Source organism: Quercus robur, chromosome 5 (genome assembly GCF_932294415.1).
Source record: "Quercus robur chromosome 5, dhQueRobu3.1, whole genome shotgun sequence".
NCBI lineage: Eukaryota > Viridiplantae > Streptophyta > Magnoliopsida > Fagales > Fagaceae > Quercus > Quercus robur.
Genome location: NC_065538.1, coordinates 30,698,773 through 30,770,861, shown reverse-complemented (window position 1 = coordinate 30,770,861; position 72,089 = coordinate 30,698,773). Strand labels below are relative to the sequence as shown.

The 72,089-nt window shown below is 33.1% G+C and overlaps 2 protein-coding genes and 1 long non-coding RNA gene across 4 annotated transcripts in view; 1 reads left to right on the top strand and 2 right to left on the bottom strand.

Moving 5' to 3' along the window:
• Positions 1–6,269: 6,269 nt before the first annotated feature.
• Positions 6,270–7,127, bottom strand: LOC126725779 (VQ motif-containing protein 11). Its single transcript, XM_050430696.1, has one exon. The coding sequence runs from the start codon at positions 6,945–6,947 to the stop codon at positions 6,336–6,338; it is 612 nt and encodes a 203-aa protein (XP_050286653.1). The 5' UTR covers positions 6,948–7,127; the 3' UTR covers positions 6,270–6,335.
• A 23,271-nt stretch (positions 7,128–30,398) lies between these two features.
• On the bottom strand, positions 30,399–47,680 carry LOC126725778 (protein REDUCED CHLOROPLAST COVERAGE 3). Of its 2 annotated transcripts, none has more exons than XM_050430694.1 (24): positions 47,557–47,680; positions 47,273–47,358; positions 47,073–47,131; positions 46,878–46,970; positions 46,698–46,770; positions 43,099–43,434; positions 42,066–42,130; positions 41,173–41,304; positions 40,450–40,491; positions 39,805–40,338; positions 39,160–39,314; positions 37,935–38,439; positions 37,287–37,349; positions 37,093–37,194; positions 36,605–36,922; positions 36,430–36,522; positions 36,138–36,239; positions 35,940–36,044; positions 35,143–35,276; positions 34,706–34,889; positions 34,020–34,151; positions 33,522–33,634; positions 33,354–33,435; positions 30,399–32,434 (listed from the first exon to the last, which is right to left on the bottom strand). In XM_050430694.1, exons 2-24 carry the CDS (start codon positions 47,340–47,342, stop codon positions 30,803–30,805), a joined length of 5,124 nt encoding a protein of 1,707 aa, XP_050286651.1. In that variant the 5' UTR covers positions 47,343–47,358; positions 47,557–47,680; the 3' UTR covers positions 30,399–30,802. The 2 variants fall into 2 exon arrangements, with proteins under 2 accessions (XP_050286651.1, XP_050286652.1); XM_050430695.1 differs by having other exon boundaries at positions 47,592–47,610.
• Positions 47,681–70,124: 22,444 nt separating this feature from the next.
• Positions 70,125–72,089, top strand: part of LOC126725777 (uncharacterized) — a 3,410-nt gene continuing 1,445 nt past the window's right edge. Inside the window, exon 1 of the long non-coding RNA XR_007655584.1 lies at positions 70,125–70,416. This is a non-coding gene — a long non-coding RNA (uncharacterized LOC126725777). The remainder of the gene's footprint in view (positions 70,417–72,089) is intronic.

The following is a 72,089-nucleotide window of genomic DNA, read 5'->3' as shown; positions in this document are numbered from 1 at the left end:
TACATGTTAAAGATTAATAAATGCTTAATTATGAGTTGCAGTGCACACTTTTTTTAAAAAAAAAAATGCACATGCTAATAAGTCATTGGCTTACACGAACAAATTCATTAAATTATGTATGTTTTTAGATATATGTGTACGATATGACTTTAATTATTTAAAAAAAATTATAAAAACATTTTTAATGATGCATTAATTAAATGCATATTAATTAATTCATTAACAATCCTATTTGATATGCAAGCTGATATAAAAGTTTCAAGGCTTACTAAACTTGGCCAAGACCAATAACTTCTAGCTAAACAAACATGATAGCCCAAGTTCACCTCATCGTATCCATGACAGTATTTTGCATAGCTAAGGGAGTGTTTGGTACATACACTTAAAAACATGTGTTTTGTTATTTGAAAACATGTGTGAAAATATGTGTGGGTGAAAAAGTATGTAGAAATATGTATAATGTTGTTTAAAAACATGTTTTTTTTTTTTTATTATTGAAATGGTGTACCAAACCCCCCCTAACTTATCACTTTCGCCCGTGCTTCACTGTCCTGTTCTACCATGTATTTGCCTAGAAGTGTGCTCTCGCATATGTACAGATAGAAATGTTTGGCTAAAATTATAATCTCACCTTTCTGAAAGTTACAATCAACATTGTCTATAATTAGTGTTAGAAATACTAAATGAATAGTATTGTATTTCTCAAGTAATAAAATATATATGAGTGTCTTTATATAGGAGGCAGAGTGTATAGTACAAGTATGTATACTATACACATTAACAGCCTCCCTCAAACTCAAGATGGGTATGAGACCAACTTGAGGTTGTCAACCAAAGCACGAAGGCATCCCTTAGGATGTGACTTATTGAAGATATCTGCAAGTTGATCTTTAGAGGAGACCGAGAACAGCTTGAGAGCACAATGGACAAGATGATAACAGATAAAATGACAATCGATCTCGATGTGTTTAGTCCGTTTATGGAAGACATCATTGTAAGTAGTATAAATGGCACTTTGGTTGTCATAATAAAGAGGAGTAGTTGATGATGTAGACACACCTTAATCCTTACGAAGTCAAAGGAGCTCAAATGTGGTATCAGCAAGGGCATGATATTCTGCTTCATTACTGGAGCGGGCCACAACGGTTTGTTTCTTGCTTCGCCAAGAAATCAGAGAAGAACCAAAAAGAAAGTAATAACCAGTGGTTGACCTTCAATCAGTGGGATCTCCTGTGCATTAAGTTCAATAAGAATGTCAACAGTCTTGCTATCAATGAGTCCAACTCGAGACAAAAGTTCAGAAGCATACTTGACTTGAGTAATATAAAGTCTATCTATGGAATGAGTGATTTCAAAATCCAAGAAGTAGCTAAGATGTCCAAGATCTTTCATTTCAAACTGCTAACTGAGAAAATTCTTGAGTTCTTGAATGCCATTGAGGTCATCACTAATTATGATCATATCATCCACGTAGTTTAAAATAGAATTTTGTTCATGATATTTTTGCCTAAAATGAAAGATGGAACTATAGTCCTACCACCATGTCATTTTTTTTTTTTTTTTTGTTTAATAACTGAAAACCTTTATTGAAAGCTAAACAAGCAAAACAAAATAGTATTACTGGCATGCCTCCTCCAAAATTACATTTATAAAAGCAACAGACCTATTCTCTAAATCAAAAGTTCCAAAAATAGAATTATGCATAGACCATCTAGCTAAAGAGTGTGCTGCTCTGTTTGCTTCATGGTTAACCTAACTAAAGCTGACATTTAAAGAGCTCTCCAATAGCAATCTTACACCAGCAACAAAGTTTTTAATTCTTCAAGCAACTACAAGTCCCTTAATTCCTTAATGAAACTTTTAGAGTTTCCATCAAAAATTACATTACCAAAATTTTCTTGGGAAGCTAACTTCACTGCCCACAGTATTGCCTTGGCTTCAGCTTGTACTAGGGTGTTGGTGTCTACTTTTCTTAAGGTTGTAAACACCACCAACCCTCTCCAATCTCTGGCAACTAGAGTGTTCGCAGTGCGGTTTGATTCTAAGCCATTTTTAGCACCGCACTTTGCAGTGTGGTTTAGCCAAAATCATAACTACACTACACCTCATTTTTGCAATCACATGTGTGGTGTGGTATGATGCGGTTTAGAGTTTAGTCAAAACCATAACAACACCGCACCTCATTTTTGCAATCATATGTGTTGCGCGGCGTATAATATGCAATTTGAATTTACAGCCAGTGTATTTTTCAAATTTTAGGTTTTTCCTACCCAACCCAAAACTAATTTTTTTGTTTGTTTTGGACCAAGTTTTAAACTATTGAGCTAGTTTTTCTTTATTTTGGGCTAGCTTTCCTAATTAACACTTGTTAGGGTTATTAAACTTTTTTTTTTGGAAAACTAGGTTATTAAAATATTCATAATATACTTAATATTAAAAAAATAATAAATATATTAATATATAGTAAGAGTGCGGTGTGATTTTATTATTATAAAACCGCAAACTACACTGCATCATGTGGTGCTGTCTGGTGTGGTGCACTATTACTTGTGGTGCGGTGTGATTATGCCAATTTATGGGCAATTTTAGTACGCTTGTTGTGATTTAATAAACACCCCTACTGGCAACAATTGCTACCAGTAGCAAAGCTTGAATCCCCAAAAATTGCATCACAGTTCAACTTATAGGCATTTTGCGGTGGCTTTAACAGGGGCGGCTTGAGGCATTTGGGGGCCTGAGGCGAAAATTGATTATCTTGTTTTAAATGCAAAATTATTACTAATTAACATGAACTACATAAAATTTTTTTCTTTTTTTGGAAAATTTATAGATATAAAAAATTTGACAAAATTTTTCATATTTATTGATATTGCAAATTATAGTGGTAAGTAAAAGAGTGGTGTTAATGATAGACTTAAATGAAAACTAGTAAAAGTTTGCTAACTAAAATCTTATTATTATTATTATTTTTTGTTTAGAAGTGTAATATTCACAATATTTTTTACAAAAAATTTTAGGTTTTAAGTTGCTTTTTGTTTTCTATTTGAAAATATCACTATAATTATTATTTTTTCCATCAATAACAAACTGTAACAACCTGCTACTTAACATTAGTTGTAAAAGGGTTGTGAAAAATATTATGAACGATGCATTTTCCTATATCTTTTATTTGTATTTCATCTGGTAAAAAAATATTATTTTATTTATTGATTATAAATAACCCTATTAGTTAAAATTTAGAGATATTTTTTTTTTACTTGGACCTTAGACGACCGCATCTCTTGCTCTACTATTAAGCCGGCTCTTGACCTGCTCAAAACTCTTCTATATACCGTGTCATTTCTTTTGTTCTTTTAAAATTTTCTGTGTTGTCCAAAATGTCTTTGTCAATGAAATGTCTAAGCAACTTATTCCCTTAAACCCGAAGTCAACAATGCCACTATTTCGACTTTGGCAATCCATCGGTAGACCTTAACTTTTTTCTTGCCAAACAGAACTACCACTCAATAGAGTCCAAATCCGACAATAAAGTTATGAACAATTCTACATAAACAAAAATTTGACAACAATGATTTAGTAATATTTTATTTGTTTTTATTTCATCCTATTACTAATATCATATTTTTACTTATCATTAATAATTTGATATATAGAATTTTAAATTTTGATTAAAGATGTTTTTGGTTAGATGGAAAATATTCTCCAACTGTAAAAACTTTTATGTGAAAATATTTTACAGAAAAAAAAAATTATTTTTAAGTTTTGGTTACATTCTTAAAATTATTTTTGAAAATATTTTTCAGTATTTGATTGTGTTCTTGAAAATGCTATGAAAAATATATTTTCTATTAATTTCTCACATTTTCTCATCTCTAAAGCATGTATACAATAAAAAAAATGAAAATTTTAAATAAAATATCATAATTCAGGGACCAACGGTGGTAACAACCGGCGACAGTGATTGGTAATCAAAAATTAAGGATGTTAATGGGGGTGGTGGTTGGGTGACAAATATAGGAGAGTGGAGGTTCTGATAAATTTTTTGTGAAACATAAAATGATTTATAGAAAATAAAAAAAAAAATTCTAATTTCTATTATAAGTGTCATTATTTTACCGCAAGCCAAAAAACAATTTTGGCAGCTCAAATTACAATATTTTACAAAAATTAATTTTCGTTTAACCAAAAAGTTCGTAATCTTTTATTCATTTTTATACGAGCGTATCATTTTTTTTATTTTATTTTTTAACCTACAAGACAATACATTTATGAGTTAAGCCAGATCATGTAAACACTCATTTTAATAGGGACAATCTTAATCCAATGTCAGAGGAATCAGACCGCAAGATTTACAGCAGTCACTTCACTTCACAATAAAGTAAGCATAGTCCTGGCAACATCGTATTAAATACCTAAAAACGAATCCTAGCCGTTTGTTTTGTCAGACTCAGACAACAGCACCGCTTGCTTACTTCCTCAGTCTGTCACTGAATCAAACGGCTCCTAGCTTTTAACTCTACAATTTACTGCTCACAAAAATTGGAGAATCTCAATTTAATGAAATATAAATCACGCGCCGTTTAACAAGTGCAAACGCGATGGCTCGAAGCAGCAATCCAAGCCGTTCGATAATTAAGATCACAAACCCCTGCAGATCAGTACTCTGTAAACAAATTAGTCTAAATTGTGCCTATCACAAATTATTTTACAAAAATATTGACGTAGCTAACCCTCTTATTGGAGAAATTATAAGGTTTTCATGGTGGACAAGTGATGTGATTCACCATTTCAATAAAAGACTCTCACTTGTTTAAAATTGTGAAGTTTTAAATAAAAATTAAATACTGACTCAACAATTTTAAATGGATGGTAGTCTTTTACTGGAATGGTGGACAAATGATATGGTCCACCATGAGGACTGTATAATTTCTCCTCTTATTGGTTTTCATTAGATCTACAATTAATATCACTTTTTTATTTACCAATAATCACTCACCACATCCGTAATTTGTAAAAAATTTTATAAAATAGTTTATACCTCTAACATTATTTGAAAAGTATTTGGAAACGAAACAATGCAGACTCATCACTTTTCACAAATCTACGGTTAAAAATAATAGCAATACGCACTATGCCACATGTATAAGAACAAAATAAAGTTGAGTTCCACAATATTTAATAAAAAAAAATTTTGAGAAGGATATTTAATAAAAATAGATGATTAATATGCCGGCATATATTAACTAGATCTCTATAATATTATTAAAAAAACAAGATGATCTGGTAGGGGCCACATAAATCAGCTTATTATCTATATTTTGTTGTAAATTTATTGTGAACTTGTGTACAATAGCATTATTGTGAGAAATAATTTTAAAGTAATGCTTAATATAAATTATTTTACAAACAAATTTACAACCTGTTGTTATAGTAAGTAGTTATTACTAAATGAAAAAATGATGTTAGTTTATAAAAATATTATAAAATAATTTATAGCTATAACATTACTCTTAAAAAAAATATCTCATATTCTTAATTGATTATAACATCTTTTTTTTTTCTTTTTTCTTTTTTCTCTTTAAGGAAATGATAATCGGTGTCTCAATTGATTATCACGTGTTGTTTAGATACCGTTTATTTTGCTGAAACTAAAAATTTATTACTGAAAATACTGTAGATAAAGTAAAAGTTAGTTGAAATAGTACAATAAGACCCATGTATAGTACTAAAAAATACAATAAAACCCATAAATAGTAACAAAAATAAGCTGAATAGTAAAATAATTTTAATTTTTCATTGGTATCTAAACACACACCACATCTGTTTTTTAGGAAATGATAATCACATCTTTTTCTTTTTCATTTTTAGAAAATGATAATCACATCTTAATTGTTCCAAGTGAGGCATTTAAAATTAAAATCGTCAGAATAACTATCAAATTATATAAAAATAATAATAATAAAATTGAGAAACCACGCGCAACAAAAGAGCGTGTGGAACAGTGCAAGCACCAACAAATTCTTGAAAAACTAAGGAACCCAACCCACCCATTCACCAAATATTGTACTGCTTCTACCAATCAACACTTATAATTAAAGGGAATAAACACTTATAATTAAAGTAAAAGTCAGTTGAATGAGAGAACCATGATTCAATTTATACTCGCACAAATAAATCGATTTTGTGTCTTAGTTTAATTATAAAGAACTATTATCATTTAGAGGTTGAATTCATTTTTAAAAAAAAACTAATTAAAGGGAACATTTAAATTAAGATTAGAAAATTAAATCCACAATAAAATAAAATAAAATTTATATGATGATTATGTTACAAAATTAAGAAGGAGAAGAAGAAAGATTTTGAATGTTGTCGCTGCTAATGGAATGTGTATTAGTAGGAGAATGGAGAGGAAACAAAGGCAGAAGCTCGGGAGGGTCGGAGCCACGTGGAGTAGTGAGTGGACTCGGATGCATATAGAACCCTTTCTCAGCAATTGCTCTCTCTTCTTCTTCCTCCACTACTTCACGCGGCGTGCGTGGACTTCCACGCGCGTAGAGCTCCAGCTCCAATGGCGAGACTGGGGAGAAGATCATGGGCCTCAAGGAAGGCCCAGACGGAGAAGATGAAGATGATGGTGATGGGCCAAATGGGTTCAGGCCTGGGTTGAACTTGAGCTCGAGCTTTTTGGTGGCGAGTCTGCGCTCGTGGAGTTTGAAGGTGGGTTTTCTGGGACCCATTTCGGTGGCGGAGAGGTGGTGGGGTTTGTGGTTGAGAGGGAGCTTTTGGGCTGATGGGTCTTCCGGGGCTCCGGTTAGTTTCTGGACCACGGCTCGGAAAGTTGATGGGTCGGCTTGGACAAAGGTGGTGTTGGGTGAGGTTGGGTCTGATGACATATAGCTTGGTGAGTTCATGTTGTTGTTGTTGTTGTTGTTGTTGGTGGAAGCCATGAGAGAGAGAGAGAGAGAGAAAGGGAGAGATAATGTGTCTTTGTGAGTGAGGGAATGTGAAAGAAAGCGGGAATGGAGTCCTGAAAGGTGAGGATTTATATTCTACAAAGAGAGAGAGAGAAGGGTTTTTGCTTTTTACATTTTCAATTTGTTTTATGGGGATAAATTTGTGTCTTTTTGCTTTCGTGTACTTTTCTTTTTTGTTTTTGTTTATGGGGGGTGTTCGATGCTTTATAGGTTACTGTGTGCGTGGTGGGAAATGTCAGGGAGTCGGGTGTGTGAAGTATATGCATGCGGTAAATAATCAGTACTTTTATGGAGTTATTAATTTTAATAACTATTTGGATTTTTTTTTTTTTTTTTTGGATTGGTATTTGGATTTGTTGTTGTTGTTTGGCAAATGGAGTAACCCAATGCACTTTTTTAGTTTATGGTTGGTTTAGATACTGTTTATTTTATTGAAACTAAAAATTTATTGTTGAAAGTACTGTAGATAAAAGTAAAAATTAATTGAAATAATACAGTAAGGCCCATGAATAGTATCAAAAAGTACAATGAAGTCCATAAATAGTAGCAAAAATAAGTTGAATAGTAAAATAATTTTCATTTTTCATTAGTATCTAAACGAAGGCTTAGTGTTTATTTGGGTGTTTCTGTTTCATGGTTTTTCGGCAACTTATTTGCACAATCATACAAAAGTTATAATTTTTGGTAAATGTTATTATTGACCTCACTCTTTAGATAAACTTTTTTTTTTTTAATATTCTTAAATTAAAAGTTATTGCAAAATCATAATCTTAAACCCATGACATCAACTCTATAATATATAGTAAATTCGTATGTTTTTTTCATCAAAGTAGTAGTAAGATATATACCTGGATGAACCAATTAGAAAGTTCAAGAGTGTCATTAATTAATGTCATAATAATAGCAATTCCACTAGAATGAATAAGCAATTAAACTACAAAAGAGAAAAAAACCGAGAAAGATTTGCCCACATGCAAATGAAAGAAATATGAGAGGAACAAGTGGAAACTAGAAAATGCCACAGTTATTTGAATTTGAAAACAAAAAAGAAAGAGAGAGAGTGAGGGCAATGAATGATGAAGAATGAGCTGGCATTGAATGATGAAAGATGGGAGAGTCAGCGGGGCAATGAAACAAGAAACGAGGTGAAAGACTACACAGCCGGCAACAGCAGCAAATTAAGGTCTGTTAAGTCACAGTCTCAGAAGACCTTCCTTCCTAACTTTCTTACTTTCTTTTTCTCATGTTTTTTGTTTGTGTGTCAATTTGGTGCGTGGGTGGTAAATTTCATTCCCTTTTTCCTCTCTCTTTCCATGCTTTTTCCCTTTGAGTTTGCGTGAGGGTTTGCACTTTGACGTTTTGGACAAAAAGATTTTTCTGCCTTATTTCAGGTCCACTTTGGCTTCGTTCGTTGTAGTTTCTTTGCTTTACTCTTCCTTTCCTTTATATTGCTTTGCTACCAAGGGTTGGTGTTTTTGTGAACGTTTTTTGACATTTGCTACTTTCTTGCTTTCTTTACGAGTTTTCGTTCTACTTTCTGCCAGTTTTCCTTGCCACTTCTCTGGGTTTTTTTCTTCTTTTTTTTCCCCCTTTATCTCAATTCTAGATGAAAGGAATGCTATTGCGTTACAATTTGGTCAGTTATACAATTCAATTACGGTTTTAAACATCCCATTGGTACAAATTTTTTGTTGAAATCTGATCTCAGAAACTTTCAAATGGGTATGATGTCAGTGGATGTCTTTCACACGCTGTGTGGGTTTGAATTAGAATGAAAAATGAAAATTATTTCACTATATAGGTTATTTTTGTTACTATTTATGAGTCTTAGTGTACTTTTTGACACTATTTATGGGTCTTACTGTATTATTTTAACTAATTTTTACCTTTATTTACAATACTTTCAGCAATAATTTTTCAATTTCAACAAAATAAGCGGTATCCAAACACACCTACAATGTTTTGCGTTTGGTTAGGTTTTTTTTTTTCTGAGTTTATTTATTTATTTAAAATTTATACTCTTTTCTATAGAGAACTATATTTAATTACTTATATTTGGGTGTTTTCATTTTAGTCCCTTATATTTGAAAATTTTCATTTTCATCCCTTTTAAACTATTTTCAAAGTGGTTCTTCTATCCATCTTTATTAGTGATTTTTTTTTTTTTTTGGGAGAAATCAAGAAAAACATACACAAGGGAGAAAAGATAGAGTTTTAACACAAAACTATACCACAAACTCTACTCAAAAGTCATTGCAACCTTTAAAAATAGTTTCTCAAGTATCTTTATTAGTGACTTGGATGTTAAGTACCAAATAATTTCAAAACAAAGTGATTTTTTAACAAAACATTTTCATTTTGAATATTGTTTAAATCTAGGGTTGTCCACATACTCGCAAAACCGAACCCATGCAAGTTGACTCAATGACCTACGGTCGACTTGGAATGCACAAGCGTTAAGTAATGAGTGTTTGAGAGTTAAAAACCGATTTTGGTTCCAGTCTCAAGTCCCATGATTCCTAACCCATTGAAACAGACTTAACTGAACATCAAATTTAAAAATAAAAATAAATAAATAAAAAAAGAAAGATTTGGATTAGGTTTAGGTGTCACATTCTCATGGATTTGAAATCCAACCTTATGACTTTGGATCACGATCCCAAGTTTTCTTTTCTCTCTCTCTCTCTAGCCTTTGAAGTTAAAATCCTATTCCATCCTAATGCCGTCGTAATTGACTTACCGCGCATGGGTTGAATATCTCTCAATCCCCAATTTCTCTCATATATGCTTTGAAGCTAAACCCAAAATCGCAAATGTGTTGGAACATCCTCTAACCTTGTAACAATGAGTAAGTAAAAAAAAGTATTTTACTGAAAGTATTTTCCACCATAATATCTTGTGATGAACGTGAAAAAGGTGGTGGTGCTAGTTTAGGTGAGGAAGGTGGTGGGGCCACTTAGGGAAACGGCCCTAGAAAGATTTGCAATTTCGAAGATCAGAAGTGTAAACAGGAAGGAATTGGAAAATTTTCTATGACCTATGTAATTCACCCAACGATTCCAACCCACCCTGCCATTTGAAGACTAGAAAGACCATGTTTCAACTTACCATTCACTAAATCCGATTAGGTCAAGTGGTGAGTTGGACCCAAACCTAACTCAACTCAACTTAACCTGTAAACAACTCTAATTTAATGCACTTATATTTTACTTTATAATCAATAAAATTTTCTTTTCCTTTTTTTTTTTTTTTTCCCGTTTTTCTTCCATGAATCATCTCTCTCTCTCTCTCTGTGCAACCTAGTGCGAATTGCAAACCGAAATCCAAACATAACTTAAACCTTATCTTCAAAGTGGAATTCAAACCAAATCCTTTTTTGGTTTTCCTTATCTCCACTATTGTCACATCATACTCCACGACGTTAAACCCCTCAAATCTTTTATCATCAAGATTATAGTCATTGAACTGATTGAAGGCATCACCCATTAGTTGGCTTTACTAACATGTATATTTGCGTATTTTAATTCGGCTAGCTATCAAACATATATAACGGACGAATATGAAAATTTTCAAAACATAAAAGACTAAATGAAAGTATTGTCAAATGTAAAGGGTCGAAAAAATGTAATTTTGGCTATAATAGTATAACGAACCGTGGTCCATGACCGTTGTTGGGAGCAATTGCAAGAAAACAAAATTCAGAAAATTTTAAACATATCATCTACAATTTAGTTTTTCCTTTTCTTTTATTGGCTAGGTAACTGGGGTTCCTTCACATATTATAAAACCTTTTTTTTTTTTTTTTAACTATTTTCTATCACATTCCCTTTTTAACGTATATGTCCAAGATTTTTCTTTTAAAAGGATAACTTTACGCTTTTTGAGTAAGTAATATAAACTTCACAAACTAGGGAAATTAAGCTAAGGACAATTTCTAACATTAAGATTAATGAAACACAATATAAACGATGGGAAAAAAAAAAAAAAACAAAGCAAATTTTAGGAAATTTTTCAATTTATCCTATGTGGTTGTTATTGTCTTGATTTAGTCCACACAAATTTTCAAATACTACATTTAAACCCCCAAAATTTCGTTTAAAGGAAAGTGTTAGAGTTTTGTTCAATGACAATTTAATGATTTCATTTTAATCCAAAATTTAAAGGATTAACATGTAATAATTTAAAAGATTGTAAAGCATTTTTTTTTTTTTTTTTTAGAAAAGAAAACCTGGTCCATTTTATTAGCTAATAGCAGCAAAATATGGAACAAAACAGTCATAAAGATCGGGAGGAACAGATTCCATCCAAACTAAAATAGGAAAATAATTTTTTGCTCTTTGGGCTAAGGCATGAGCTAAAGTACTACCTTGTCAGGGAGTATGAGAAAAAGAAAAACTCTGTAAGGTGTCTTTAATAATATGACCAAATGAAATATGCAGCAACTCTTTGTGGCATTTATTGAAATGGCCGAATCACCTTCAAAAATTGACCCACAAAATCTGAGTTCATAAATGAATAGTATAGCTCTTCTAGCCGCCAAAGTCTCTAATAAAACAATTGAAGATGGCATGGGGATCTTTTCGGACAAAGCCACCATTATTTCCCCTTGAAAGCTTCGCACTACTACTCCGATACTTGCTTCCTGCGAACTTCCAAACACAACCCTATCAAATATTGTTTACAATATATAAAATTTGTTATTAGGACAAAACCTTAATCATTTTATTTAATCTAAACTTTTAGGGATCAACCTATCAAATAATTGAAATTTGTGTACTAAATTGTAAGAGAACCTAATGGTCCAAATCAAAGTGAGTAAATTACAATTTTCTCCAAATTTCAAAAAAGTCCATCACCTTCTATTCTTCAACATTTTCTTTTTCTCTCGGTTTCTTATTTTCTTTTGTGACAATTTTTTAGTGCCATTTTTTACTTGGCTTGAAAGTGCTTTAATTTGTAACACGTTTTCTACAGTTCAAAAAAAAAAAAGAAAAAAGAATAAACAGATCTGATTCGTTAAATTTATTCTTAAAAATATCCTCCCCACTAACGAGCTAAACAATGTTCTTCTTCTTTTTTGTTTATAGATTGAATTTTAAACTTAATAGTTTAGAATTAGCGTCGAACTAACCATTACATGCAAATTTGGAGTTTTCAAACTTAGCTTTAAATTTTAATAATCATTTTAATTCAAACCATAAACTCATTATTCTTGAAACCATTACTGAAATTTTTTTTAAACAAAGTGATATTGTGTGGCTTAGAATGAGATAATATTCAAATATAATAGGCACGTGTTTAAAATTATCTATCAAGTGTCATTTTGTTTAAATCTTTTTCTTAAACAATATCATCATAAATGAGTTTATAGTTTAAATGGATACGTTTTTGAAAGTATAAAGTTTAATTTTAAAAATCCTAAATTTTTGAGATTTAAAATGTTATATGCTCTTTGCTCAAAAAAAAAAAATGTTATATGCTCTTCTTTATAATAATAATAATATATATATATATATATATATATCCAAATATTAATATAGATGTTGAAGATAAATATGCAAGCCCTTTTTTGCTTTATCACCGTCTCTCATTGAAACAAAAATTCTAATGACACAAGTTTTATGATTATTATTATTATTAATGTGACTTATATTAAGATATATATATATTAAAAATGTTATCCTTAGATACCATAAACATATATGCCTCTAGTAAATTTAGTGAAACGATGTTTTTTTTTAAAGAATATAACCTCTTCTGCTTTTTAATTTATAACAAGAAGATCTGAAATATAACAATCATAAAGGTTCGGAGGAACACACTCCATCCAAGCAAATGTTTATTCAGCACAAAAAGAAGAAAAAAAAATGCACAACATTGAATTATATATTATTGAAATGAGAATAAACTATCTTGTTTTGCCTAGAATTCCCATATTTAGTATCCCCCACCATACTTTTAAAGGGTCAACCTATAATATTATCGAGCACCGACCACGTGCCTATATCATGGCCAATTGATTAATTAATATGCTCATAATGAGTGCCTTCTAATATTCAGAAACACAAAAAAAAATTCATTTTCTTCTTTCCCATAGTCAAAAAGTCACTTATAAGAGGTCATCTGTTTGGATTCCTTGAAAACATGGAAAATGCCAAGGGAACACTCAATCATATGAGTCAGCTATGGAGGACAATATGATTGCAAAATAGACTATGTTCCAAACATATATATATTAATGGGTTTTTAACTAACTCAGAAACTTAATATAATAACTACAATCTTAGGCAACCAACCCACTTAGTTAAAGTGATTATTAAATCGTACGTAATTATTAAAGTAATAAGCTAGGTTTTATGTTCTCTAGTGGATCGATGACTATTGCTTTGGAGACAAGTGTTGGGTGTCCATCATAGCAGCATAAAAAGTCATGGGTATTTGGATAGTAATGAATCTTTGAAGAAAGAAAGATTGACCTTTAAGGATAAGGCAACAAATACAACTTGTTGTACTTGTATTCTTCTATTTTCACATTGATGATAATTCTAAAAACGAATGGCGAAACATTGGCACCTTATTCTCTATATGATATGAACCAACCATAGTCTGGAATTCCAAACTCCTTTTGATTTCTTACTTTTTTAGTTCCTTTTTTACTAACTTTTTTTTATTTTTTTGAGTATATAATCTTTCATAGTTAAAATTTTTGTATATAGTTCCCCTTAAGCCTACTAATGTCCATTGTCCTGGCTTGTGATGGAGCCTTTTTGCCTTTCATTTGGGCTATACCCAAGGAATAAGAATTCTATTATCATGGGGAGAAATTATTCCACACGTGGAATTCATCTTTATGTCAAAGGAGGGTATAGTCCAATTAAGTGCATAAAATAATTTCACGACATTAATAGCTACTATAGTGCTATTAACATTTTTTTTTTCACTAAAGTATACTTTTTGGCCCTTAAAGTTTGGGTTATTTTCATTTTGAGTATTTTCAAAATTTTCATTTTAATCATTCATGTATGATTTCGTTTACATATTGGGTCTATTGTCCATTTTCATTAGTAATATGTCTAGCATTTTCTAGGGAATGTGTTAACAAAAATGGACTTATGTAAGTGACACATCTTAATGGACGATATTTATCTAGCACTTAATAGACCAAATTACTAAAAGAAATGGACTTATTATATGGGTGACATGAAGCATTTATCTACCAATAAATGGACCAAATCACCAACAAAAATGGATGGCATGACCAATACGAAAACATAGGCAAATATTAATAGCTAAATAAAAATTTTGAAATATAAAGGGTTAAAGATGAAAACAACCCAAATCTTTAAGTTTGAAAACTATACTTAAATTTTTTTTTTTTTTTTCTATTACTTGAATAAACCTATTATGAGAGAGAAGATAACAAAAGAAAATGAGACATTTCAAAGTACAAAACGGTTCAATATATATATATATATATATATATATAGAGAGAGAGAGAGAGAAGTACCTATAATCTCTATTGTAATAGTAGTATTATTGATCAAAAGGATTTAAAAATTAATGAAAAAGGTAAAAAGAACATTTTATTAGTAAGCATGTATACTTAGAGCATTCGTATCAAGAGAATTAAAAACGCTAAATGCTATTTTTAACACCTCAAACCATAAAAAGATACCTACAACAAAGGTGTTAAATGCTAAATATTTTACTATTGGCGTAAATGCACTTTTAGTCCCTACATTTTGACATTTTTCTATTTTAGTCCCTACATTTTATTTTTTCCACTTTTAGTCCCTAAAACCAATTAACGCGTGTTATTTTCGTCCTTTCCGTCAGTCAACCAACGGAAATAGCTGAGGTGGCAGCCGGAACAATTAAAATATTATAAAAAATGCCACATCACGATGACACATCAGCATATAAATTTAAAAAATTAATTTATTAATTTTAACTAAATAAAAAAAATAAAAACATAATTAAAAACAATAAAACCAAACCCAAACCCAGAAAATCAAACCCAAGAACATGAAATTTATACCCACCAACAGCAACCCACAACCACCGAAATTTATACCCACCACCGAAACAACACCACACACCATCGAAACTTCAAAACCAACCTAAGAACCACAACCTATTCAGACCCACAACCCATTCAAACCCAAGCCTCAAAACCGATTCAACCCACAGCGGCAAACTCTAGCAATCAAAAGCCATAACCCACAACAAGTGAACCCCAGTGAGCAAAAGCCACAACCGACAACAACAAACCCAGGCGAGTAAAAGGTCGTCTTCAAACTCTGTCTCCGCCGTCATCGCCTTCAAGATCTACCATCGCCACCGTCGCATTCAAGCACTGCCATCGCTGCCATCGCCTTCAAGCTCTGCCACTATCGCTGTCATCTTCAAGCTCTGCCGTTGCCTTCAAGCTTCGCCATCGAGTGAGATAGCTCAACTCTCATCCTTAGAGACCATGCTCCAAACCCACCAAAACGAAGAAGAATCCGACATCGGCAATTTTCAAGCTCGGTCAAAAGAAGCGCTGGCTAGATCCGAAGCCGAGTATAAGAAACCCAGAACGAATACCCAAACCCAGAAAATCAAACCCGAAAATCAAATACCCAAACCCAAAAAATGAAACCAGAAAAACAAAAAAAAAAAATCAATAAGCTGAGTTTGGCTGGGTTTTTCTAGGTTTGTGTGTTTATTTGATTCAATGAGCCGAGTTGGCCAGGTTGGTTGATTTTGTTGTTGATTGTTTGAAATAAACTGGGTTTTGTTTGAGTTTTTGGGTTTCTGGGTTTTTGAGTGTTTGAGATTTCTGGGTTTTCTTTGATTTTATGATTTTGGCTATGAATCTTTGGGGAAGAACGAGAAAAACTCATGGATTTTCAGCATGGGTCTTTCAGCATTGATCTTTGTTCTCTTCTCAAATTTTATTGCATTATTGATTTGATTTTAAGTGGGAAAGGAAGTTGATTCAATGGGTTTAATTTTGAATTCTTGTTCTTGGTTTGATTTTCTGGGTTTGTGTTCTTGTGTTCATAGGCATTTGATTTTATTGTTTTTAATTCTGAATTCATGTTCTTGGGTTTGATTTTATTATTTTTAATTATGTTTTTATTTTTTTATTTAATTAAAATTAATAAATTATTTTTAAAATTTTATATGCTGATTTGTCATGATGATGTGCATTTTTTATAATATTTTAATTGCTCCGGCTGCCACCTCAGCTATTTCCGTTGGTTGACTGACGAAAATGACGAAAATAACACGCGTTAATTGGTTTTAGGGACTAAAAGTGGAAAAAATAAAATGTAGGGACTAAAATGGAAAAATGTCAAAATGTAGGGACTAAAAGTACATTTACGCCTTTACTATTCAGCTACAATGAGATGTTATCAATAACAGCTCACCGTAGCATGGAGCTAAACATAAAAAGCATTTTTTTTATTCTTACCAATGTCTCCTTTTCCTCAGTCTCTTCTCTCTTCTCTTTCCCCTCACTTCTCTCTTCTCTCTCTCCCGCGCCTTTGCTTGTTCTTGGTGGTTCGGAGATAGGAATGGCAACGAGTCGGGTTCAGGCCGAGTTTTTGCATACCCGAACCCAACCTGCGGGCCAAGACCCGCAGCTGGAACCCTGCCCGTTTACTAAACGGATTTTTTTCCCGAGGCCCGAACCCGCTCCCGCCAAGCCCCACGGGCCCCATTAAGCCCAAGCAGAAAGGAAGCTTTTTTGAAACAAGCCCCAAACTCAACATCAAACCCACGGCCAACAACCAATCCCAAAAATCCCTTCCTTTCAAATCTCCACAGTCACACCCAAATAAAAAATAAATAAAATAAAATAAATCCCATTTTTCAATCCTCAAACCCAGAAATAACCAAACCAACGGAGGAGATTTTGGATCAAACAAAAAATAAATATAAAGAAGAAGATAAAAATAGAAATGGAGAGAGAAGAGAGTCTTGGCCCTAAGTTGGAGATCAGAGAAAGAGAGCTTGAGGTCTTCGGCCTTGGGTTTTAGATCTAGAGATAGAGGGAAGAGTGCTTAGGTAACAAGCAAATCACGACCCAAAACCAATTCAAGAGGAAAGTTCTTGAGAGCGAGTGAGTGCCTATGTGAGCTGTGAGATTGCGTGTGAGTGACTCAGAGTGAGGCCAAGGAGTGACTCAAAGTGAGGCCGAGGCGTGGCTGCGTGCTCTTGTGCGTGGCGGCGTGCTCTTGTGCATGGTTGAGTGCGTGGCTACGTGAGTGACAGAGAGATTGAGGGTTAGGGTGAGAGCGTGAGTGACAGAGAGATTGAGGGTTAGGAAGAGGCGGATGGGTACTGGGTTATTGACTTAGGGTTTACAACTACACACACACACACACACACATACACATATATAAGGGCAGGTTTTTAGTAATTTGACTAATTTCATGGTAACTGGGTCTTATCCAGGTCGGGTTTCAGGCTGGGTCTCAGATTTTTTTGATAAAACTCGAACCCGACTCGGACCCGCTTCGGGTTTTTTTAAAAAAACCCATACTCGACCCTATTCTTTATCTGGTCGGGTAAAATCCGACCCATTAGGGTTGGGCCGGGCCAGGTATCTGCAAGTCAAATCTAAATTGCCGTCCCTATTCGACGATTGTGGTCATAAGGCACAATGGTGGTTCAGCGATTGTGGTCATGATTTGGTAGGTTTCGTGGGTCTGATTTAGTGGATCTCAATGGCAATTGTGGTCTAGCGATTCGTGGGTTTGATTTGGTGGGTGAGCTCATGAGGCACGGTGGTTATGTGGGTGTGATTTGGTGGGTCTCAGTGCTAGTGGGTCTTGGTTGTATTGTATCGGTGGTGCCTTGGCGATGGTTTTGATGGGTCTCGGTGGTGTTGTTGATGGGTTTGGTGGCACGGTGGGTTATTAATGGGTTTTGATGAGTCTTGGTTGCTGGGTTGCTCAATGGGTCTTGATTGTGTTTCTCAGTGACAGTGGGTGGCTCAACTCGTGGGTCTCGCAGTTGGTTTGGGTTTGTGATTTTGGTGGTTAGGGATTGTGGTGGCTGCTAACTAGTGGTTTTTTTTTTTTTTCTTCGGTGGTGGTGGCTGGCAGTGGCTAGCCGTGGCTGTGGCTGTGACTGTTGCTGTGGTTTGCTTAGATTGAGAAGAAAGTGGTGGGTTTCTTCAAAGAAAAGGAGAGAGATAAATAAGAAGAGAGAGAGAAAGAAATATAGTGAGAGAATAAAAATAATAATATTTAAATGAAGTTGTAATAAAAAATAGAACCTTTGATGTTTAGTATATTGTAAAATGAAGTGTTAAAATTGTTAAAGTAGTATTTTGAGATGTTAAATGCTAAAAATTTTGACTCTTTTGATGGGAATGCTCTTACTAGTTACTACTAGTTAGAGGCTACTAGTTTTCGGGCACACAATGTTGTTTGAAAAAACATAGGGACTGACCTCATCCCACTTACAACGTGGTCACTCAGTAGAGGAGGACAACCCTCTTCGGCTGAGCCCTACAAGTCTACAGCCATGAAGCTTAATTGGTTGAAGCAAACTTTCTCACATAGAGAGGTTAGAGAAATAATCAAATTAAGAACTATTCTTGTTCGATTAACAGGCTAATTTAGGAGAAGTTATATCCTGTTTCCGTTGTATGTACCTCTCCCTCACAAGAGGGTGGGCCCTACATGTGAGAGGTCAGAGAAATAATCAAATTAAGAACTATTCTTGTTCGATTAACAGGCTAATTTAGGAGAAGTTATATCCTGTTTCCGTTGTATGTTACCTCTCCCTTACAAGAGGGTGGGCCCCACAGTAAAGGACATTATAATCAAACTTTCCAGAGGGCTCTCTTAGAAGGTCAACTTCTGGATCTCCTGCTTCATATCTTTCTTTGAGCTTTTGCTAGGAGGATTTTTTCTTTCTCTTGGAATAATCTTCTTCAAAGCCTTCTTCTTTCTGGCAGTCAACACAATCACAAACGTCCCACCATATGTGACTGAAGGGTGATTTCCCTTCATAACAAGGCTTTCCATCTTCTCAAAATGCTTTGATTTGAAGTTCTTCTTCACTGACATAGGAAACTGGTTGGAGAACAGCAATTTGAGTTGGGAAAACTGTGACATCCTTCTTCTCTGATGGTGCCATCAAGAATTTTGTTTCTACTTCACCATTTGCTTTTCTGATAAAGAGAGGATCTTTGGACTGGATTGGTTTAGTTGCTTGATGAAGCATCTCATATTTTGTAATCCATGATTCTGGGAAAAGAGACATCATCTGGTCTTTGTTGAGTTGCCTTGGGACAAAGGTACACATGGGCGTCATTCCCGGATCAACTTGAATCAGCAACGCATCATTAGATTGGGCTATGTCTGGAACCGCCATGTCAAAAGCATGATTCTGAAGTCTATATGCTAGCTGATAGTGAAGTGTGGCAACAAATGTATCCTGCACCTGAGAAGCTCCCATAATTTGGACTTGTACTTTAAGAGCATCACAAAGATTGGGGTCCTTCAGAGACATGTTAAGTTAGGAAAAAGGGTAACAAAAATGGTTCCTGCATTTAAGGTGGTTTAGACCGTCCCTATGACAGCATTTTGATATTCGAAAAATCTGGAGTCAAGAAGTGAAATTCTAAAGACTACAGGGAGTCCCTTTCTTCCATGGAAAGTTAATGCCAACCTTACTACTCCAAAGTGGAGGTGTGTATATCCCTGTTTCTGCCATGGAATTATAAACTCTCTAGGAAGTGCAAGGGTAATGAAATTTTCTGTTTCACTAGCTGGAATATTATACTGGTCAAACTTAGAAGCTTGGACATATTCTTTAACAGTGGAAGACTGAGAAGGACCTAACAATTTTTTTATGGATTTTTTGAAAGAGACTTGAGGTTTATCAAACACAGTATAAGGATTTACAATAGGAAAGTCAGTAATAGGGATTTTACTATATCAGGGAAAATAGCAAGGAAATGGCATTGGTGTTTTTTAAGGTAATCATGGAGGGTTTTAATAATTCTTTTAGTTCTGGCTTCAAGGGTCAAGGTTTTGATTTGGTCTTTTATTTCTGAGGGAAGGTTTTCTATCATATTAAGGATATCATTAGGGTCTGCAGAGGAAGAGCCTGAGGATGAGGATGGGTCTGTAATAAGATATACACATAAAGGTGGAGGGATAATTGTGGTATTAAGGGCTGGAGGTTTCCTGGAAAAGTAATCAGTGATAAGGTTGTCCTTACCTTTAATGTGCTTGACTTGAAAAGACTATTGTGAAAACCAATTTGACCATCTGAGTAGCTGAGGATGTGGGAGCATTTTCCTTTTGAACTGGAGCATCTTGGGAAAGAAGACATGTCCATTTCTACTAAGAAATTATGTCCAAGAAGGTGGAACTGGAATTGTTCAATTCCATGCTTGACTGAAAGAATTTCTTTGAAAGTAGAATGGTAATGAAGTTCTGAGGGCTTGAATGCACCACTTTTGTAGCCGCAAATATTCCTTTTGTCGTCAATTTCTTCAAAAAGAGCTGCTGCCCAATATTCATCACTTGCATCTGTGTGGGGCCCACTTTCTTGTGAGGGAGAGCTAACATACAACGGAAACAAGATAAAGTTTTTCCTAATTTAGAACTCAGTATAAAGTACAAACCTACTCATTGTTGCATTTAATCCTAACAACTATCATCAATCACATTTAATGCTACATTTATGTGTCATGTCTCACCCACTCCCCCTTCGGCTCCATGAGACATTGAGATGTTAGACCCAACTTTCAAATTCAAAGGATGAGGAATTTCTAATGATGTCCTCAAAGAATTAAAGGTTTTTGTTAACCTATGCCTTTTGGAGATATTTTTATAAATTTTTAAAGGAAAAAAAAAAAAAACAACTGATTTTTTAACCATTTTTTATATCTTTTATGCAAATGGTATTAAAAATTTCTTATAATAGTTCATTAACAAATATTCTAAAGGGACCTGTTAACCAAACTATTATAAATAACAAGACCAAATCCCAATCAAGGTATGAGAACTTTGATACTCTTACTCTGCTAAATTTCCTTTCAACTATCTAAGCCTAACCAAATCGCCAAAGCAATTTGAAACTCTCTCAAAAATAAAAACTTAGAAGTGAATTTTGTTGATCTTTAGGTTTGTTTGATATTGTGTTGATCTTTAGGCTTGTTGGATACGAATTATCTCATCGAACACATATCAACACATGTTTATTCATGGATTGTGCTGTGATTGCTTGTAAGGTTCAACAGTACGCAACCATAACCAATCTCTTTTTTACAAGAAAACATGATATTTTTCTGAACTCTTTTTGACTTCTTCAACATTATATTATGCCTTAGTGGGTATTCCCAGCTCTTTGGGCTGGACATCAATAATGACCTTGGGACATAGCTACAACACCAGTACACCTCTGGGGAAAAAGAATTAAAAAAATTATCACAAATGAGCGTTTTAATGCATTTTCTTGTTAGGGTTTCTAGATCTAGCTAGCGTCTTGTTTTCCTTCCCCATTTTTACCCACTACTTAAATACTGCTATTGTCTTGCATTCACTTGTAGCCTAGGGTTACGCAAGATATTCAATAAATGATAACTCTTTCTTTGAACAAATAAGTTTAGTAAATAACACACAAAATTTCGCAATCTTTGTCTCAATTGTAAAATAAGGTTATTTTATTAATTTACCACTTTTCACCTTACCAATATGTAAACGATTTGTGTACCTAACAATATTACTCGAATGTTTCTCCTTTTATAATAAATGAAACTTTTTTCTGTTGAATCAAAAATAAAATTACTTTGGTCTGGTTTCTCACAAAAATATATATATATTTCTCCCCTTTACTTTTTTTTTTTTTTTTTTTTTTTTTTTTTTTTATACAAGATAAAAATTCTATTCTAGTTTAATCTAAATGTTTATGTATGTAAAACTCTCTTCTAGAAACTTAAATCCTGACCCTTGTCCCCTACACCCTACAAATGGTAATAATGCACTAAATATTAATGCATCACCCTTCCATTCTATAAGTAGAATCGACTGACTTTTCTTTTATTTATAAAGTGGCAAGTATTGCTCTTTATTACCAAGTGAGAGTCACTTTCGGATTTATATTAAATAAACATACAAGATGCTAATAAATCCATTAATTTCCTGTTATTTTGTACTTGATTATCTTTTCACAATTGATAATATATATATATATATATATATATAAAAGATATTAATTAAAAAATAATGCCATCTGAAATCTCAAACTCATGATGCCAAATTATGATCGTAATGATCACTTGCTCTAATTTCACCTTCAAGCCATTCCACAAAAGTAGAAACTCAAGATGATGTTTCTACTTTTGGGTCATTTATATCTTATATGATTAATTAAAACTATTCATAAATTTAAGAGGCATCACACCAATTATATATCGTAAACTAACAGTAATTTTGCTCTGCCTTGGCATGTCTATCTTTGTAAAGGTGTGTTACGTACGTATATCGCATATTTGTTGCAAATTACTTCTATTGTACCTACATGGGTTTGATACAACTAAGTCAAAACTTGCATGGTTTCGTACACATCTTTTTGCTAGTCCATAAAAACGGATCGCGGTTTCTAAGCCAAGTTTCCGGTCTATATAATACTTTTAAAATATATATATATATATATATATATATATTTGACAGCATAGTAATATTTGAAAATTATTTTGGAATTTTTGAATCTGGTCTTCTAGAGAGACAAGAGACACAATGCTCAAGAGATTTAAAAATGGTTATGTCCACAAATGCTTTAAAAGAGTACTCCTAATTAGTAAAATAATTTTATTTTAAGTAGTATTATTTATAAGTAAAATTGGCCAAAGATGATATAATTCTTTTTAATTTTTCATTTTATTTTTCTCTCTCTTGACAAATTCTCAAGTTGGGGTTTTTTTTTTTTTTTTGATAAATCAAGTTGGGATTTACATGGGGGGCAGGGAGAATATATATATATATATGTATAGGACAAAGTTTAAGGATAAAGTTTAGTTACAAAATTGGTTATAGCCTAAGACTATAACCTTACTCCAGATTATATTTTCCTTAAGTTAAAGTTATGCATAAATATAATCTTGTTAAATTACAAAAACTTGCAATTCTACTACGCCCAACACACAATTTTTTCCCTCTTCATTGCACTATATATCCAAAATTTGATTAATATTTACTTTTCAAAAGTACCAGTTAAGTTTTTTTTTTTTTTTTTTTTTTCCTATACTAATATTTAAGGGGCTTCCCCTGTTTGGACTGGACATTTTTTTGGTTCCAAGATACCCCTACAACCTATGTTTAAGTAGGGAAAAAACTTGAGAATAATACTAAAAATATATCTCTAACTCTCACCTAAAACATTTCCTACAAAATAGGATCACTCTCCCACTAACCCACTTCTTCAAAGTAACTATACGTTTACCTTTATTTTTTTAAAATAGAAAAACAAGTTAAACAAAAAAAAATTAAAACAACCCCACTTTGCTGGGTTTTTTTTTCGTTCTAAAAAAATCATCCTCACATTTATCTTCCTATTAAAAAAAAAGTTTTTTTAAACATCCTCAAGTTTATCCACACAAAAAAAAATAGATATATACACGTTTGATTACAATTTAAATTGTTTTTAACTTCTTTTTTAAAAAACTAACTACTCTTAACTTCTTTTAAAAAAACTAACTGCTTTTAACTTCTTATACTTATCTATACTACTATTTAAAGGGTTTTCCTAGTTTGAAATTCTCAATTTCGATGCCCAAAATAATAGGGTCAAACATGTAAAATTACTAATTTAAAAACTCCTAAATTTTAGATAAATTTGAAAAAACATTACCTAGAAGATGAGAACACTCCCACTAACCCACTTATTCAAAATAACTGTATAGTCCGTATCCTTCTTCTTCTTTTTTTCTTTAAGAGAAAATTAGAAAAAACAAGTTAAATAACACACGTTTCTAATATTTTATTTAAAACTAAAAATAAAAACACCCTTAATTTAAAAACTCCTAAATTTTAGATAAATTTGAAAAAATCCTGCCTACAAAATGGGAACACTCCCACTAATCCACTTATTCTAAACAACCGTACGGTCCGTACCTTTTTTTTTTTTTTTTTTGTTCTTTAAAAGAAAATTAGAAAAACAAGTTAAATAACACATGTTTCTAATATTTTATTTAAAACTAAAAATAAAAACACCCTCACGTTCAGTAAAAAAAACACACACACACACAACTAAATATATATATATATATATATATATACACACATTTGATTTCCACCCTCAGACATTTAATTCAAGTTTCACTTTTTTTTGTTAGTTTTTAAATTCAATTTAAATTTCAAATTTATTCAGTCAACAATTTTAAAATCTTTTTCTTTTTTTTTTACAATTTATCTAGCCGAGGATTCTAATAGCCCACTGCCCACTAACCAAAACCTCTAAACTCTAATTACAGTTTTTCTTTTTTCTTAAAAATAAATAAATAAATAAATAAAAACCACATTTTTTTATACAGTTTGTTTAGTATAGATTCTAATAGTCCACTAACCACAACTTCTCCTAAAGTTACTGTAGGGTCACAATTTGAGGCCCAAGCCCAAAATGCATGGAGTCTTGATCCAATGAGCCCAATACAATGAATTTGTAAAGAATGGGTTGGAAACTTGGATCTTTGCGAATTAGATGATCAACTGATAGGTTTTGATGGTGAAGAAAGAAAGATAACATAAGTTCACTAGGGAAAAACATCCTCGAATTTTACCCGAGGAGGTTGATTCTTAAATATTGTTCTTAAGGCTTTGTTACAAGTCTGGCACCCAAATTGCTCCCCGCCCCCCCCCCCCCCTCTTTTCCCTTTCTCCTCTATTTTATATTGTCTTCCTCTCATTTCCACCGTCCACGTGTAGATTTAGATTGATAGTGCTGATACTTGTCCCATCAGCCCCTCCCTAAAGTCTTTGGGAGTGGTTGTAAAGGCTGAAAAGCATGGTTCAGTTAGTTGCAGAGCATTTAATGCGATAGTAGCAGCTTTCTCTTAAATATTTCCATGCCTTCCTTTGTCCTGTCCTTTCTTAATACTTATCTTCTTCCATGGAATGGTCCGGAGTGTCGCTCTTAAAATCCGAGGATGTCTTTCCCTAGTGAACTTATGTTATCTTTCTTTCTTCACCATCAAAACCTATCGGTCGATTATCTAATTCACAAAGATCCAAGTTTTCAACCCATTCTCTACAAATTCATTGTATTGGGCTCATTGGACCAATACTCCATACATTTTGGGCTTGGGTCTCAAATTGTGACCCTACAGTTACTATCTCTAACTTATATATCTCACACAATTTCTAAAAAGAAAAATATATCTCATACATGTTTGACACATCTTTTTCTTAAAAATTAACATACATTATCTTTGTTTAAAAGTATCTCATACGTCAGCTTCTCTGCACAGTTTTTTTATATTGTTTCTCCATTTGTTCTCATCCTCATTTCTTTCTATTGCTAAAACAGTGTTCTACAAAAGGAATCAAATTCTGTCTTTGGATTTTTTTGTGAAATTTATAATAGTGGTAGTAGTATTTAATTATGGGTTATTTTCCTTCCTTTTTTTAATTTAATTTTTATGAACAAGTTGTGAATGGGTTTGTGTTGCTATTGGAGTCTAATTCAATACACCATCATCAAAATCCAAAAAGAAGAAACTCTATTTACAAAAGCAAAAGACTTCTTTATCATAGCTACTGACGGTTTGTCTTTTGATGAGGATTTCACAATTCGTAGGTAGTTTTTGTTGAATATTGGTACGTTATTTTTACAAAAGCATTTACATCATGTTGTCAAGTTTTGATATTTATCCTCTGTAGCACTGTGGTTTCTTTTTTCTTCTTTTTTAGGGACTACTGTAGGACTGCAATGATTAATGAGATTGAATATCTTACTTAATTGCGAAGTAACAACGGTGCAATACCAATGTTGCCTCCTATTTAATGTTTGCTGTTTTTCTTATTTTTAATCCTTACTCTTTTTTAGGGTTAAATATCAACAATTTTGTTGTATTGCATACTGGGCATATTAGATGACTTCGGGCGAGAGACTTTACAAAAATATTGTATGATTCAAGGCTCATATAAAGTGGTAGTTGGTTGTTTAAGACCTTTTTTTGTAAAAAAAAAAAAAATAAATCATCCTACCTATGTCTATATTTATCAATTTGTGTAATTCTACATTGGATTCAATTTATTATTTTTTGGAATGGTAATGAACATATCATTATTAATTGAAACTCCTATAGTTTAACTTTATTTTTCTCAATCAAATCTTTTCCATATGAAATTAGTTATCCCTGGCAATTGTTGTGCCTTTCACTACAACTTCTTTTCATTTTTTACAAGAAAATACATTTTTAAAATTAATTAAAAGATAATATTGCTTACACGCAAGCCTTTCTCATAAAAATTTAAAACTATTTATTATTATTATTATTATTATTATTAATACTTGCTTTTTTTAGACATTTGAAACTTTTGTTATGGATGTGTACTTATTGGCTACATTTTAAGATTAAGTGGCTACCTTTTAGGATTAAAAAAAAAAAAAACTTGGTGAGAAACGTTCTCATAAAAAAAATAATAATAATAATACTATTTAAATTTCTTTTGTTTTTTTAGGCATTTCAAATTTTTGTTATAGATATGTACCAAGTGGCTATATTTTAGGACTAAGTGGCTACCTAAAAAAACCCTTGATAACTCTCATTTAAAGAATTAAAAAAATATATATATATTCACAATTGTGAACCTTTCCCATATAAGAAAAAATTAATACTATTTTTGTTTCTTTTTAGACATTTGAAACTTTTGTACTAGAATTATGCCAGTTTTAAAAAATAAATTACTTTTGGGCTTGGGTTCAAAAAAATTATAGATGCACCAAAAAAATTATGTGGCTTGATATTAAACTTTGAGAATAGATGGCCTTCTCAAACAGTATTCTTGGTGTTTTAAAAAATTAATACTTTAAATTTTTTTTTTTTTTTCATTTTTAGGCAATTAAAACATTTGCTTTAGAATTGTGCCAGCTTTTTCTTTTAAAAAAAAAAAAAAAACAAACAAACAAACTTCTTGGCCTAGGATAAAAAAAAAAAAAAATAGATGCACCAAAATACAAAAAATAAAAAATTATGTGACTTGATTTTAACTTTGAGAATAGGTGGAGTTTTCAAATGGTATTCATGGTGTTTAAAAACGTTTAAGACAATTTTAAAGATAACTTCACAACTTCCATTACACACACAAAAAAATAAAATAAAATAAAACCCCCTTCATAACATGAGAGCCTTTCCAATAAAAAAAAATACTATCTAATATTTCGCGTTAGGAAATTTCAGCCAATTAAGCTACACTACGCTTACGCGCGTGCTCAGAGGCTCTTTTTTTTTGTAAAGGTTAATAATTTGCATCAATTATAATTTGGGATTAGTACTGATGATGTGCTAAAATTGTCAATGAGTTGTAGGCTCTAAGTTGCTCAAATGGATACCTGTGAATAAGAACAAAGGGACCAAACAGAAAGCACCGGTGTGGTACTGACCAAAAACCCTCCGAATGTCAAGTTAGTGAATGAGAAGTCTCTATGAACTCTATAGTGAGAGAGCTAGCGAGTTTCTGCGTACTTGAGAACAGTGGAGGCCTGGTGTTTATATAGTGGTGAAAGGCGAATCGAAATCCCTTCAAAATAGGGATCTTTCCTTGCTTGGAGGGTCTGGCACTTAGAGTTTCCAAGATTTCAAGGCGCCTTTCCATATAAGAGAGATATGAGTGAGTAATGGGTTTTATCTTGCATGTTATACAAGATATTTCCATGTTTAGGCATTCATGGGGACCAAGTCAAGCCACGCTGGATCCGTTAGCCTCTTCACCCCGTCGGCCTCTTTGCCCCGTCCTCGTTGGTTTATAGAAGCGCCTGTCAGGTTGTTACCGCAGGGTTGTCACTCATGTTCCCGTCACCCCAGGTCTTCCATTTGTTTCCGTAAAGCTAACAGGCTCGCTGGCACCGTCTGTGTCCTTGCGTGACGTGTCCAAGGACATTAACTTTCGGCTAAAATACCCCTATCAAGTACATTTTCCAATTATAAAAAAAAAAAATAATAATAATAATAAAATAGAGGTGTGATGAACAAATTATTTTACCCGCAAACACATGATACTCTCTCATTATACCCCTAGATTTTCTTTGTGATTGGAAAATGTAATAATCCCAAATTATAATCGATGCAAACTATTAATCTTTACCAAAAAAAATAGAAGAGCCTCTGAGCATGCGTGTGAGCGCATACTCAAAGTTTAGTTTGAATTAATGAGCATATTTGACCCCTTTTTAATTTTTAATTTTATTTTCATGTGTTCTTAGTTACTCTGATTTTGGAACCGGATACGATGCTGTTGGGATTAGTATACCTTCACTTCACGATTCACTGGATTAAGGAATTTTGTTTTTTACATTTTATTTTTTATTGTCATTCTATCATTCATTTTTGCACAATTATTCGTCTCCTTCCTTTACCTTTTTTTTTCCTAGTATATATGAATATTGCCTTGTAACCGTGTAGACTATAGTAATCATCTTCTCCTCTATTTTCTTGAACATAATGCACAGTAGACAGTTGCCGGGCCCTCCAAATTAACAAGTAAAGCATAATTAATTTTGTACAATTTGATGGTTTATGTCCATAACGAAAAAGCTCTAAACAACGACATTTTTACTATTTTAAATTGTTTTATTATAATGAGGCCATTAGGAATATATATATATATATATAGAGAGAGAGAGAGAGAGAGAGAGAGAGAGAGAGAGAGGCTCACCTAATCTAATCATATACCAATTCTAAAAATAAGGTTACTGCAATATGATTAGGATTTACTTTACTTGCACTAGGTCCTAATAAAATGAATCTAATTAGAATACTATACAGACTTGGGCCTATAGGCCCTATACTGCAATAATAGGCATAGGCATTAACTATGATTCAGCCTTGATTTAAAAAATGCGTCGTAGACTAATTACTTGACATGACACGATGAATTGAAGATTTCATACTCCTGAGTCCTGAAAGTTATAGCCATGCATCAAAGAAATGTCAAGATATTATTATTGATCAGTGTTGTTCTTTTGAATTTAATAGGCCCATTTTTTCTTATCTTTGAATAGACTCTTTCAATAGTACACATGGGGATGGGGGGCAGATTCATCAAGCTTATATCCTGTTTAATTTCCCAAGAATAGATGAAATTAGAAAACCACCAAATTCTTGATCATTGCAATATCTGCACTTTTTGTGATTTTACTGTTTGTGATCTACACAGTTTAGCTGAGTTGCCTGTGCCAGTCAAAGTTAAAAGTTTGTGTAACCTCACAATATTGCCTAGGCTAATACCATTTCGGCAATGATTTGTTTCCCACAAAAAAGAAAACATGAAGTTCTGAAGCATTGGAGACAAAGCTTGTACTAAATACATCAGTTGTAGCGCCAAGTATATATATATATAAATGATAATCACACAATTATAGTTGTGACAAAGTTCTCCTAAATTATGTGCAACTAATGTGACAAGAAATGTAATTTTAGCACTCAAATTTATATTTATATGTATGTATGTATATATGATTCTCCCAAGTATTTTAGTTAAAAATCATATTAATATTTTCCTAATTACTTAATTATTTATTCTTATTAAACAGGTCAGAAAATGAAAAGTGGCCATGCACAAGTTATTACCTTTCTGTGCAGAAATAGCAAGACCAACAGAAATAAACAGAGATCAGCTTGTATTTTTAGGAGTAGGGAAAATGATGCTCCAGGGAAACCTCCACCCTCTCCTATAATGCCTCATGGTGAATGTCCGTCCTCTAGTAAAATGGATCCTATGTTATAGTATTCGGAGCAACAATGGACTACAGTGTATATTGATTTCTCATTTAAGATTTCATATTGACGAGAATCTGCATCATGATCAAGCTATGTTAAAGTAGCCTCGGACATGCTTTTCATTGCAGATTCTCTATACCGATCTGCATCTCTGTGTGTCACCAAGTGTAAGTGTGTGTGTGTGTGTGTGTGTGTGGAGAGAGAGAGAGAGAGAGAGAGAGAGAGAGAAGAGATCAACACTTTAAAAAATGTCTTTGTGAAATGCAAATAGCACTTCTCTTTATTGCAAAGTGACCTACAAAAACATTACTAGTCCCAAGTTTATAAATTCTCAGAAACAGAACTTAAAAATAAACAGTAGCTCAATTTTAATTCATCAGAGCATAGACGGAGTTGGAATAAGTTAAAAGTCCACTTCAGATTATAAATGGAAAAAATCCAAAACAAAAACACACTCACATATGGAGGAATAATGGAAGTATTAGCCAATTAGCTTTTTATTGATAAGACAAAATCTCTACTATAAGAGAGATATTACATTGGTTATTAAAACGTCCCAAGTGATACTTATAAATCAACAGAAAAAAATAATAATAATTATTACCAAAACTTCACTTTCAATAATTTCTACACTCGATGCAAAGAGATTCACGAGACTAGAACTAGGAGATGAACATGCAATGCCATCCTGGTGACTTCTTGATGATGAATAGCAAATGAACTCCTGGTGATTTTAGTTCAGATCATCCCCACTCTTCAAAAAACAGAAGCACGGATAGATTGCTGATTGTACAACCCAGTTACCCCATTTGACTTCTTGATGATGAATATTAAATGAACTCCTGGTGATTTTAGTTCAGGTCATCCCCACTCTTCAACGAACAGAAGCACAGATAGATTGCTGATTGTACAACCCAGTTACCCCATTTGGAAACCTTTGCCTGTTTCTTTTCCTCTTTGTGACAGTTATGAATCCTTCACTATCACCATTTTTATTCTTATTTACATCTGCTTTTGGCTGCTCACAATCATCACATTGAGAAACCAAGTCCTTCCCCTCATTTCCATTGAGAATTTTTATAATTGCACTGTCATTTGCTATTGCATCTGAAGAATTTTCTGAACAATCCAATTTTTTCTCACTAACTGCAGGCTCACTCACATGTTCCATATTATGATGGACTGACTTTACAATGAGGCTAAGCAGTATCTGACTTGCAAGCTCTGACTTTTCAGACTCGGAGAAATTCTTTTTTGAAGCCCCATCTTTAACTTCATTATTGGATTCATCACCCAGCTTCTCCTCCTCTGCACTACTCATTTCAAACATAGAATTTGACTCATTTTGAATGTGAGAATTTTCATCACCAGGATATGGTTGCCTAGCTCTCCAAGGTACAAACTCAGGTGCATCTGGGTTCATTCTTGGAGGCCCAAATCCACTTCTTCCCTTGCCAAGGGTATGATGTCTCAAAAAGCCATGTTTCATGCGGAAAGAATAATTGTTTCTATAATACAAGGGTGATCTAGGACCACAAGGAATCCTGGCAGCAACTGGAGTAAGAACAGGCTCTGCAAGCATGCCTTGACTAACGTTTACATCATATATACTAGTCGCTGCAACTGAGTTTAAAAGGTGTGGCATGGGTCCTGGATTAAATGGTTTAGCTGTGGCAGAAAGCTTACTCCCATTTGTTTCTACAGGCTTTACCTGGTCAGAAGAACATGAAGCCTCTTCAACCTTCAGTGTAGTGTCTTCCTTTTGAGTGCTTTCTTCATGAGTTTGCTCGATTTCATCATCTTTTGGGCTTGCTTCAACTACAGAGCCAGTGCTGCTTTCCTCATCCTTTGATGTCTCATGAGGAATGTTGTACATCTGAATTTCAATTTTTTCATCATCTATTTTTTCAACTCTCTCCATTGACGGTCTTAGAATGGTACCTGGCGGTGCCAGAGCTACTTCTTTGTAAGAAAGAGATTTTGAGGCCAAGGAAGTAAGAGTTGCTGGACTGGAGGTAACCTTGGAAACAGGAGCTTTTGCCTTCAGATTAGTTGAATCCTCTGCAGAGCTCAAGCTACCAGCCTTTGACTGTTTCAGAGGAGACAACTCAGTTAAAACAGTCTTTGGAGTTGTTTTTTGCACTGGTGAAATGAAGTCATGCCTATAGCTACTTTCTCTGAAATTTGAATATTCAGAATTGTTAACGATCAACTTTGCAAGAACAGGTCGCCTCCCAAACTTCCGGCCAGAAGTTTTCCCTGACCGCCCTTTGGAATTGGCTTCTTGCCACCCTGCATCTGAAGTAGATTCTTCAACAACTTCACTTGCAACTGTCAGCCTATATCTAGTAATATCATAATTTTCTTCAGGATGAACCTTGCTGACTTTTACTTCTGTATTTCCATCTGTTGTATGTGCAGTGTTTTCTGGGCCATCATAGAGCATATCATCATCCCCTATAGCATCATTTTGTGCTTGATGGGTTTTATCACTTAAATGCAAAACCTGGAAGTTAAGGGAAAAATCAAGATAAGTATGCACACAAAAAAAAATGTTCTGTTTTTCTTTTTAGCGGATCCATCAAATGAATGATTCTAGATATGCAGAAAAGAAGAATTTGGTAGATATCTTTTTACTAGCATGCTCTGAGAACATCTTTGAAAACTTGAGATGTGTCAAAGGTTCAAAAAGGTTGTGCTCTAGAATTTCTAAAGTTCAACAAGACTGCCATTGATTAACCTTTGAACAAACTCTAAAAGAACAACAAGCCGATTAAGACCACCCTTTACTTACCCACCAACAAAAATCCAGTTTATCAAAAACATCCCATCTGCTTCAGATGCATTGGTAATAAAATAAAATAAAAAAGAAATAAAAGGATAAATTTCATATGAGGGGCATTTCATTCCACGTAAGTATATTGTAGAAGCATGGAACCTGGTTCTGCTAAGGTCATATTGATTAGAAAATTTTCACTCTTTTCATGGGCACTTTGAGAAACCAAATGGTTGGCTGCACTTGGATAGATACCTCCATCAAATTCTGAACTATTACAAAATTTATAGCATGCATGTGCATGACGCAGCCAATTCAACCAAAGTTAGAAATCAGCTGGCACTACATTTCATTTCCTACCCATGCTCCATAATAATAGAAATGGAAATTATAGTAGTTGAGTTGAACGATGGTGTTTGCAAGCCATGCAAAGAAATCTCACCAAACCAAAACAATTAAAGGCGCTTATAAAGCTTAGTTTAACCTACTCTTTGTGTCGAGTAGGTGATTATATTAGTGCAAGGGTAATACATTGTTCACAAAACAACATTAGTATCAAATGTTATGAATTTTGACTTCTTGCTGATAGGACAGTTAACATAAACCAATATGTTCCTAAATTCTAGTAAAGAAAGAAATATCCGCCTACCTTGGCACGCCGCTGTTTCCTCTGTGAATCACTCCCTTTCAAATCTTGATCAGGACTTATGTAATCCAGGAGATCCGAAACACTGCAAGAAAAGGCCAAGGGTTTGGGTGACCTGAAGTATAATAATTCAATTTATAACCAAGTAATTTGGGAATACCATATCAATACCTAAGGTGACCTTTGCTTGCAATGGATGCATCTGGCTTTGGAGTTCCAGTTCTTGCTGCTTCTTGCTGCTCCAGAGCTTTTGATTCAAAATATTCAAGCCATGCAGCAGCATCCTGCAATTAACAACATACAGCATCTTTATATGTCAAATCTGGAAAGAGCATCCCCCATTGACAGATTGGCTGAAATCATCCTTGAGTTCAACCTGTTGTGTATTGCAAAATTATCTTCTATAACAAATTTCAATAGAGATACCAAGATTGGTTGTGTTGCAAAATTTTACTTCTTTAACGAATTCCAATAGAATAGAATTGAAGAAAACAATACACATGGCAACCCTAACTAATATATTGAGGATCCATAGCCAACCCCAAAATTTTGGGACTTAAGACTTTGTTATTATTGTTATTGTAAAGAACTCCAGTAAAGATACCAAGATTGGAAATACTTTCCGATTGTAAAATTAATGAACTCAAACAATAGTAAAAGATATGTGACCTGAGTACGAAGATCTTCTAGCCCAAGTTTGGCTTGAAGTATTTGAAGAGTAGTTTGTTCATGTTGCACACTCAGGGAATATGCTTCCATCAATGAAAGAGCTATGGCTATGGCATGATAGCTTGCAGCTGTCTGTAAGGTAAAATAAAACATTTAACTTATGAGAAGATTGCATGTAATATGGGTATTTGTGCTGGAAGTGCAAATACAATTTTATTTTATTTTAGTTTTTTTTTTTAATTTTGGAATTAAATTGTACTTTTAATGATCAGTAGGATTTTATTTGAGGTTTGATTAGTTAATTAGGCTATTAGTGTTTTTATTTAATTTCCTAGACCAACCGTTATTTTTATTTTTGTAAATTATCCCAAAAAAAAAACTTGTTTAAGTAAACTAGAATTAGGGTATATAGTTTTAGTTGTCTATATAAGTGTGCAATTCTACTCCAATGAAGACATATTTGATTGATTAATAAATTTCTCTTTGAATTTTTCTAATGGTCTGGTGCTGACTCCAGCCAACCATAGGTGTTGACTATAAGGATTGTTCTCTCTTATTGTTGAATCTAAGCAAACCGAAGTGATAACTCCTAGATTACCTATATTTTATCTTTTTGTTGCATCAGCTTTGGTTTTTTCCTGAGTCAGTATTCATAGAGGAGAGAGAGAGAGAGAAGAGATCGAAACCTGTATGTGATCCTCTCCTAATAATTTTTTGTTGCATTTTAGAGCTTCATGCAAGTATCTGAGAGCAACATGGACATTTCCCATGCCCTCTTCCATCATTGCCACATTTATATATGTTGCTGCTGTATTTGGGTGAGACAGTCCGCATGTAAAATGAAGAAGGAACAGAGCACGGTTTACATACCTGAAAATTACCCAATAGGTTTAATCAAGAGAACCAATAGAAGGACAAGGAATGAAAAACAATGAGAATAGTGGAAATTTTCTGTTGAAATTAATTAGAATTTTATAGTTGGGTAAGGGAAAGATTCAACAGGGAACTCATTTATCAGAATGTCAGTATATAATAGTATACAGCACAATAATCTAGAATGAAGAGAGCAAAGATAATCGATTTGACAAAATATCAAGTATAACAATACGTTGCTCTAACTTACTTCAAAGCCAATTCAATGTGTTGAAGGCGATAGTAGAAAACAGAAAGATCCCCATAGCCTTTCATTGTATCTGGATGGTCAAGCCCAAGTTCTCTCTCGTTGATATCCAAAGCCTTTTGCTGATATATAGTTGCCTAGACAATGGAAAAGAACTCAAACTTTAGAGCATAAAAAAATATAAGTACTCTCATACAGTAACAACCAAGTTTAGACACAGAACTACAAGACCAGTTGGCAGGAATAGATTGTCTCACAAATTGTAAATGGTTCACATTATAAAAAATAAAATTAACAAAACAAAAGATTCTATAGTGCACCATCAATTTAAACATTTATACACATTGGCCATCAATTCCACCTGTATTTGTGCTTGGTGTCATATATTTTATTCACAAGTAGTCCCAAGTTTGGAAAAAGAAGGAAGGTTGTGGTAGATTGATGGCCAACATAAAATTTAGTCACTTTATTTTGAATAAATCTAGTTCAATTCATTTGGCCGACCTTAATAAGTCTGTTGAACATACATAGCTGACCCCAAAGTTTTGAGACTAACACTCAATTATTGTTGTTGTGGTTGTTACAAAGCATATTTCAGTTTGACCAATTTGTATTTTTATTGTAATCTGACCTCTGCTATAGATTGAATTTGAGAATTATACATTTTATTAGCGCTAGACACAACAGGGTCCTTTAATTTACATAATGAAGATTAGTACTCAGCTTCAATAAATAAAAGATAGATTCTTGGCTCAATTTCCCACAAGTAAAGCTAAAAGATCAACTAAAGATTTTGTTACCTGATTGAAGTCTCCAGTGTGATAAAGAACAACAGCTAGAAGACTGTAAGCACTTGCAGTGGTTCGATGGTATGGACCACATACAGCTATCATCTTTGCTAGCGCCTTCAAATGCGAGTATTACAGTGAGGTCAGTTTCTGTTCTCTTTCTAAGAAAAGTGCACATGCCTTTATTATATGGACAGAATGGGAGAGTACCTTTGTTCCATAATTAACAGCATCCTCTAACTTTCCTTTATCAAGAGCAACTTTAGATGACTCCAATAGATTCCGTCCATCTGCTGAAGAGCATCCTACATGCTGTTCAACAAAATTAAAAAAATCAGAGATAGTTTTAAGCCAATTTTAGCTGCCTCAATGAGATGATAACTAGCAAATCAAAAACATAATTCAGAGTCTAAGCTATTTTAAGTCACTATTATCTGGCGCAAAGAGATGGTAACCATCAAATCAAAAACAGAATAGATGAGGGAGAGAGAGAGATTCCCACCTTACACACAGGAATCATGCTGATGATATCATATTTCCTGAATGGGTAAGAGCACTCCAAGTCATAATTTCTGGAAACCAACTCCAATCCAACCTGGGAGAAGAATAACAAGTATAAAGAATGATCATGCTTTGAGAAAAAAATAGAAGCAAGTGCAATCAAAAGCAATAATTACCTTATGGCAAAGACCTCGGAGAATTGATAACTTTCTCACATGGCGAAACTCATCTTTAAGTGTCCAACCATATCTTCTGGCTATAAACATTCTTAACCATTCAAATCTAAGAATATGGTCATCATTCAATTCTTTGTCATTATCTTCCGTCTCACAACTTCCAAGTAAAAAATTTAGAGCCGAAGCTATTGCCGCCGGTAAGTCCTCTACATTGTCAACAGAGGCAACAACTGCTTTAAGTAGATGCTTGAAAGCTCGAGCAAGCATCTCATGGACACAAAGTGACTGTATATGGGGAAGTTTTTCTGCAAGTTCAACCTGATTTGTACAATGAGATTAGGACCAACAGAAACAAAACACTGCACATTTACTAGTTTTAAAATCATCCCCCTCCAGGTTTTCTAGAGACTAAAGTCAGAATGGCATTGATCTAGACTGTTGTTAGAGGAGGCAGGGAGGAAGAAAGACATAGAGGGATTGTTTCTTACCACTCGACCCAAAGAGCGCATCTGTAGTCCCCTTAAATGCATGAAGTCGGTTAATGTACGGCCATCAACTGGAGAAAGTTCCAGTGACCCAAAATCTGTTACCTAAGAAAACAAGAGATCTAGTTCATAACCCTGCATATAACCATTGTAAACTTAAGTACATAGCAAAACTCAGTGTATAAAAAGAATATTACCAGTTTTGGTAGTGCAACTTCATCATAATACTCATGTGCCAGCTTGATCAGCTCATCTATTGACTGTTTGAAGAAGCAAATTGAAACAGTTAGTCCAAAAGATAACAAGAAACAACATTGGTACCATAATAACAACATTACAACAACCAAAAAATAAACAATGAAACATTCTAACAAGAAGAGGAAAGAATAAAATTTGAATGAAAATTCACTCCAAATCGGTTTGGAACAAAGTTCTTACATCCTTCTAAATGACGATTCACATAATCATCTATGTGTACATTTAATCACATGACTTATTTAATAGTCATGTGACTTCTTTCTTTTTTTATACATACAGTAGGATTTGAAACCTAAGGCATCTGCTCTATGATAATTTCTATTGAGCATCAGGCCAACACACAAATGAGTTTCTTTTTGGTGTAGAAGGATTCGAGCCTAGGTCCTTCATTCAACAATAAGACACTTTACTAGAAAATACACATTGATGGTCATCCACACCACATAATGGATTTAAGTAGTTTCCTCCAACCCAATTTATTTTGTAAGGAATTTCAGTTAAAATGAACAAGCAAAATAGCACATATGTACTAAAATTGAATCAACAGGTTCATAATGTAACAAAAATTATTAGAGTTCCAAAGAAACCTTTAAATGAAGACCAGTCCCAGTTTCTTTCAGACTCAAGAAGGCATCTTCAGAAATTAGCTTCTCCAGTTCTGCTACGCCTTTGAGTTCACCATTGCTTAGCTCTCCCAAATCAGTTTCCGAATTCAGATTGCCAGGTCTAGAATCATTTTCTTCATTATCAGTGCTACTTGCACAATTTTCTTTCTTTTCCCTCTTCTTCAAAAATTTAAACTGCTTTCCAAGACCTTTGACCGAATGTTCAGCCCCATTATCATCATCTGGGCTTTTAGACTTGTTTCCTGTTGGACTTTCCTGCTTTTGTAGATGTTGTACCCAACAAGAACCAAGTTCCCATCTTATAGACCTCTTCGAATCAATGGGCATCTCCTTTAACTTTTTCAAGCTCTCTTTAACTACTCTTCTGACCAGACATCTGGACACTTCCATGCCATCCAAGTTAGACTGAGGTGACCAACATCCTCCTGATGGTTCAGCACTAAACTTATGAAGCAGAAACCTCAAGCTGTAAAATAGTTTTGTATTCAATCAGTCCAAAGGGTAATATGCATGCAGCAACAGTCAGCCTTTAAAAATATATCTTAAACTCTCTAAAGCACTTCAAAAGTACTTGATCATTACTATTGAATCCAGCATAAGGGAACTGAACTAAATCCATTGAGAATTGTTTTCAGAGCCAAGTAATCTGCATTTCCACATGCATATTTATGATTTAGAGGATCTAAAGCTATGCATTACAAGAACATGCCTAACTTTTCAGAATTTTCCATATTTATGAGAGGAAAAACCAACTCTCTTTTAAGTTTCAAAGGAGTTGATAAGAAATTAGGAAAATGATCCAAATAATTATTTTCCAGACAAAGGAACTTAAGAGTTCTAAGCCACCAATCATACCCACCGCATCATGTTGTTCAAAGGCATACTGCCATTTTTTGGCTAAAAAAGCTACAGAATCCATTTTAACAACTTTTATATTTGTATTACCAGTCATTCACTTACAAAGCATATTAACTTAACAAGTCTGATTATCATTCTTTTCTTTATTTTTTTCCTGTTTTCAGTGAACGTCCTCAACATCATTAATATATGATGCAGGTGAGGCGAGCTGTATATTGTTAAGACCTGCCAACAGTATTGCCTAGCATGTGTGCAATATGTGCATGCAACTACAAATGGATCAAAACCAGACTCTTTAGTAATGAGGGCATTAGCTTATGGATCAAACCTGTTAATGTTAAGAGCATTTGCCCCACCATCTGGTTGATCATCAATTTCAATATCTTGAGTGTGAAACTTTGCCTTCTTCACATTACCAACAACCTTTACAGTAGCAGTGTATCCACAATGCCTTACATTGACAACACCCAAGGAGGATGTATCCTGCAAAAGTTTCAACCACTTGAGAAAATTTGGACATGTGCAACTAAGATCAGTCAACGGCATCAGTTAGGGGTGATGACTTTTCCATGTTAAGAGCATTACAAGGACAAGGAGAAGAACCAAAGATAATGGATAATTAGGAAGTGGAATAGACACGTTGCCTTTGATATCAAAGAAAACGATGACTCAATTTCAATGAACAAAACTGGACATAGAATTTGTGTAGCTTATGGTAAATAGTTGGGAGAAGGACAACATGCATGCTCAGTATAGAAACAAAACTGAAAATGCTTAAATTACTAGGTTTATATCTAGACAGATCAGCCGAGGAATCAGAGACAGCCTACTGCAATTGAATACGTAGTATCCAAAAATGTAGAAACTAGAAAGTAGCCTTCACTTATATTTATAAACTTATTTAGATACATATTACTCACATTTTAAACATGCATTCATATATAATCTTGCAGCATAGGAGAAAAGTACTTACATGAATCACTACACTCTCATCTGCAGTTAACCCCTTAAGCAAATTCCGTTGAGCAGCTTCCTTGTCAGACATATTGGATAATTGACGGCCATCAGTTTTTATATCATATTTTGAGCCTGCATCAGTTGTATCACGTTTTACAATAATGGACAGATCTCCCACACGATCCTCATGCAAGACTGAGCCTGGTTTACTGCTTATTGTGTCCTTTGCTTGCATATTGGAATCTATGAGATGGCGTATTGCTGCAACAGCTTTAAAGATTGAGACATCAACAAATTGACTGTGAAGTAAAAAAGCCTTCCGGTCTCGGACCACCCTCTCCTCCTCAGTTTTACAAGGTAGGCAAGCCAAAATTGCAAAATCAGTTGCCCATGGTTGAAGATCAAATTCACCATTTCTTCCCCAGCCACCACCATTGCCACCCCAATTTTCATCTTCTGTTGGTAGTAATGGGAAGTCTGATGGAGAATCAGCAACAGATGGAGGAGCAAGCCATGTATTTGCTCGAAATCCATATGGAAGATTACCAAACTAAGGGAGGGAATCAGAAGAACACAACGAATTATTTAAAAAGCTTATGCATTTTTGCTGTAAATAAAATACGTTTTTAAATTGAATTTTTTATTGTGAAAGAATATCTACCTTATTATGTTCTACAAAAGCTTTCATCAAAGATTCATATGCCTGCATTAATCACACATTTGTTAGTTACAAACTAAACAATAAAGTTCAAAACAGATCAGCAAGATAATATTGCAGACGAAAAACATGCGACTCCAGCTAACTCTCGACCAAGTCACCAAATGAAATAAATTTCAGCAGAATCCAATTAGAAAGATTAGCTGAGACATTGGTGTCTTCAACTAGCCAAGGTTATTCTGCAAATCGATAAATTTGGTTTGGTATGCAACCTGATTAATTTGAATATAAATTCAGATGGAAGAATTTTAACAACTCCTCTGAAAATATAGCTTTTCAATCCAGAAAAGAAATCAAATTAGAACACTTCTCAGAAGTAAGGTTAAATTTAAGCAAATCATAACAAATTCGTTAACGACCATGTGGTGATGCAGTTTGGCAGTGGATTAATGAATTTACATATTAAAAAATAAAAATTATAATCTTTTATTTTTGAGTTGCAAACAAAGGTTTTAAGTTTACTTTATAAACTAAGTTTATGTGCTACTTTATAAACCATCAAAAAATAATTACTACAATTGGCCTAAACTTAGCAATTTGCACTCACTGTGAGGTGATTGCAAGGAGAAACAGAGTGGTTCATGCGCAACATATGCAAACTAGTAAATAGAATTAAAGAAAGTGAAATATACGTATCAAAATTCAAGTAATATATAAAGTACCCACATTGCCAAAAGCTCGGCTAAGCTGTTGTAGAAGATCCACCAGGGAGTGGCTTTGTAGAGACTGTTTTTCCATGGTATAGAACCCTTTCAAGGATGCAACCACTCGTATTAGCTTCCCATTGCAGATCTTAATCTGCATGCATTAATTATATTTTCAATATCTTCATTTAAAATGGAAAAAGAAGTTTTTTAATGAGATTCAGTCAACTTAAATTGCAGAAAGATTGAACAAAACTATCATGAAGACAGGAAAAAAGTTAAGAAAGTTGTACTAATGTCTTGAAAGAGGCTAATTTACTCATAAAGGAACATAATACATAGTATGGCATGAATGAATTGGTGTTCAATATTAATGATCAAACAAATAGTTGTGAAGTTCTGTACTTCACAGGAAAAATAGCATGCTCTTCTTCCAAAAGAATCTAACTTAATCAAGAACAATTTCATGTAAGTTACAAAATGACATATTATAAAGCTGTTTTGAAAATTGAAGATGGCAGCTAGACTAGAAAACACACTAGGCTGCTAATGTTCAGCTGAAGATCTAATTGGTAAGTTAGCCACCAGTTTTACGCTTATGGCAAATGAGCCAATGTTGAACAACCTCTTGGAAGAGGCCTTAATGAACAAAAACCATGTCACTTAGCTCAAATGATCAGCTTGAGAAAAGGCCTGTCCAGTATTTGCTAAAAGGACAAAACGAATTTTAATAATCTAATACTTCGCTTTACTTCACTCAATAATGGTTTTATTAATAGATATTTGGATCAAATATCACCTTCAGACAAGCTTAGAGGTTTAAGGATGGGATGAAAAATAGTACCATAGGCTCAATCAACCGTCATTGAACCATAAGTTAAAGATAGAAAACAAAATGGAGAATAGCAATAGCACCTGAATTTCAAAGTAATCCACATCACGCCTTTCTTGTACATCCCTCTGGTCGCATCTCCTTAAATCTGCAAAACAAAAATTATATAACAAAACAATCAATTTAACAATTTGTAAGAAAATTTTCCCAAAGTGAAAATTTAAATGATCACCCATGTTTTCTCTTAATCATACAACCTATTTGACATTCATGTAACTCGTTTAAATAACTTATAGAGTAGTGTGAATAAAACATAATGATCAACTAAATCAACAAAAAATAGTTTCAAAGAGATTAATCTTTATCCAATTATCCTATATAATTTTATTAGGCGTGTGGCATATTTAATCACTTCTTCATTTGATAGCATTGGTTTACACTTAGAATATGACACATGGCCAAAAGTCTTGTATCTCAATGGCATTGCCTACTCTCCTTATATAGGCAAATCAGGATTCAAATCTCCTATTCCCCATTATTATAACTATCAAATTATTTGTAAAAAAAAAAAACAAAGAGAAATATTGTACAACCTTTTAAATAACAAATTGACACCTGATAAAATACAGGATAGAACTTTAGACTAAAGTAAACTTTTGACACTTAAAGTTGGGTTATTTTCATTTTAACTCTTCACATTACAAAATTTTCATTTTGACCCTTTATCGTCTATTTCCATTACTAATCTAACCATTAAGTGCATGTCTAACTATTATGAAATACTAGCTCAAAAATACTATGGAATGCAGGAATGCCATTGTTGTGAAGGAAAAAAAAAAAAAAAAAAAAAGCATGCTCTGAACGGTCAAACCAAAAGAGCCTAAATGAAAACAACCAAACTTTAAGCCTAAAAAAAAAAAATATATATATATATATATAGAGAAAAATTCCTAAAATAAATAAATAAATAAAATCCTACTGCCTAGTTTTTTTATTGTGACATTTTGAACCCTATGGGTGTTGTCTCCAGAGTTCTAATTTTCCTTTTTATTTTCCCACATTTTCTGAGGAACCAAACAGAGCAGCAAGAATTGAAGGAGAAAATAAAATACTCACGTAGAATAGGAGGAGAGAGGTGAGAGAAGGAGAAGAACTCATAGAAGTCGGAGAGCTTCGGGGTTGGGTGAATTGCCACCATCCCAATGTTCTCCGACACCGCCGCCGCCGCCGCCGCAACCGACGGTTCTGATGACGGGGATCTTCCTCCATCGGACGGTGTAGGTGGGGCGGAGTTACTACCCCTCTTGGGCTGGGCCTGGGCCTTACTCTTTTTGGATTTCAGCTCTGATGTTGATGGGCTTCGTCTGGGCTTCGCGAATCTTGTGGTGCAGGCCACTATGTCCAGTAGCCTTCGCACGTGCGATACCGCTTGGGCTTCCTCAATGTAGTCCTCTGAAAAATATATATTGCCATTTTTGTTAATAACTGAAAATATATAATTCACATAAGACTATCCCAATTCCCACCTTGGCTTTAAAAAGAAAAAATATTTTTGGGGACAGTTAACAAGTGCTGTAAGGATGCACGTTAAAGATTAATAAATGTTCTATTATGAGTTATAATGCATATTTTTCAAAGAAGAAAATACACGTGTTATTACATATCTTTTATTTGATAATAAGAAACTTTATAGTTGAGCTAACTAAAACCCAAATGTTCATTCTCACTACTTAACCGTGAAAAAGTGATGCAATATTAAAAGGAAAACTATTTTATGATTGGTGCATCCAACTCCAAGACCAATTTTTCACCAAGTACTTATGGTGGTTCTACTTGTAAGTGTTGTAATCAAATTGTCTTTGAGTGATGCTACGAGAATGCTACACATTTTAGATTTTACTATATAATTTAAAATTTTATGTGTCTATCAATTACAAAACAAATAATTATGATATTCATTAATTATTTTAAAATCCAGTAATCATATTTATTGTCATATCAGATTATAAATACTATATAGCAAAATTTAATAAAGCTGGGGACAACAATTTTACATTCATAAATTAGCGTATTACCTCATACATGGACCCTCTACAATCTTCGATTTAAAATGCGTGAGATGGTAAGCTACTTTGAAATGTTGTGAAATTTTTATTATGTGTCCCTAGAAGAACTCAACAAAATTTGTGTTTTGCAAACAATTAGTCAATGTGAAAATCAAAGGTCTTGAGTTAGTTGCCAAATTTGGTTAGGCTAGAAGGCAACCAAATGTAGGTCTAATAAGTTAACTGAGAGGTGTGGTCAGTCATTAACTAACGGTCCCCTATTGTAAAGATGGTACATATGGAACATTACAGACCAAGCTGGTTTGTCCATTCACATTAACTCATTACGGGCCCATTTGGGGATGAAAAAAATAAAATAATAGAAAATGGTGGGATGAAAAATGTGAATAAAAACAATTTAAGTTTGTCCTAATATATGTTTGGTTGGGGTGGAAAAGTAAAGTAGAAAATTCTTTTATTTGGTTGACAAGAAAATGAGAGAATAGAAAATATAATTTTACAAATTTACTTTTATGCTCCTATTACATTTATAAAAAAATAAATAAATAAAAAACCCTAGTATGAAAGGGTAATTTCTCATCTTAAGCCTATTTTCCCTCCAAAATCCACCCCTCCAACCAAACACATAGTACACTCCATTCATTTTCTTTTCTATTTTGTATTCTCCCTCTAACACACACACACTCCGCTAAAGTCCTCAGCAGTTAGATCCTCCTTTTGAAAAGCTACCCATCTATCTTCGATGTAAAGCATGTTTCATGAGGTAGGAGTAAAATTGAAAGAGTACTATATATAGTACTATATATAGTACGATCCAAAAAAAGAGTACTATCTAGTCTATATAATTACTATATACGTATATGGTACATTTTGTGTTTGACACTTAAAAAACGAATTTTTTTTATTATTTAATTTTTTTTTATTATTATTTATAGATTTTATTATACTTTTTGGTATTATTTATGAATTCCACTATACTATTTTAACTATTTTTTAATTTTATCTACAATAATTTCAGTAAAAAAAATTTAATTTCAACTAAATATATTGTTCTAAATAATTTTAACATTCCTCTCTAAATAAATAAATTAATTAATTAACTTAGTAAAAACACATAAAACAAAAATAAAGAGGTTCTTTGCTTTACAGCTAATGATATAAAAAGTTTCATAGGGGTCAGTGGTCACACTTCAGGATCTTTGATAATAAAATCTTAAATCTTATGCCGGGGCTTGACGACGAAACCAATGATCCTTCAAATTTTTTTTTTTAATTATTATTTTTTTTTAACCAACAACTTTCTAGGGTCCCCTCTGATTTGCTCTGAAGAAGGACACTTTATGGGGTATCTGAAAGGAAAAATTATTAACACCTAATCTAGGTTATACCAAAAAAACAGATTAAACTCTTAGAGTTAGTACAAAAAATAACACTAATAAGCTGATATTATATTGGAATAGTAACAAGTAGTGGGAAAATATATATATATATATATATATCGGAATCGTAACAAGTAGTGGAAAAAAAAAAAAAAAAAACCAATCAAAAGCACAATTTTGTACATGTGACTCTCCAGTTCAAATATTGAATAGCAATTGTGTAGTACTAATATATTGTGATTTTAATAATAAATATATAATTGAGTGAGTTTACCTAGAACAAAACTAAGAATGCATGTTTAATACAAAGGAATTTAAAAAACAGTGCACGCTCGCACAAGAGACAAGGGAGACAAGTTCTTCACCACTTAAGTTCTGCGGTGGGATAAAACAATGAAAGTCTAGACTGGAGAATGAAGATATTTGAGCAATTCATCTTTCTTTTTCTTGTTTTTTTTAATAAGAACGGTAGTAAGGACTTTGGGAATTGTTAACTCTCTCTTGGAAAGACTCACCCAGTTAGCCAAATGTAAAAATAAAACATAAAATAAAATTTGTGCCTCAATGCAAACATGTGTAGTTCAATTAACTCTCAGGGTGCTTTTGGTATAATTTATTTGTATTCTTATCAAAAAGGGAAATTTATTTGTATTGATTCATTTTATTTAAATAGTAGGTTCATCAAACCAGATCCAAACATATTTATAATAAATAAACTTACCAAAAACTACACCAAAACTTATCATTAAAATTGGTAACTTAGTATAGTTACTACTTTGAAGGAAAGATATTATTATAAAGTTGGTGAAAATAACAAATTAAAGGTAATGCCATCGAATAGAACAACTTACTAATTTGAACTAATTTGAAATGTGACTACATGATTCACACTCACCTTTCTTTAAAATTTATTATAACTTTTTAAGTAAAATTTGTGACGTGTTTTTGTATTAAAACTTCATTCCCTCTACGCTCTTTTTATATTGATTAATGGGTTCATGTATCTCTCTTCAAGGAATCATTTTTGGCACTCTTTGAATAAATTATGGTAATTACTAATAGCTTTACGTCTATATTTTCTGCGTACAACAAATATTTTAGAACATGATACCTGTAATAAGGTTAAAGGAAATCATCAAAATAGTAATAAGGCAAGAAAGCAAGATTTGGATTCTACCTAAATTTAGCAGTTTTTGTTAGACGAGTAATGAAAACGTGACCGACACAAAGGTTGATGCTGAATTACTAGTAAGAATATTGCTTCACCTACCTTCAACCATCCTCAGAATACATGGTTTCAAAGTAACCACCTCGGTCCTATCATTCAATTTCTGGCCTTTGACCTGATAAAGAAGATTAAAATTTTAATTTAGCATTCATAGACTACATAACCGTGAATGTTAGATAAATTAAGAGAGTATCTACTTTATAAAAAAATAAAAAGGGTCACCTCATGAGATAAAGAATAGTTTGTACGGTGGCATGTTTCTACATTCACAGCCAAAAGCCTCCTTATATCAAGTATCTTGTCAGTGGAGATTGCCTTCAAAAGATTTTGGTTGGTAAGCCAAAACAAAATTTAGTTAAGAAACACATAGATAAAGTAAAATAGTTGAAGAGAAAAGCAAAAATAAAAAATCAGTACCTTGAGAATAACTTGTGAATCATATGGTGTGATGACAGTAATGTCAAGAACAGTAGGCACTATAATAAAACAAGAAAAAGGAAAATAAGTATTCAATAATCAAATTTCCCACATATATAGAAGAAGTAGAGACAAAACCAAAGAAACAAAAAAAACATATAGGAGCTTCTTTGTAAGTAAAAAATGAAATCTAATTAAACCTTTTTCTTCTTTCCTCTTCTTTTCTGCCTTGGTTTTGTTTGCCTTGCCTCTACCAGACTTTGGGGCCATCTCCTTCCTCTTGTAACTTCAAAAAGAAAATATATATTTGGAGACACAATTTCAAAAAACCAATTCAGAAATCATTGACAACTTTAATAAATAAGAGGAAGAGATAGAGAGAGAGAGAAGAGTTTCTGAGAATGAGAAGTCTTTATTATAACTTGAAGCATAAATATAGTGAAAGGTGTTGAAGAGGATAGGATAAGGGGTTCGAAGTTTCAACCTCTTCTATGGATTTTTGAGAAATCCTGGCCTCACCTTCTTGCTAACGAGCTTGATTTTCTCTCTCTCTCTCTCTTCTCTTTTCTATTTTCTCTCTCTGTCTGACTGTTCTGAATGTTAACATGTGATGTGCGGTACACTCTTATAGTAGCAGAAGAGGCCCCATGAACTGAAAGACAAAGAAAGACTGGTGGGGTTGGGAAGGGTGTCCTCTTGATGATGACACGTGGCAGAGGGTGATGTGGCCGTTCATTTTTGTTTTATCACATGTTTGGGCCCTAGCCTTAGCCTTAGATTTCAACACCACTTTTAGGGGGCTCATTATGGACGGTTAATTTGGCATTAGGAGCCCATGGAGAATCCCTTTTAATTATTTTTTGGTTGAATCTCTCTTTTAATTATGCTACCTCCATTATTGAAACCCAAATTTGTTTCCTTGCTAATTACTAGGCATGACAAAACAGGCAGGTCGGGTAGGGTCATTTTTTTTTATAAAGAAAATAATATATATTTACCATTTGAAAAGTCATGTAACAAATAACTTGATGTAAAAAACATTACTTTGAATTCACTACTTATATCAAGAATGAACTCAGTTAAACTTATTAATACTTGTTCAATAATTTTAAAATTATACAAATCCTAACATTGCTATCTAAAACAAAATAACACAGAGATAAATAAAACAAATACATAAGTTTTATTTCTACACAATATCAACATCTCAAAATATAAAACAAAATTACAAATGACTTATTAGATAACTCATTTGACAAAGAATAAAAACATATAAGAAATTCACAATCTTGAAAATTAAGTTTATAATCTATTATCAATTGTGATTAGCACTCTATTTTAATTTAAGATATACATTAAAGTTTTATTGTTTACTTATTTATACATGGTCTCTTTTATGAATATCATATCGTTCTTAAGCAACACACACTCTAGAAAATGTCATAATTTATTTTGAAAAAGTGTTTATTTTGGACATAAATTGTTAAAAAATAAGTCTAAGTATTCATAATTTATGCTAATTTAATACTTTGGCTTCACTATTTTCACACTTGTAAATGTTTTTCACATATGTCTACAATTTTAAATCTATGTTTTTAACTCTATTGTAACCAGATTGTCTTGACATGTACTTTACTATTTAATATCTAAAAATCTTTACTCATTACAGAGTGTTCAACCATTCATCTTTCAATTAATTTGCATACAGTTATGTAAATGTCTTAATTGTTTCCTTAAAACTCACAACAAACAATTAAACCAATATTGTCTTAATTTTACTATTTTTTTTACCCAAAAAAAAAATGTTTTAGGTACAGGTCACAGGTTGGATCGGGTTGACCCGCAAAAAAAAAAAAAAAAAAAAAAAAAAAAAAAAAAAAAAAAACACGAGTCGGGTCACGGGTCAACCCGTTTTTGCTTCGAGTCAAAAAAATCAAGTTCAAGTCAGATCAGAAAATTTTGATCCATTTTGCCATGTCTAATAATTACTACTCCTTTCGTCCCAAATTGTTTTTTTTGTATTCTATTTTGAAACTAGCATGTAACCCATGCAAACACATGGTTGCATTTGAAATTAAATACAATTTTTATTATAAAATATAAATAATTAGTCAAATTATTAAAAAAAAAATAGTATGTAACACATGCATATGGATAGATACATTTAACATTAAACATAATTTTTATCATAAAAATATATAAAATTAGTCAAATTATTATTGTGGGGCCCGACAACAGATGGGCCAGATCCACCTATTCACAGGGATACTTAAGGCCCAGGCCGAGGAGGATAGTAGTCCCAGCCCAATAAACACAAAGCACTAATGGGCCATAGAAGCCGCCGAGGAAGGTACAGCCCTCGGTTAGCCCAGAGCTACACTAAGGAAAGGGGTAAAAGCGGCAAAGGGATAATCTTGTAAGAAATATAAAATATCTAGGACAGGCTGCCCAAACTACCTGCCCTAGACGGAGCTTTGCCTCTCACAGAGTCGTGTCTCTTTAGCCTACTCAACCACTCCCAACAGCTCAGGTCTTAAACTGATGGGACAAGTGTCAGGCTAGGAAAGTTCAACCCTACACGTGGACGAAGGAAATTGAATGCATGCTAATATAAAAGGAAAATTTGCAACCTAAAGGAGGGGGGGGGTTCTTCCGGAAAGAAAAGGACCTAAAGGGGTGAACACCTCTAGATCATGCATGAACTACTTAACAAAACCACGGCTGAGTAAACATGACTTAGCCTTTCGACCCCACTCTCTACAAATGATATTGTACGGGTCCATTTACGTGCGATCCCAACCCTACTGTGGTCCAACGCGAATCGTGTCCCTACAATTGGCGCCGTCTGTGGGGAGGCTTGCATGTTAGCTCGAGCGATGGTGAAGTTGAGCTTCCGTCGAACAAGGGGCTATGAAGGTGCCTATATCACCGGCGACATATTGCTGATGTTCCAACATAAGCTCTTACTAGGGGCTACGTTCCACGTTGTTGACGACATAGACAAGCCTAGGGGCTTCAAACACCAGGCCAGCTCCCCCCACCTTGTTCGAGGAGCCAAGCCTTCAGAAAACAAGCAAATAAAAGGAATCACACAAGTTTTGGACAGAACCAAGGTCTTGCATGGTCCTCGGACCCAAGCCTCTAGGGAAACCAAAGACAAGTTTTGGACAGAACCAAGGCCTTGCATGGTCCTTGGACCCAAGCCTCTGGGGAAACCAACTACTTAAAAAGCATCACACAAGCTTTGGACAGAACCAAGGCCTTGCATGGTCCTAGGACCCAAGCCTCTGGGGAAACCAAAGACAAGTTTTGGACAGAACCAAGGCCTTGCATGGTCCTCGGACCCAAGCCTCTGGGGAAACCAAAGACAAGTTTTGGACAGAACCAAGGCCTTGCATGGTCCTTGGACCCAAGCCTCTGGGGAAACCAACTACTTAAAAAGCATCACACAAGCTTTGGACAGAACCAAGGCCTTGCATGGTCCTCGGACCCAAGCCTCTGGGGAAACCAAAGACAAGTTTTGGACAGAACCAAGGCCTTGCATGGTCCTCGGACCCAAGCCTCTGGGGAAACCAAAGACAAGTTTTGGACAGAACCAAGGCCTTGCATGGTCCTCGGACCCAAGCCTCTGGGGAAACCAACTACTTAAAAAGCATCACACAAGCTTTGGACAGAACCAAGGCCTTGCATGGTCCTCGGACCCAAGCCTCTGGGGAAACCAAAGACAAGTTTTGGACAGAACCAAGGCCTTGCATGGTCCTCGGACCCAAGCCTCTGGGGAAACCAAAGACAAGTTTTGGACAGAACCAAGGCCTTGCATGGTCCTCGGACCCAAGCCTCTGGGGAAACCAACTACTTAAAAAGCATCACACAAGCTTTGGACAGAACCAAGGCCTTGCATGGTCCTCGGACCCAAGCCTCTGGGGAAACCAAAGACAAGTTTTGGACAGAACCAAGGCCTTGCATGGTCCTCGGACCCAAACCTCTGGGGAAACCAACTACTTAAAAAGCATCACACAAGCTTTGGACAGAACCAAGGCCTTGCATGGTCCTCGGACCCAAGCCTCTGGGGAAACCAAAGACAAGTTTTGGACAGAACCAAGGCCTTGCATGGTCCTCGGACCCAAGCCTCTGGGGAAACCAACTACTTAAAAAGCATCACACAAGTTTTGGACAGAACCAAGGCCTTGCATGGTCCTCGGACCCAAGCCTCTGGGGAAACCAAAGACAAGTTTTGGACAGAACCAAGGCCTTGCATGGTCCTCGGACCCAAGCCTCTGGGGAAACCAAAGACAAGTTTTGGACAGAACCAAGGCCTTGCATGGTCCTCGGACCCAAGCCTCTGGGGAAACCAACTACTTAAAAAGCATCACACAAGTTTTGGACAGAACCAAGGCCTTGCATGGTCCTCGGACCCAAGCCTCTGGGGAAACCAAAGACAAGTTTTGGACAGAACCAAGGCCTTGCATGGTCCTCGGACCCAAGCCTCTGGGGAAACCAACTACTTAAATGGAAAAGCTGTGTTACATGGACTCTCTAGTCTGCTTTTGAACCCTTAACACTAAAGGGACCAGTATGGAATGGATTAACGAGTTTTCAAAAGCACCACCAAAGTCACGCAACGCTTGGTCGTGCCCTCGGATGAATTATTCAAAGTTCGTCACCCTCAGACGATATTCCCACGCTTATTACAGAGCGTTCAATCGACATCTCGGTTAGTTTCCTAAGTTTAACTTACTACGAGTTATTATCATGTCTGTTAGTGTCCATAGATTAGAATTAGTTGAATCGGGTTTCAAGAGTCCTTGCTCTGAATACTGCCAAGGAGAAACACACACATGGAGTACACCAACTCACAAAGTAGTTTTATCAAAGGAACAACATTCAGAATAAATAAAGAAATCGTCATTTCTTACTAAAGCAAAAAGACAGTACAATGTACAATGAAAAGCTAGAACCGGTCTGTGTCAAAGTTCACTACATGACCAAAAGAAAGGAAGATACAAGAGAATAAGTAAAAGCCGAGGAAGTAGGTCAGAGGAGAAGTTGGCTACAGCTCCAAGACCTTGCTCTTCTTCAAAGCTCTCACTTGCCCACAACTCAAACAGCGAAAGAGATCCAACTTGAACCTGACACCATTGAAGAAAAGGTGTAGGGAGTTGAAGGTGATGGGGCTTTCTCTAAATATACGCCTACCGCAAAGCGGAGGCGCTGATGGAGGAAAACCCTTCTTCTGCCGTACCAAAACTCTGGCATGAACAGAACTTGCTTCGGATTTTGACTAAAAGAGGGGAAGATTCCTTTCCCTCTCGGCGGAGAGGGAGTACTCTCCTGAATTTGTGCTTCCTGTGCCCATGCCTTATTGTTATAAGCCTCATGAAGACACGGCGCTTCTGCGGCGGAGGAAGTTCTTTATTCCCAACCTTCGTTTTCAACATGTTATGCCAAGAAAGGAGAGCTCCGGATGTGGGAAGCGTGATGTGAGAGAAAACTGAAAGAAGGGGTGTTATATATAAAGCAACCATCTCTCCCTCCTATTTATTTGAAAAGACAAGATGATGGTAGTCAACTCATGCAGCGTCCCAAGGAGCACTACAGACAAAGTGGTCTTGGCTCAACTTCCAACATCAACTGCAACCACAAGATTAAAGAGCCTCGTAAAAGCGCACTTCGGTCATCGTGACATCAGAGAGTACCACGTGGCCAGAAGTTGCAGAAATATCTCTTAATTCATAGGCTAGGTGGATTCGTGGACCCGGGGCCGCTTGGTGTAAGGGCCCAGGTACCTTGGCCGACGCTGAGCAGCGGCCATGGCCGAGGACAGTCACTTTTGGGCACCTCGGGAAATGCTCAAAGATAGGGGAAACCAAGTACTGATGCAGACATTGGTCTTGGACAGAACCTAAGGCTTGCATGGTCCTCGGACTCAAGCTAAAAGGGAAACCAAGTACTAGTGCAGACATTGGTCTCGGACAGAACCTAAGGCTCGCATGGTCCTCGGACCCATGCTAAAAGGTAAAACCCAATACCGACAAAACCCAAGTCTCGGACTCAAGCCTTCGGGGAAAAATCAAGTGCATAAGATAAAACGTATAAGTCCTGAACAAAGCCCAGGTTTTGCAAAGTCCTCGGACTCAAGCTTCTTTGGAAGTCAGCTGCCCTAATGAAGGGATTTTTTTCGGCTTAAATAATGGAAAAGGTTAATGCTCACGCCTCGTGGAGATGGCAGGGCAACCTAATGATCGTCAACCTAAGGAGGCCATTCATCCGAGGGGTAACATGTCCTCGGATAAATACTTCTCACACCTAATCGGACATTTGACACCCATCACTGCTAATTTTAAGATAAGTCTCATTCCTTACTGGTCGGACTGTTATATTGAATAATAATTTTGTTAAAATTATCGTGGCATCTTTTTATCAACGATTACTTCGTTCTTAGTTATTATTGATTCAAATGCTATACTATTATGCCGAGCAGCGCTTTCGCATTTGCTAGAATATATAAATAAGACATACGAAATAGAGTAACAGTAACTTTTATTGATATGAAAAATTATTATTACAACGTACAAGGAAGGGCTTACACAAGCCTATACAAAAAATGAACTGCTAAAACAGTAACAACATTCGTAATACAAATAGATAAACCATTAGGTGTCTTCTGAACTCGCCTTCAAAGTCTCTCTGAAATCTATGCCTCAGTGCTGTTCATGTCAGGAGAAGATCCTTATACAAAAATAATGAAGGAGAAGGAAGAAGAATTAGAAGACATGGAAGCACTTCAACAAGCTCTTGTTGCTGAAGAAAGCAAGGGAAAAAGAAGATGGAGGACATGAGCGGGAAGGAGGAGAAGAAGAGAGAAGCAATGAAAAGAAAATAAAAGGAGCAAAAGAGGGAGAAGGGGAGCCTTATTAGGTATGCTCATGAGAGAGCAGATGGAGATGACAAGGGAGGTTTTTGACTCAGTCACACCGGAAATAGGATGTGACGAGCCCCTGCTTCGGATTTTGGCTAAAAGAATGGGGAGACAAACCTTGAGTCTCCACCACCCTTGCCCCGACCAAGCCATCTCAAGTTTCATTAAGGTAGGGTATTTCTGGGAAAGGAAAGATTCATTCATGGTTGATCACTATGGGGGACGTGTTGTCAAATGAGGAATAACCAGAGGGAAGAGGCGGATTCTGAGAAAAGTCTAAGGGATTCGCATATGAGAGAATCACCTTCTTATCTTCTCTCTTTATATAGGGGAAAAAGACGAGGGTACGTGACACGTTCCGATCCTCTAAGAAATCTGCTAGTAAATGCAAAACCGTTTCGTTTCTCCAAGCTATCCTTAACCGATAGAGTTAAGAGGCCTCGTAAAAAGAAGACATTAAAAGCGCACTACGGCTAACCAAACGGAATAAACGCCTCACGCGTAAGTCAAGGGAATTATCACGTAGACCGGCGCATTACTTGGGGAGGTGAAAAGTCGCTGACGTTGATCAAGGGCCGAACTTAATGAGCCGCAATAAAGTCTCGGTATTATCAAAACCCACCTTTCCAACCGAGGAGTTGGATAGCAGGGTTTTGAGGGGCTATTGTGGGGCCCGACAACAGATGGGCCAGATCCACCTATTCACAGGGATACTTAAGGCCCAGGCCGAGGAGGATAGTAGTCCCAGCCCAATAAACACAAAGCACTAATGGGCCATAGAAGCCGCCGAGGAAGGTACAGCCCTCGGTTAGCCCAGAGCTACACTAAGGAAAGGGGTAAAAGCGGCAAAGGGATAATCTTGTAAGAAATATAAAATATCTAGGACAGGCTGCCCAAACTACCTGCCCTAGACGGAGCTTTGCCTCTCACAGAGTCGTGTCTCTTTAGCCTACTCAACCACTCCCAACAGCTCAGGTCTTAAACTGATGGGACAAGTGTCAGGCTAGGAAAGTTCAACCCTACACGTGGACGAAGGAAATTGAATGCATGCTAATATAAAAGGAAAATTTGCAACCTAAAGGAGGGGGGGGGGTTCTTCCGGAAAGAAAAGGACCTAAAGGGGTGAACACCTCTAGATCATGCATGAACTACTTAACAAAACCACGGCTGAGTAAACATGACTTAGCCTTTCGACCCCACTCTCTACAAATGATATTGTACGGGTCCATTTACGTGCGATCCCAACCCTACTGTGGTCCAACGCGAATCGTGTCCCTACAATTATTTTTTAAGTAAATATAATTAGTCACATATTAAAATTCTTACCTAAATTTAATATTACTTATGATCATTTTTTTCTAATGGTGATATTTGTTGTGTGATAATTTTTATTGAGTATATGTGATTGGTTTTTAAAAAAAAAAAAAAATTATAATTCATTAATATTAAACTCTTAGTATTTTGCATTCATTAACTCACTTAGCACAAAGATTAAAAAACTTAAGTGGACACATGGCACAAACTTAAGTGGATAATTATGGTGTGGTTCTCACATAAAGACATGTGGTGCAAAATTGGATTCTAATTTCAAATTCTGATTGAACTTCCTCTGAGTTTTGCCTATTAATTTATATATATAGATAAATAGACTAATGTGTAGTCCCGCGCATATGCACAGGTACAATTAAAAATAATCACAATTATACAATTCAAATTATACATTTTTTTACAAGATGTTCAAATTATACATAGTATTAGCTTACACTTTTTTAAAACCATACATTTCTAAAATATATAATGGTTTCTCATTATTTATATATATATATATATAAATATATCTATATACCTACGATTTAGAATTTTAAATAATTTTAGACTCTTCAGTTTTTGCACCTAATAATTCACTTGCTCCGAAAATTAAAAACTTAGATGGAGACATGATGGAAAATTAGACTCCAATTGAATCCAATTTAGAATTTAATTAGATTTGGTCTCTTCAATTTTTACATTCAATAATTCATTTGACACAAAATTGAGAATCCAATTAACATCTAATTGGATTTTCTCTGAATTTTGACTATTAATTTGAATCTAGACTCTTTGATTTTTACATTCAATAATTCATTTGCCATAAAATTAAAAATTAAATGGTACATATGGCGCAAAATTGTGAATCCAATTAACATCTAATTGGATTTTCTCTGAATTTTGACTATCAATTTGGATCTAGACTCTTTGATTTTTACATTCAATAATTCATTTGCCACAAAATTAAAAATTAAATGGTACATATGGTGCAAAATTGTGAATCCAATTAACATCTAATTGGATTTTCTCTAAGTTTTGACTATTAATATATATAAATGTCCCAAAATTTTGTCATATTTATAAAATTTAAAGACATTAATTAGTTTTCTATAAAAAGTGCATATATGACATTAGCCTTCCTCTTCCCACCTAATATCAAAACCATTAGGATAGGGTCCTACCATCGCAGCAAACTGTTAGGTAAAAAAATAAAATATTATTATATTTTTAGAATATTGTATAATTACCAAAAAAGAAAGACCACAAAAGTCAGATTTTCCTGGAAAAAAAAAAAAAACGAAACAAGATTAGATATTGTATTCAATGTCCAAATTAATGGATTCCATGCATCTAACTGTGAATTAATTAGATTTTTGGGAAGAAAAAAAATTAAGTAGATTTCATACAATGTCCATAAATGTTCAATAAATATGAATAGAGCATTATGTCAGATTTTCTCAGATAAATACAATTTTGTTTTCTATAATTTGATAATTACAATGAAAAATAAGAATTTAAACAATGAAAGTCTTCATTACTAGCTTGTTGAGCTTTAAAGTTCTTGCCAAATGAATACAACTCTAAGGAAATAAAATATCTGTAATACATTGATTTTATATCATTTTATACAATTAAATTTCTATTTCAAATCAAGAACCCATTATAGTTGTTCTCAACGAGCTTTTATATTATGAAAGTGTTACATGATCGCCCCATCGTCAATGCTGCCAAAATAATAATTCAATCGAAATTAAGCATTTTTAAAATATAAAGTCATTTTATTTTCTAAAAATACTACCAGACATAAATTTTATAATATGTAATAAAGACTTCAACTAAATTTATCAATACTTAAACCAATATAATATCTAAGAAATTAAATATTCAAAAATAATTAACAAAGGCCTTAAAATAATCTATTTTGATTCTCCATAAAAAAAAAAATTTAAAAATTGCTAATTGAAATTTTCAATTAAACAAACTAAATTATTAGAGGAAATTCTAAAATTATGATAATATTGTCAAATAGGCATCAATAAGTCAAGACAACCAAACAATTAAATAAGCAATAAAACTAATTAAGATCACAGAAAATAGTTTAAGATAATTTTACATCCCTTAATTTGCCTATCACTTCACAACTAGACCCGCCATAATGTGCATTTTCTTTACAACTCAACTCTCATTTAAAGTCCTACCAGGAAGGTGCATTTCTAAGTAATAAGTAACAAGTAATACAAAAAGTGATTAAATTTTTTTCATTTATATTGTTGGGAATTGTTATGCTTGAGAGAAACAAAAGTGAGAAATAGTCTCTCTCTTTTTCCCCATTTTGGGTTTTTTTTTTTTTTTTTTAATGATTATTTTATCTGTCGATAAGATTTTAAATTTGGAAAGAGTACTCATTTTGTATAAATTCTCTCATAATTGATCCCACAATTTCAAAACTCTAATATATTCACCTGCTGACTCGTCTCATCTGAATGAAGCAAAATTTATAATTTTTTTTCTTTGAAAAAACAAAGTTTTTTTTTTTTTTTTTTTTTACAAAATAGAATTTATACTCTAGCCTAATCTAAGTGTATATGTGTGTGAAACTCCCTCCTGGAAACTTGAACCCTGACCCTTACCCCTCATACCTCACAAGCACTATATTTGTAGAGTGACCATCACACCAAGGGTGTGCAGTGGTAAAAAATAATAATAATAATAATAATAAAAAGTTTTAAAACTTAAGAAGTCATATATCCCAAATGTTTAATATACAGCATCATTTTCTTTAGCCACGACCTTATGAATAGGCCATTTGGAATTGAGATGATAAAATGTCAAAAGTTATGGAATAATCTCCAGGAATATTATCAGTCTTTCACAGTTATCAAATTAAAAGTCTATTTATTGTAATATAAAATAATAAAAAAGCTATTTACTGCGTTCCATGTTTACAATTTTTTTTTAATCAAAATCAATTCACAATCTTGGACCTTTTTTTCTTTTATGTTGAGTGAAAAATTATCTGTTCTGCTATTCCTTCTAATTATCATTCAAAATAAGGAATTATGTTTAATAAGAATTAAATTATCCCAATAGACCATCCTATTTCTCATTTGTGTACATTATTCAAGAAATTATATATTTAATAAAATTAAATAGTCGACCATTTGTCAAGACATTTTAAATCAATTAACACATTTTAATGTTTCTAACAAAAACGTTCAGGTTTCAAATCGGCCCTCCCCCATTGTAACTATTGAATAATAATAATAATAATAATAATAATAATAAAAGTCAACCCTTTTACTCATTCAATAGTTGGAGCCCTTGGGGAAGGGAGATTAAATCCTAAATATTTTTTTATTAAAAACACTAAATTATGTCAACTAATTGAGTTATAAGCCTCTTGACTCCTTCAAAAAATTCAGGTTTGTTATGAATAAAAACTTTCATATCCCTTCAACTAATAAGACATCTTGTTCACATAATATATATTGATCACACTATTACAAATTTCATAAAGACCACTGAATTAAAAAAATAAAGGGAAAAAATTCACTAAATTAATATATAGGAAAGGAAATATTAGTCAAACTCTTTCGCCAATTGTTCATCTTACCAATAACAATACAAAAAATGGTCATTTTTATAATTTCGATAATATATATGTGTATGTGGGCGCGCGCGCGTGTGAATTTTGATAAATCTACCACTAAATTACATTATTTGTGTACATTCTCCATACTTAAAAATTTTAAAGATGATCAAAGATCAATAGTCATGTCATCGATCAATTGTTTAAATTCAAATTTTTGTAGTTTAAACTAATGCATAAAAGATGGGTTTATGGATCGAATAGTAAATTGCATCCGACTGGCATGATAATTGGCATACATGTTAAGAACATGTAATTCAACAGTTAAATTTTCAAAATATAAATTTAATAACAAATTATTGAGTAATGTAACATTACTTAGAGTTAATACACCAAGTGTAAATTGAAGCGCGCGCATACACACATACACACACATATATATATATATATATGTGTGTGTGTGTGTGTGTGAGAGAGATTTTCCATGTGGTGTTTTTTTTATTAAAAAAAAAAAATCTTTCATTTAGCCTTAATTAAATCTTTTAATTAGCTTCATGTATATTTTTCCCTTAAAATGAATTAGATTCTATTTTATTATAACCTTCCACCACCTAGCAAGGGTTTGTATCATTTAATCTTCCATCTAGTAATTTATATAATAAATTATTTATTTAGATTTAACAATAAATAAATTTATTTTCTTAGTATTTAAATTTTGTAATAGTCACTTAAGAGGATTTCACTCCGAGGTTGGTGAATTAATTTAGGGTTGGTAGGAATGGATAGCATGCAAAGGCCGAAAAAGGAAAATTTTGGAGTAGCTGCATTCAAGTGCCGACAAGAATGGATGGCTGGCACTTAGACTCAGTGAAAACCTACATTTTTTTTTTTTTTTTTTTCCATCCACGCGTGTGAGAACCACATGTTACTGAGACATAGGCCTTATAAGACCGGTCTTATACAATTCTCACTCTCTTTGCACAAGATTTTTCTAGATTTTAGCTAGTTTTCAGTCAAATCACATTAAATTTGACATTAATCACATCAAATCATGGCCCAATTAACCCAACTAGTGTATAGCCCAGTGCATATATACAGATACAATTAAAAACAATCATAATTATACATTTTTTTAGATGAGATTTAAATTATACATAATATTAGCTAACATTTTTTTTTTAAATTATGCATTTCTAAAATATGTAATGGTTTCTCATTATATATATATATATATGATTTAGAATTTAATTAGATTTGGACTTTTCAGTTTTTTCATTTAATAATTCACTTGTCACAAAAATTTTTAAAAAAATAAACAAACACGTGGCAGAAAATTGGATTCCAATTGAAATATAATTTAGAATCTAATTGGATTTGGACTCTTCGATTTTTACACTTAATAATTCACTTGGCACAAAATTAAAAATTAAATGGGACATATGATGCAAAATTAAAAATCCAATTAATATATATATATTAAAAAGATAATGTCACCGATTACTCAAAAATCATTAATGTTTGACAATATGCTAATCAAGTTTATGCAACCTTATCATTATTATTAGTCCAAGCCAATAAGATCATAAGTCGGAACATATCATTTTGATCATTATGATTTTAAGTTTTGTTCTATATGAAGTAATTGAAAATTCAATGGTCAAAATTATAATTTTGCCCTGAAGAAGTGAACTTATCGTTTTACCCTACAGATGAGGTTAGATGTAGTTTATAAAATGGATTGTTCAGCTGGTTCTTGTGGAAATGAAATGCACTTGAAGATCCTTTTGGGAAAACTCGTCAGCAAAAAGTTGAAAATCTGTCCACATACAGTGTGTGCATGGAAAACAAGATTGGCAGTGAGAGAATATTGTCACACCATGTGAGAGACCATGATCACAACACACTAATATATTTCATTTTGGCCAAACTTAGGCGAATGGGTGAGTTCATGTTATTTTCACTCAAAATGATAATTTGACTGATGATATTATTCCCTCTAGATTGAGGGTTTTATATTTGGAGTTGTCACTTATTTTAATCTAAGAAAAATTAATATTTCATTTTATTAATTAAATAATTGAATTTATATTTGATAGAAAATAACTTTACAAGGTTTTGGTCTTAAATACAATCCAAAAATATACAAGGCTTTGATTCCTAATTATATCCTATACAATAAAAATTACATGATAAAATTTAATTTACGAACAATTGGTTTAAGATCAACGGTTAGATTGGGTTAGGAAGGTGTTAGGCAATAGATACCCATCCCACCTAATGAACCGTAGTCTTCTAAAATAAGATGGCCATGGATTCAAGTCATGCAATCAAAGCATCCAAACATGTTGTAATCAATAACATAGAATGTTAATGTCATGAAAACATATTAATGATTACAATTTTGAAAATTAGGGCTTTAAACATGTGAATATAAACTCTAGGTGTGATCTAGCATCTTCAAAAGTTAAAATTTGTCTCTATTTTTGCTTATAAACTATTAATGCTCTTTTATTTAGGTAAAACAAATTATTAATGCTCTTTGAAAATTTAAGGAAAAAAAATAAATATTTTTAAGTTTATGGATAAAAACAAAATTCATGAAAATTTTAGGGATGTAAACAATATTTTAGCAAAATTTTTGTTAAGGTCCATTACACTTCATAAACATCTACATAAGAATTTCTTCTCTCATTTTTATTAGTCTGCATGGAAATTTTGTTTTGTCAAATTCATATAATTATTAGTTAGTCTTTATAAATAAACTTTTTTTTTTTTGGTGTTTGAAAGATAATTTCAACTTATAACACTCATTTATAATGATTGCTCTTTGTCATCAGACCAAGACACTAATTAATTTTTTGATGTAGGTGGTGATTGAACCTCATATTTCTTATTTGAAAATAAGAAGCTTTACCATTTGAGGTAATTGGAACCCACCTTTATTAACAAACCTCATAGGGAAAAAGGAAAAAATCAACAATATTATTGCATGATAATTTTCAATAAAGGCTTGTACTACAGATTTGTCGAAGGCTAAATATAGAGCGAAAGAATAATTTTAAATACATGGTCAATACTTAGCTTACACTCACATAAACAAAAAGGAGTAATGCTACAAACATAAACTATTTTACAACATTTTTACAAATTGTTGATGTGGCTTTAGCATTTTCCAAATAGTTATTGTCAGTAAAAATGTGATGTTAGTGATGGACTCATATTAGAACTAGTAAGAATTTGCCATATCAGCAGTTTGTAAAAATATTGTAAAATAATTTGTGTCTGTAGTATTACTCTTATTGAGTAAATGTTTCTTTTTCTTATCAATGTCTAATAACTTATAAGGTTCAAAAGTCAAAATCTATAAAAGGAAAACAAAGCTAAGGGAATATAATAAAGCTAGAGTACTAACAAAGGAAAAATGAACATTATTGTTATCTTTTAAAAGTGGTATTGCTAAATCTCAAATTCTTTATGTAAAAGTTTATTCTCCTGTATACAAATTGTGTAATAGCAATATAATTTTGGGATAATTATATAATAACATAAGTTTACATATGTTGTACTTGGTGTCTATCTATCTATAAAAATCTTTTCTTTCATACATGGAATTTTAATTTAAGAAAATAGAAAATGGCTTATTCATGCACCCAACAAAAAAAACTTAACACAATAAAAAAATGATGAATATGCCATTATTTTTTGGGGGGGGGGGGGTGTTTACATAAAATATCACTTAATTATATTTCCTATTAGTCTTTTAAGTACTATATGTATATTGGCCTCCTAAATTCAAATCATAGTTGTCACTGATTAGAGATATAAATTGAAACTTTAGAAAACAAAATCAAAGTTATCCTAAGTTTTTAAGGGTGTAAATTGCAATTCAGTCAAGATTTAATTTAAAAAATGTCAAAATTTGGGGGTGTAATTTAATCAATAATCAATAATTATAATTTATACACTTAATATAATACATGGGCTAAAAGCATTGTAGCTTAATTGACATTTCTTGTTATTTCAAACAGAAATATTCAAGGTTCATTCCTCCCACCTCAAACTATCTAATTAAAAAAAAAAAAAAACAAAAAAAAAAAAAAACAAACAGACCACATGGGAATATGGAATATGTGTTAGGAATAAAAACTGACAATAAGTGCCCATAAAACTAATATCAAATTAAGATTATTATTATTTTACTTAAATGTGTTGCGTTAGAATACATTTTGCAAAAGGTGAATACATGTGATCCAAATGCAAAAACTTGTTTTAAACGTGAATGCTGAATGCTGAATGCTGAATAGTGAATACATATGATCCGTTGATTCCCCCCCCCCCCCCCCCTTTTTTTTTTTGATGTGAAATGGTGAATAGTGAATAAATGTGATTCATATGGACGATGAAGTTAACATCATGACCTACCATTCAAAGTTAAGAGATGTTCGGGGGGTCAAATGTAAATATAATGGGTATAAAAATAAATGCTAGGGTAGCATCTATTAGAATCCAATATAAGATTCGTCCCAAAAAAAAATCCAACATAAGATTATCTTCAAGATTAAATTTTTTTTTTTTTGAGTAACCAAGATTTAATTTGATCATACAGAGTTTATTCTAATGAGTTATTAATTATTGTATATTTAGATTTGTTTAATTTATATTAAATAATAAGAATTATAGATAAAGTCTTCTCAAAGACCAAAAAAAAAACAAAACAAAACAAAACAAAACAAAACAAAAACAAAAAGAGCCTTGAGGCAATCCGTGAATGTGAAATTGGCTAATTGCATTGTACCTCTTGTCATGGGTATTTCTGAGATATGTAAGGTTCAAATCATCCATTCTCGATCTGTTGGTTATAACTATCAAATTATTATTATTATTTTTTAAAAAAAGTATATTTGTAGAGTAGAAAACGTTGAACAGCCTGAACTGTTATTTTATAAATATTTATTCAAATATTTCAATAATTTTTTTATTTTTGTTGCTGAAGAAAACAAAGGGAGTTCTCTAGCCTAACTTTTGAACAAGCATATATTTCGTTAAAGCTTTCTAAAAGTGTAGTCCATAGGTTAGAAAATTGTAGAAACTGTGAGTTTTTTTTTTTTTCCCTACAAATTACTTGAAAAATCATGGTTAGAGGTATATTTTAATTTCTTTCAGTGTTTTCAATTTTTTACCTCCAAAAACAGAAGCTTTTACTGCTTCAATTCCCTCTTATGCTAATTTTTGGTGGGTACGAAAAATGTTGCCTCCAATTTTACTGAGCTAATGGCTTTTGGCTAACGCTGATTTTTGGTGGGGCATAGAAAATTTTAGTACCCATCCACTGCCTAGGCATAAAAAAAAGGTTGAAAAATGCAATTTTAGCCCCCACGAATTCTTTCACAACAGGGCTAAACTTGCCATTAACTTGAGTGACACACATAGGACCCAAAAATTGTTTCTTTTAGATTTCTATTGGAAAAACTTTTCAGTTGGCGAATAAGAAATGGTTGAATTATTGGCAAGTTCAAGATTGTTATTGGACCACTAGTATAGACCAGTAGTAGTAGTACACAAAATTGATGGAGGTCATTATTATGAACAGAAGCTCACATGTGATAGAAATGGAAAATAAATGCAATAAAATACTAGCAGTTTGTATACGCATGAAAGTTTGAAACAATTGCTTGCTACAAATAAGTTGATACCAAAAAAAAAAAAAAAAAAAATGCACATGTTGATGTTACCAATGTTTTGGGGACTAAATTTGGAGAAGAAGCCGGTTTCTATTCACTGGTTCTATGACTAGATTGTAAATTGTTTAGTAATGTTGTTTACAAGTTGAAGAACAGCAAAAGCAAGAAACCAATATGGCCAAAATTTATACCAATGTGTTGTCATTTTCTTTAAAGCTTGCTTGGCAATTGTTCATATGGCTTGAAATTTTCAACGAGTATCACGTTCCAACTTATAGGCTATATATGCAAATGGTTTCATATGGTTGGGATTCCTATCATGGGAAACACCAAACCACCTTAAAGTAGCCTCTCTATTTTAGGGACAATCAGCCGCTTGCCGGTGGGACATGTGACCTTTTAGCATCTAGCTAGTCTCTAGTCTCTACTATCTAGGTGCCTTCTTTGTGAGGAAGTCCCTGGTAAGTTCAACAAAAAGCTTAAAAGAGGTTGCTGTGAATTCATTTTACTATTCAGTTTATTTTTATTACTATTTATAGATTTCACGGTACTTTTTGTTATTATTCATAAGTTTCATTGTACTATTTCAACTAACTTTTACCTTTATCTACAATATTTTTAGTAAAAAGTTTTCAATTTCAACAAAATAAACAGATCACAAACGGATCCATAGTACCAACCTGATGGGTTAGCTTAGATGTTTCCAAAGCCTCTAAGAATCATGAGGTCTTAGATTCAAAATTTCTATATAGTTTTTTGGGATCATCTTTATGAAATCCTAATTACTTGTTTTATGTGTGTAGAATGGAGGACAATATATACATACCCAGGAAAATAATAATCAAATATTTGAAGAGTTTTAGACATATATATATCTACATTTACGGGATCTAAATATACAATGAAAATAGATTTGTAGGACAATTATGCAAGGTTGGCTCAAGGCGTTGTAGGGCCTAAGGCAGCTATTTTAAGTGTGACCTATTCTTATATTTTAAATATTAATAAAATATTTATTTTACTTTTGATTTTTATTATTTAAAATCTATTTTTTAGATGCAAAATTACAAATTAAAACAAATCAATCGTATTACTTAATAACTATACAATTAAAATAAATACTATCTATTGAGTAATACACTAAATACTAAAAAATTATTATTGAAAATTTTAATAAAATTATAGATTTAATATCTCTAAATAAAATTTGAGTATAAATTTATTTACTAGTACGAGATTAATGAGTTCTTTTTTGTATTTGCGTGTGAAAGATTAATAAGTTCTACATTTTAAAACCAAGAAAAACCAAACAATCATTGTCACATCTAATGAAAATATTTTTCATTTTTTTGTTTTTCTTTGATAAAAAAAAAAAAAAATTTATTTATTGGTGAATATTTGAAACTTAATTAATATCTCTATTGGTAAAAATTTATGGCCCTTTTTTCAATGGGGCCTTTGGCAGTTGCCTACTTGTCTCATTCATTGAGTTGGAATTGCGGTTATGCTCATATTCATTTCCGCATGGATTGTTTGTCAACCACCTACCCTAATATACTAAGAGACCACAATTTAATAAGGGATCTTTTGCTCTTGATTTTAGAGATTTTCTTACACTAGTTACAAGCCTTCAGTCTCTCTCTCTCTCTCTCTCTCTCTCTCTATATATATATATATATGAGCATAAGCTCTCATTGTAATACACTAAGACATCAAGAGACAGAGAAAGCATAGAGATATAGATGTATTAGTATCAGTATCAGTATCAAAAATAAAATGAGGTTGTGGTTGACCCCTAGAATAGAAGAAACTCAGGTATAATCTCAGTCTCATATTTCTTTATCTTTTCTTTATATTTCCTTAATTCACAATAAGAACCCTTTTATTCTCACTCTTTTTTTTGTTATTTTTCTTTTGGATGTTTTATATTGGGGTGACTATAGAAATTAAAAGCCAAGGCATTTGAATCGAAACAATGAATTGATTATAATTTTTAATCACTCTGTACTGTATCCTCCTTGGTCAAGGGAAGGTACGTAGTTTATTAATGCTAGGTTTAACTTTTACTTCAAAAAAATTCCAAAAACAAGACAAAATACTCCAACAAAGGCCTGCAAAATTTTGTATACATATTCAAAAAGACAAATGCACGTTTGTTAAGCTGAAAACTAATGAATCAAAATTATCAATTATAAGAGTCAATGCATTTAGACATCCTAAAAGAGCTAGCATTAGAGTCTACGACTACGACGCTACGTGACTTGCGTTTAAGAAAAGTAACTTTGACAAAAACTATACAAACACGCGCATGTTTGATTAGTTGATTCACAAAATTAAAAAGTTTGTTGAACTAAAAACTTATGCAATCAAATTAGAGTAACTGTATTTAGATCACGAGCGCGGACACACACACATATATAGTTAATCGAACGAAATTAAAAATGACATGATGTAAAGGAAACAAACTTCCACAAAATTAACACACACATTCACAATTTTCACATGGCCTCCAATCTCACACTCTATCAAGTATATCTCTCAATAGAAAAGTTAACAAATGCCCTAAGGTTGCATTTGGGAACTTATATTTGGATTTAAATTTGGATTTTAAATTAATAGATTTTAAATGCATTGTGTAGGGACACGATACGCAACGAACCACAGCAGTGTTGGGTTCGTACGTGAAACGGCCCAAACAATATCATTTGTAGAGAGTGGGTTTGAAAGGCTAGGCCTTGGTTACCCGGCGGTGGGTTTTTTGTGGTGTTCATATGTGTTTAAGGTGTTTTCACCCCTGGAAACTTTTTCCTGGAGGTGGACTGGGAGGCCTTCCTTTTTGGCCATTTTTCCCAGCCCCCCTTATCCAGATTACCTGTTTTTTCTTTTATACTAGCCTGCGTTCGCTTTCCTTCGTCCACGTGTAGGGTCAAACTTTCCATGACTGATACTTGTCCCGTCAATCCAAACCCAAAGTCGTTGGGGATGGTTGATAAAGCCGAAGAATACGGCTCTGTTAGGTCAGAGCCTTACATGGGAAGGGTAACTTTTCCTAGATATTTTGGATTCTCTTTCGAGTTCGTTCCTATACCGTTTTTGCCCCTCTTCTCGATGGAACTTTGGGTCTGCCGAGGACTGAACTGTCCTCGGCTGCATCTCCGGACCGTTTTGTGCTTTATATTGTCAAGTTTGGGCCATAGCCTTCTTTGGTTTGGGCCTTTGGACTCCCCATGAGTAAGTGGGCCGGGCCCATAAATTATTGGGCCTCACACATTGATTTTAAATCCATTAATTTTAGGAATTATTTCAAATCCAAGCATTTTAAAGGTTTATAATTTTTGGTGGATTTGTCAAATCCAAATCCTTTACCTTTTTAAACTTTCCAAACAAGTTATTTGAATTTAAATCACTCAAATCCAAATCCAAATACCCAAATCATGTCATTCAAACACACCATAAGGGCATTGGTAAAAAAATGATTTTAGAAACTTTTTATAGAAAAATAAAAAAGAAACAACTGATTTTAACTGATTTTTTTTTTTAAATATTTTTCATAAAAATGGTAGTATTAAAATTTTCCTAAAATGATCTATTAACAAATGCAATAAGACTGTAAGAGCATTCGTTAGCCAGACTCTTTATTAAATTACTAAAAGCCTTGTAACTTAACTGATTGACATTTCCTGGTATTTCTAAAAAAAATATTCAAGTTTAAATCCCTCCTCCAATTATCGAATTTTATATGTATATATAAAAAGATTTAATGATAATTGCATCAAATAAACGTGAGGTATCATAATGTGGTTCCTAGTTCCCACCGCAACAATGGCAAGGTCCCAACTCCCAACTAATGAACTTATTATCACCGTCAATGTCCAGGAGTAATTGAACGAGTAGCTGATTCAACGGAAAAAAAAAGGAGTACCTGTCCATCTACGACAAAGACAATATATACAGGAAGCCAAACATTATTGAAAATGCGCCTTTTTTTTTATTTTTTTTTTATTTTTTTTTTATACTTATGTGTTAATTAAATTAATATTTATTTAATATTTTTATATTATAACATATTTAATTTAAAATCTATTTTTCTTATCTTTTGAGATGTAAATTGACTAATTAAAATTTTCTATTCAAGTTCTTCTAACATCTCTTTTTCAATCAATAATATAGTTAATTCATTTAATCTTTTTTGGGACATTGTCGATCTTAGATATGATTTTATTAATTTTAATTTTGAAAAACTTCTTTCTGCAGAAGCTATTGTAAAAGGTATTGTTAGTAAAATCCTATAAGCAATGCATATATTTGGAAATGAATCTAATCTTTTGGTATAATTTAGTATGTCAATTGGAGTATAATATTTTATTTGTAAAATTTCTTGTAAAACCTTTAACTCTGAAAATAAATCTAAACCATCAATATCATAATAAACATCATATTTGAGAAAAGATTCAAGTTTAAGACAGTATTTTTGTAAACTATTATTATCTAGTATTTCAATTTTTGTAAAATTTTTTGCTCATTTGTGATATTTTCATCTAAATTTTGTGTTATATTTTGTTTATTACTAATAACAAATTTATCCATTGATCATTTTTGAAACTCAATTAATTTTTTTTTTTTTTTTAAAGTTTTTCATATCCAAATGCATATTTTCGAGTAGACATTTCTAATCAAACAATATATTTATGAAGACTAAAATAAAAAATAAATTTCAAGTATAGAGCAAATGAGAAATAGAACCTAGTTTATATAAAAAGTATTGTTGTAGTTTCACAAAATAATAACAAGTTTTTAGCAATCTCAACCTGCATAAATAAATATTTATTCATTATATTACCAATAACTAAAATATATATAAAAACACAAGATTAAAATTTAAAAAAAAAAAAAAATCCATAGCCATAACAAGAGTACAAGCCCAGCCAAGCTAGGAAGATGCCAAGATGGCCACACAAGTCTTATTAATAAGATCCACCCACAAAAAACATAAAACAAATCCTATTACACCTATAACCAAAAATAAAAACCTTGAAGGCCCAAACATGAAACGTCCAGCCATAACTCAATATATATAGCCCAGTCTTAACAAATCTAAAGTAGAGAAAGCCAAGCCTTATAAGTTATACTCAAAAGTCAAAAAAACATTTTGCAAAATCAAAACGCAATAGTGACAAAAAAAAAAAAAAAAAAAAAAAAAAAGGCAGTCGGCTCGATAGTCCTCACTCCTCAGGGTTTTCAGATCAGATGCGATCGGATGATTTAGATCGGAGAAAGCTTGAGCCAAGCAGCCAACAACAGTGGAGAGAAAGAATGAGAGAGGCAGAGAGCAAGAGTTGAGAGAAAAAAGTAGAGCAAGAAAGAGAAAAAGAAACGATAAAAATTTTAGGTATTTGAGGTTTTTTATTTGTTTTGATTATTGATTGTTTTGTGGTTAATTTCTTAGACTAGATTTGTAGTTTATCTGGTTGAATTTTGGTTTGTCTAGAGGATAATGATGTTATTTTTGGGATAATTGATTTTATTTAGACCAATTTTTTTTTTTTTTTGTTTAACTGGGTATAACAAAAATTTTTTTTTTTGGTCAAAAGGATGTGCTAGATTTTTTTAGATTCATCGGAAACCAAAAATTTTTTTCCCCTACTACCCCTTCTTTTCTAAAATTTTTTTAGACTCAAACTGCACGTTCACAACGGAGATATAGATCGACGTCACGACAACAGCAGTGGCGAGTTGAGGCTGATTCGTTGTTGCGACCTAAGGCTATGGCTCATCAATTAAACTCCTCTGCTTAGGTCTTTGACGGTGCCGAAGGGATCACTGATTGGAGTTCCGGCCAAGTTTTGGGTAAGTGATGAAATCCTGGTTTTTTTAATGTGTTTTGGCATTTGTGAGTTCATTAATGTTTTGGTGATGGCATTTGTTTTGATCAGTGATGGCATTTGTTTTGGGTAAGTGATATTTGTTTTGATCGGTCATGGCATTTGTTTTGGGTAAGTGATGAATCGGTGATCGGTGATGGCATTTGTTTTGATTCAGGGGAAGGGGAACGATCCCTTCATATATATATATATATATATATATTTTTTTTTTTCGAATTAAAAAGAAAAAACCATAAACATGCAAAACGACGTCGTTTCAAGAGTTCTAATGACAGCCACTAACTGAGTTGTAACGGAGCTCTAAATTGACAAAAATTGAAAGTTAGAGGACTGAAATAAAAAACAATGAAAGTTAGAGGGTCAATTTTGCATTTTTACATTTTTTTTTTATAACTAGAATAATAATAATAATAATAATGGAAGGGTTTTGTTAGTGGGTACCTTACGGTGCCCATCAACAACAATCTTTTGCAACTTTTTGCTGCATTTATTCTACTTCTTCAGCTTTTTGGTAATTGTTTAACAATTGTTTATCTTTTTTTGCCATTTTTTTAATAACTTTTAATCACCTTTAATAAGTCAGACCCAATTTGGAAAACGTCAACCAACACCGTGCGGTACTGGTTAACATTTCCCATAATAGAATAGCAAACTAGTTAGGTGCATGCATTTTTTTTCGATGCTAAGACTTACAGTACTTATCCACACAAAAGGGCCTAACTCTTGTGGGAATAAGCAAGGCTTATAAACTACTCACACACGCTCAGTTTTGTCGATGTGGGGTTAGGTGCATGCATTTTATTTATATGAAAGCTTGCGGAGTCGGACTCAGAGGTTTATGATTGAGGGGCCAGAGTAACAATTATAATTATGGACAAAAAGATTATTATATTCATCATTTAAGAGCTTGGAACAATCAAGAATGGGTTATTATCATGGTGTCAAAGTATGTTGGATCATGATTTTCAACTTTGTCTTCACTCTAGCTAGGACCTAGGACTATAGTTAAATGAAATGATTAATTCATAATTATATTTGGGGGCAATTGGCATGGTAATTTATCAGTTACAATTAATGGTATTAAAGAAAAAAAGTAATCAAACATAAAGTGGTTATATAGAAAATATGTTAATATTATGCACAAATTCTGTGCTATGGATCAATTAATACATAATGTTATTGATATGGATAATTGCAAAGTGCCAATATATTTCTTTTTCAATCTTAATTTTTCCATTATTGTATTTGGCAATTAATCTGAAAATTCACCAAATACAATAATAAAATTAAAAATTGATGCAACTATACATAAAATTTTGGAGAATTAATCTTAAAAATTGTATTTGACATAAAATTTTACTTAAAGCTTATGCCTAACTTAAAAATACAATTGTATTTGGAGAATTAATCTGACATAAATTTTTGGAGAATTAATCTTAAAAATTGTATTTGACATAAAATTTTACTTAAAGTTTATGCCTAACTTGAAATTCGTCAAATACAATAATAAATTCACTAGTGTATGTCTCGCGGCTAAAGAACTCTTAACTTTCTTTGCTCCCACATATACTATTTATTTCTTCTCCACACAGCTCTCTCGCTCTCTGGTCTATCTTCTTTTCTCTATGTGGCTCTTCT

Bases quoted from the DNA above. Each gene is read 5' to 3' on its own strand.
- LOC126725779 (XM_050430696.1), bottom strand. From the start codon at position 6,947: ATGGCTTCCACCAACAACAACAACAACAACAACAACATGAACTCACCA.
- LOC126725778 (XM_050430694.1), bottom strand. From the start codon at position 47,342: ATGGCCCCAAAGTCTGGTAGAGGCAAGGCAAACAAAACCAAGGCAGAA. The intron at 43,435-46,697 runs GTAGGTGAAGCA...TATATTTTTCAG, and splicing joins TATTCTGAGGATGGTTGAAG to AGGACTACATTGAGGAAGCC. The intron at 36,240-36,429 runs GTGGGAATCTCT...TTTGTTGAACAG, and splicing joins GCATGATTCCTGTGTGTAAG to CATGTAGGATGCTCTTCAGC.